The 69,767-nt window shown below is 56.1% G+C and overlaps 1 protein-coding gene across 1 annotated transcript; it reads right to left on the bottom strand.

Moving 5' to 3' along the window:
* Positions 1–17,827: 17,827 nt before the first annotated feature.
* Positions 17,828–29,409, bottom strand: LOC148590837 (uncharacterized). The gene is made up of 4 exons (XM_088538415.1): positions 29,401–29,409; positions 27,269–28,888; positions 26,637–27,098; positions 17,828–17,836 (listed from the first exon to the last, which is right to left on the bottom strand). Exons 1-4 carry the CDS (start codon positions 29,407–29,409, stop codon positions 17,828–17,830), a joined length of 2,100 nt encoding a protein of 699 aa, XP_088394541.1.
* Positions 29,410–69,767: the final 40,358 nt, after the last annotated feature.

The raw sequence follows: 69,767 nt of genomic DNA on the forward strand, positions 1-69,767 counted from the left end.
TCTGTTTTCATGCACTCTGGTCTTGGAAACCTCTAAGGGAGGAGACTATACAACCGCTCTGGATAACCAATTCCAGTGTTTCATCACAGGGTAAGTGCTCCAGCTCCCCAACTCTAGTGAGGGTCCTTGGCCTAATTTGCTCCCAGTTATCAACATCTTTCTTGTTCCAGGAAACCACACTTGGATGCAGTGTTCTCCATGTGGTCTAATGAACACTGATTAAAGGCATTCACCATTTCCCTTGACCTCCTGGCTGTGCTGCTGCTCATAGCACCATGATTCTTACGGCCTTCTCTGCTGCCAAGGAATGCTGCTGTCTCATGTTTTTCCTCTATCCCCCAGGATGCTCAGGTCTCTTCCAGAGAGCTGCTGCCCCAAGCTCTCTCAGCGTCTCCTCACAGGAGAGATCCTCAAGTCCCTTGATCATTTTTGTAGTCCCACACTGGACTCTCTCCAGTAGTTCCATGTCCCTTTTGTAGTGGAGAGCCCAGAACTGGAAACAGGACTCCTCATGTGACCTCAGCAGGGCTAAGTAGAGGGCCAGGATCACCTCTCTCCGTTTGCTGGCAACACTTCCTAACACACCCCAGGCACCTCTCCATGAGCATTCTGAGATGAGGCAGAGTGACTTAGCAATAACATCCAACAGCTACTGCAGCACTCTTGAGTACATCCGAATCTCCAGAAAGTTGAACGAATTTTACTGCGTAGACCATCCTTGTGCTTGGCAGATGTTTTCCTTAAAGACCTGTTGGCTTTCCTGAACTTCCAGGCCCTTCAGAGCTGCCTTCTATGGAATCTCCCACCTGTCGCCTGGGGAGTCTCCTGAACAGGTCAGACCTGTTCCTCTAAAGTCCAGGGTCTGTGCTCCACTCCTGTCCTGCCTCCACTGGACCTGGATATCTGCTTTTCTTACAGTCGCTTAAGGAAAGGATGAAGTGAATATCCCAAGCCTGATGCTTTCCCAGATGTTTTTCTCTCCCCACTCGCCCACCCCCAAATAATAGCCAGGACCTGTGATCTACAGCCTTTCTCACGTTGCTTAAAAGGAGCTGTCATCCACCTCCTCACCCTGACTGCATGGTCTGTAGCTCCCATCATGATGTCACCCTTACTCTGATGCTCACCCACAAGCACATGCCCAAACTATTGCCCATCTAATGGAAGCTCTGCATGCATCTGAGCTGCCCCTCCACATAAAACAGCCTCCTCCTCCTTCCTGACAGTCTCCCCTGAAGAGCTTTTACCTCAGCAGCACAGACCTCCAGTTGTGTGAACGGTCCTAATGCATCTCAGTTATTCCAGTAATGTAGAGATCCTGTGATAGTTTATGCTGCGTATGCCAGGCTCCAGGCATTTGCATATATTTGGGCTGCAAAACATCAGGTGTGTCACAGCAAAGAGATTTCTCACAGTGAAACCTGTTACCAAGAGCCAAAGACACTGTGTGCAATGGCCCCACTTGACAGCAGACCATGCTGACGTGGAGAGCAGGTGGCAACGTAAATGGTGAGAGGAGGTGCCTACCGCAAGAGCAAAGCCTGCAGTGCCCAAGGCCAGGGAGAAACAGAGTGTGGCTGTGCAGGAATGGCAGGAGAGGTCTTTGTTGCCTGAGCTGATTTGTAGCACTTTGTAGCCTGTGATAGAGGTGAGCCAATCTCCAGACAGCACAAGGCATCACTGAAGGTGTTCTTGGGCTTGAGTCAGCTGTGATCCAGCCATCCTGGGGTCATCATTAGCCCCATCATATCATCCAGGGTGAAAAGAGGTTCTGTAGGAGCAAAGCGAGAAGCTGTTAACAAAGCAGAGACCAGAGCAGACACCTTGGTGTGACGTGCCTCTCCCATTTGTACAGCATGCTCGGCTGCAGGAGGGATGGACTTGGCCCAAAGGCACTCGTGGGATCCAGTTGTTTGGGCACTGGGAGGGAACCCAAGATGCACTGGGGCGCTTTTCCAGCTCCAGCTCCAAAGGGACATGGCTTCCCATAGATACCATGCTGTGTCTGCTAGAGGAGACATTTGGTTATGCCAGACAACACAGGCATCTGTCTTGGCCCAGCCAGCCTATTCCTGTGTCACTGAATGATATGTCTGCAGTGAATTATATTAACTTTTTGCACTGTAATGATCTGCCTGGGTCTCTGCTTTATACTGCATTGTCCTCACATAGTAGTGGAAGGCATCTGGGGCCATTTGGGATGGCAAAGGCCATTTCCCACCTCGTCTTGTGTTGAAGATCCCTGAGAATGTGGGTCTCCGATTTGCTCCAGTGGAGCAAACAGACATGGGCACATTTTTGAACCTCCTCTGCCTCTTCAACTGTCCCCAGCTGTTTGTGTGTCATCCCACCCTCCATCACCAGTGATTACAAGGGGAGCTTAGAGAAGGAGTTCCCGTGGAGATGTCAGTGCTGTGCACACTTAAGCATGGGGAAGAAGAATCCCACCTTCTGTGTGTTTGTGGAGTTCAAGGGAGGAATCTGAATCCCATCCCAGATCAGTGACTTCTGAACCAGCATGTGACGCCCAGATTGACTCATCTGAATCCATGAGCCCCCTTCTTGCCCCTGTCTCAGTGTCCTGCCTATTAGGGGCTTCCTAACTAGAGCCTTCCAGAGTGGGACATTTCTAACTTGCATAGATTGTCATCCTCTGACAAAACAGACTGCAAAAATCCTTTTTTTCTCCACTCATTAGGAAAGGACAACAAGTGTGATTCTTTCAGTTTACTTCATGCGCATTTCCCAGGAGGAAGGGAGACCAAGGACAGAGAAATTGGTGAGTTCATCTGGGCCTCTGCTCCTGAGCTGGGCCAGGCTCCTGGGATGGAGGCAGCTCGTGGTAGCCTGGCAGCACTGCCCAGAGACAGCCGAGTGCAGGAGCAGCTCCTGTGCCAAGAGCAGCAGGGCTGCGGGCACTGCCTGCTGCTGCGGACAGGGGAGGAGAGAAGGCAGCGAGAGGTGAACGGCAGAGTGGAGTGGGAACACAGAGGAGAACTGGTGGAGAAAGCGTCACATCCTTTCACACGGTGAGTCTCTGTCTGCAGGGCAATGCTGCTGAGGTTCCTGGAGGGGTGTTCTGACCCCAATCCATGCCATTACAGATCGGGGTTTTAACACTCATTCTCCTGCTCCCTCCTGTGCAGAGAACGGGGAGATGCTTTAGAGCAGCGTTCCTGCCAGTCCAACACAGGGACAGGACATGCTGCTCTCTTCTCCCGGGGATGGCTGCAGGGTGTGAAGCTGGGGTGTGCACTGTGGTCTGCCCAGGGCTGTAATTCAGAGCAGCGTCCCTGTGCTCCATGGTGCTGTGAGCCCGGGGCAGTGACTCTGCCACCTGTGAGTGTCAGCACTCAGCCTGCCTGGGGAGCTCCCCATGGCGCTGTGGGGAGAAGCTCTGGGTTAGAAGAGAAACCCCCAGTAGGGTCGCTTGAGCCTCCCATCAAGAGGATGCTGTATTTTCTGCCTTGGGGACATACCAGAGGTGACTTTTCATCAAGAACACCAAGGCAAGGAACCCCTGATAGACAGGGAGCTGTCATGACTCTGTCCTCTCACTTTTATTCTCTTTGAGCGTGGTGAAATAAGCATGGATCTCTCAGGTTTAGACAGGGGATGGAGGCTCAGGAACGGTGACACTGAGAGAAGCGCAGTAGTGGGAGGACCTTAGGAAATGCCTTCACCCACAGACAGAGCCAGCATCCCCTTTCCAGCCTCAGCAAGGTTTGTCTCACCCGCAAACACGGAGGTGCCCTGGGCAGGATCCTGCCCCCATGAGGTGTCTGCTGGACAAAGCCTAGGGCCCAATGGGTGGGATGGGGTCTGTGAGCACAGACAGGGCAGACACACAGGGATGGAGGAACAGCTCCGATGGCACCTTGGGCAGCAGAGTCATGGTCAGAGGGTGAGAGGAAACTGACACCTTCAGCACCTCCTCCCCTCCACCCACCAGCACAACCCTCTGCTCTGCAAGCTGCAGCATCCAGACCATATTTCCTTGGCAGATGGGCATGAAGGAGACTCCTGAGAGCCCCCTTCCCCCAGGCCTGCCTGGCCCTGCCTCTCTTGGCACAAATCAGGGTGTTGCTCTGTGTTTGCCCTTGTCCATCCCTTGGACTCTCTGGGCAGGGGGTTTCTGCTGCAGTCCAGACACCGACGCTGTGGGTCCTGACATGCAGAGTGTCCTTGAATGTGAGGTGCCCGAACCCCCTCTGCCCTGTGCTGCTTGAAGCCAGGTACTGCGAGGGTCTGGGAATGAACCAACTCTCTCTTCAGGACACCCCATCCTTAAAACATTCAACCTTTTCTCTGTATTTTTGTTGATTGGGCTGCACGCTGCCCTCCAGAGGGCACAGCTCCCCCACTACAGATGAGTCTTCTGGAGGGGCTCCATGGAGAAGCTCACTAGGTAGAGGCCACAGCACTGCTGCTGGGCAGGTGCATGGGAACAGCTGGAATAAGTCCAATGTGCTTCTGGCTTGAAGAGGAGGGCTGAGATCTCCCTCAGGGACTCTCAGATAGGGCACCGGGTTGGACGATCGGCACTTTGAACCTGGATTCCTCTGCACTCCATCAAGTGATTTCTTTCTGTGGTAAAATGAGTGAAATTGTCCTCTAAATCAGAGATGTGAACACAGGGCAGCTGGGAAGAGCTGCCAACTCTTCTCACGCTGCATTAATGCTATAGTGAGTCCTTTTGCCCCTCTATAACCACAGCCATTTACTCAGAGTGCACTAGCAGTGCTGAGGATTTCTGTCTCCTTATGGCAAACTCACCCAGCACCAACCAGAGCTCAAGACACAGACCTCAAAGACCTGGAGCTTGACTGAAATGGAAATTCATAAAGTTTGTGGGGTACAGGAGGGTTTATGAGAAAGATTTACACATGGAAATCTGTTCTAATTTCTCAACAACTCTTCTTCCTTAGAGAGTCCTGCAGTGGCCTGAAGGAGCGAATGTCCAACAGCAGCTCTCCCAGTGACTTCCTGCTCCTGCCATTCACAGACAGGCGGGAGCTGCAGCTCTTGCACTTCTCGCTCTTCCTGGCCATCTACCTGGCTGCCCTCCTGGCCAACGGCCTCATCATCACAGCCGTAGCCTGCGACCACCGCCTCCACACCCCCATGTACTTCTTCCTCCTCAACCTCCCCCTCCTTGACCTTGGATCCATTTCCACCACTCTCCCCAAATCAATGGCCAATTCCCTCTGGAACAGCAGGGGCATTTCCTACTTGGGATATTCTGCCCAGGTCTTTTTAATCTTTTTCTTACTTTCAGCAGAGTTTAATATCCTCGCTGTGATGGCCTATGACCGCTACGTTGCCATCTGCAGACCCCTGCACTACGGGACCCTCCTGGACAGCAGAGCTTGTCTGGAAGTGGCAGCAGCTGCCTGGGCCAGTGTTTTACTCAATGCTCTCCTGCACACTGGGAACACATTTTCCCTACCCCTCTGCCAAGGCAATGAGGTGGAGCAGTTTTTCTGTGAGATCCCCCAGATCCTCAGGCTCTCCTGCTCAGACTCCTACCTCAGGGAAGTTGGGGTTACTATGGTTAGTCTTTGTTTAGCCTTTGGGTGTTTCACTTTCATTGTGATGTCCTACGTGCAGACCTTTGCTGCCGTGCTGAGGATCCCCTCTGAGCAGAGCCAGCACAAAGCCTTTTCCATGTGCCTCCCGCACCTGGCCGTGGTCTCCCTGTTTGTCACTACTTCATTTTTGGCCTATCTGAAGCCCCCATCCCTCTCCTCACCAGTTCTGAATCTGGTGCTGACTGTTCTGTACTCACTGGTGCCTCCAGCAGTGAACCTCCCCATCTACAGCATTAGGAACAAGGAGCTCAAGGCTGCAATGAGGAAATTGTTTCAGTGGGTTCAACGCTAGCACCAATAACCAACCATGAGCATCTACTCATCCCAGAGTAACTGACATTAAGAATCTGTGTTCTGTGCTCTTCCTTCCTTCCTTCCTTCCTTCCTTTCCTTCCTTCCTTCCTTCCTTCCTTCCTTCCTTCCTTCCTTCCTTCCTTCCTTCCTTCCTTCCTTCCTTCCTTCCTTCCTTCCTTCCTTCCTTCCTTCCTTCCTTCCTTCCTTCTTCTTTTTCTTTCTTTCTTTCTTTCTTTTCTTTCTTTCTTTTTCTTTCTTTCTTTCTTTCTTTCTTTCTTTCTTTCTTTCTTTCTTTCTTTTCTTTCTTTCTTTCTTTCTTTCTTTCTTTCTTTCTTTCTTTCTTTCTTTCTTTCTTTCTTTCTTTCTTTCTTCTCTTCCTTCCTCTTCCTTCCTTCCTTCCTTCCTTCCTTCCTTCCTTCCTTCCTTCCTTCCTTCCTTCCTTCCTTCCTTCCTTCCTTCCTTCCTTCCTTCCTTCCTTCCTTCCTTCTTTTTCTTTCTTTCTTTCTTTCTTTCTTTCTTTCTTTCTTTCTTCTCTTTCTTCCTTTCTTCCTTTTCTTCCTTTCTTCCTTTCTTCCTTTCTTCCTTTCTTCCTTTCTTCCTTTCTTCTTTCTTCCTTTCTTCCTTTCTTCCTTTCTTTCTTTCTTTCTTTCTTTCTTTCTTCTTTCTTTCTTTCTTTCTTTCTTCTTTCTTTCTTTCTTTCTTTCTTTCTTTCTTTCTTTCTTTCTTTCTTTCTTTCTTCTTTCTTTCTTCTTTCTTTCTTTCTTTCTTTCTTTCTTTCTTTCTTTCTTTCTTTCTTTCTTTCCTTCTTTCTCTAGACGAATCTATGTAACAAAGAGGAGAAAAGGGAAGCAGAAATCTGAAGAAAGGAAAAGGGGAGGTGTGGGATGTCCTCCAGTACCTTCCCCCATCTTATCACCAAAATCCATGAGGTGCCACAGCTCCTGTCCCCTCTGCACCACCTGCTTCTAGTGACAGTGAAGAGGAGGAGGAATGGGACATTTGTCCTTTCAAAACAAGAAAAGGAAGCCAGTAGTACAAGGTGCCAAAAGCCCCAAAGCCAAATAGCAGGTTCCACTGCGAGGCCAGGATCGGCGGGGGGGCATGGTTTGGATTTGGATTTGTAATCGTGCCATTGACCACGGGGATTAAAAGAAGGGGATTAAAGAAAGAACTACCCCCTTATTTAGATGATCCTACAGGAATTGGGGAAATGATAACTGAATATGTAAGAAATGCAGATTATACTTGGCAGGTTTGAGATTTTCTTTTAGGAATCCTTTTTGGATCCCAGGGAAAGAGGATAATCTTGCAAAAAGCTTGTCAATTATGGGAGGATGAGCACACACAGGCAGGCCAAAATGCAGTTTAGCCTGCCCTCAGCAGAGAGGAAGGACATTGGAGGAGGGAATGCCCACAGAGGCCAAGATATGGGTTGGTAGAGGCAGTAGATTCAGAGGCACTCATTTTACAGGAAAGGTCCTTCAAGATGTCATGACTGCCCTGGGGATTCAATGGGACTTGCACACCCCTTGGCATCCCCAGAGCTCGGGTAGAGTGGAAAGGATGAACGGGAACATTAAAAAGCATCTTTTGAAATTGGTGTTAGAAACTAAGATGCCGTGGACACGACTTCTCCCATTAGCTTTAGCAAGAATAAGAGCAAAACCGAGGGGAGACATTCAGCTGTCCCCCTTTGAAATAATGTTTGGGGTTCCCTATCCTGCTAACACCCAACCTGGAAAGGAGGTAGAGATAAGTGATATATATTTAAAACAATATGTGATCAGAATACTTTCTCTTGTGAAGTCTCTCCAACAGAAAGCCAGCTCGCACAGACCTTCCCCTTGGATTTTGCAGTCCATGATATCCAACCAGGGGATTGAGTCTTGGTCAAAGCATGGAAAGAAGCACTGCTGCTGGCAAAGTGACGTGGACCTTATCAGGTATTACTAACCGCAGAAACATCAATGAAGACAGCTGAGCATGGATGGACTCATCATACCAGAGTTAAGATTTCCAGGGGCCCAGAAATCTGGACTTCTTGGTTAAAAGAAGAGGATGGAAAGCCCCGGCTAACTCACCATAGATCTGTACCGCTGGCTGGGAGTGGGTCCACAGAATAAATGCTGGGTTGCTGGATCTGTGGGAGTCCAGGAGTATATGAAGACTACCCATGGGTACTAGACCTATCAAACATAAATTGTTAGTTAGTTCTAGCAGTGCTTAGAAATTGTTTACTTTGTACTTAATTATGTCACCCATTTGCATAGCCCAAAACGGTTAAAGTTTTTTTTTTTCTTCTTCTTCTTCTTCTTTAACAACCTAAGGGCAAAACCTTGGTAATCACCAGCTTGCGCGGTTCATACAGCAGAACTAGAGGGTTTTTAGTTGCTTAGATTGACTGTGTGTTGATAAATAAACCCCTCCTTTAAATGTTGCTCCTTGTTTGGAAGTTTGTCACTAGTGGTGGAACCTGGTGGCCCTGTGAAGGTGCTGAAGTTTTTTCCCTGGCTCTGTTTTGAAGCTGAGCAGGTTTTCATGCATCCAGACAACGTGTCTATGTGTGTATATGTGTATATCCCTCGAGATCAAACAGACGTGCACTCTGGGTCCCTGTGCTCTGGCCTTGGACACTCAGGTTTGGACGGCTCAGACCCCGGGTCTCCGCAGTTCCGGGTAGAATTTGAATTTCCTTCTTTTCTTAGGAACCTTCTTCAAGACACTAGTTCAATGAAGACAGTTCAATATCAGCTGGAGAAATGATTCCACTGCCTTCGGATGTGTCATCATCCTCAGATGAGCTTCCATCCTTTTCATTAGACATGGAATTTAACTTTTCCAGGAAATATGTTCCTATGTTTCCTATATCTGGTCAAATAAAACCTTTAAAAAGGAAGTGTAATAGCATATACAGTGAACAGTGCTATGCTACATCTGCAGCTAAAACTCTACAAAGGAACCGTGATTACATTAACTTTAATGTCAGCACTCTAGAAGCAGAGTGACTTTTTGCAGAGAAGGTCACCCGCTCTTATAAAAATCCTACCTCTTTTCCGACCTGTCTTGGGATCTCTCTTTCTGTTGATTGCTGAGATCTTATCTGCACACACTTGCGCATTTGCAGTGATAAACTACTCTTGACAAACTAATGCAGAGATTCTTTTCTCCCTTCTCTCCCCATCCTCTTTCTTTATGGATGCAATCCCCAGACCTGACAGCAGATGAGGACAAAAGCAATGAGGAAGCGGAAGAAGGTGAGTAACAGCAACCCCGAAGGATCTCCAGGATCTCCGTTGAGGCTGGCTTCTAGATGAGGGTCGCACTTGGTCAACCCTTGCCCTTCTATTGCACTTAGCCCCCAAAGTTCGGAATTCACTGGCCGAAGTCAGCTGAAGCTGTTGTGAGAATAGATTGTTAAATGAAACGTGGGAGTTTGGCAGGTTTCACTGATTTTCAGTGGTTTAACTTGGAGCAAATTTACAGAGCTGAGTAAATTTTTGTTACAATGCAAAAACTGAAAGGGAAGGATATTTAAAGTGAATGCATTATAAGAACCTTCCTATGTAAATAAACACTAGTAAGATCAATTTTATAGCAGTGGAATAAGAACTTCATTCATAACACAAGTATTCCCACAAGTATTCTCCAAGGGTGGTGGAAATTTCATCTTTAGAAAATGTGAAGCTGCACTGAAATGCCACCATATACATCCTACACCATGCTTCCTGAATTGCTTTTTAGCGATTTTTGAATGGACAAACTGTTTACAGACTTACTAGGACTTGGGTATTCACGTCAAAACTTACCGAAAATTGTGACTGGGGATTAAAGAGGCAAACAGACTGCCCGATGCCTCTCATCACATAGGCACAACCAAGCTGTCTGTCCTTTCAGCCTTTGTTCCTAAGTTAAGTTTCTGATCATGGGGGAAAAGGAAAAAAAAAAGTTTGGAAAGCTCAGTTAAGTTATAGCCTATAAAATGCACTGTAGAATGCCTCCGTGTGTTTGTCAGTGTGACGTGACTCAAACTTTGATTCCTCATGACCTGTATTTTTTTCTTAAAATCTCCTCACTTTACAAAGAATGTCCTGTATTGTGTAGTTTAATCAGCTGTGAAAGGCAAATGTAGCATGTAAGCATTTTCTTAAGTAGACTTAAAGCCCATTTTAGAATATTCACTGATTAAAAGCCACTTCCAGAGTTACCTTTTTAGGGTTTTGAAGCCTTCTAATTTCTAAACCACATTTCCTGGTGGCTGCTTTCTGTGTATTTGTTGCTGTGCCTGCATTGCACGTCATCTTAAGTAGTCTTGTGCCCCTGGAGGAGCTGCTGTTGAAGCACACAGCAATCCTTATTGCCTCCTTTTGCTGGTAACTGGAATTCTTCGTTTGGGATGCTGAACACTTCATTTTGTGAAGAAGGCTAGAAAGTTGCCTTCGTAGCTTCCTGCTTAGGTCCAAATTCCTTTTTTTTCAAGTAGAGCAGAAAAAATGGATATTTTGTGTATATGCAGTGCCTTGATAAAGTTTCTATACAGGCACAAAGTACGTGCATGTCAGGTGCTCTGCATATTTGTGACTGATTTTCTTGGTTCTTTTAAGCAGGGAAACTTGATGTACGCTTCCAAGAAGAATGAAGCTGCTGAAAAAGCTTATGCAACTCAGGTGATAGGTTAATTCTGGCTTTAAATTATCTTTACTGCTAACAGAAGTGAGCTAACTACTGGATAATTTCCATGTGTGCATAATTCTCTATTGCCATCGGGGTTACAAGCCAGAGGGATGGATGTCAGGACTGGGCTGGGCTGGGATCAGGACAGATGCTCAGAAAAATAAAGGAACACATTCACAACATGCTCACAACCAAACACAAATAAAAGGCAACAGATGCCACAGACAGGTGGGAAGTCAAGTAAACGGGCAGTATTATTCAGCATGGGAAACAGTGCTCTTGCTACAGCAATAGTGGGGCAGTTTTCCTGGTTTTGTGCAGCACAGCAAGAATTTTCAGGAAGGGAGATGTGCATGAGAGCTCCTCTGAAGTGCATCCTCCTGCTGTAGTTACAGAATCATCATCATCGTCAGAAGCAGCTGATGTTCGTGATGCTGAGGAAGGTGAGGATCCTCGGAAGCGTTACGGCCTCAGGCAGAGGAAAACTGTCATATGCTACCAAGCTCCTTTGGAAAGTAGGTTATGTGCACAGGTACCCTCCAGGGCTAAATTATTGCATATAAATGAGATAAAATTTCTTGAATATATTTATATATACACACACACACACAACTTTGATTTAAATTTCTTCTGCAAGTGCATTTTGCTGCATTTATTGCATGCATGTAACCTGTGTACATTGCATTTCTTTGCCACTTCACTTGCTCATTGCCATTTCTGTCAATGCCCCATTACAAATGGGCTGCTAAAGGGTCACTTCAGAAGGTCTACTTTTTATAAATCTGTTTCTACTTGTAGTTTAGTTTATAATGACTTTTTTCTTTCATTGCACTGTTTTATCAAAAACTTAACCTTTAAGTTTTGTTATTTCCATATCCAAACTTATTGATTTTAATTTAAAGATCTCCACTGAGAAGTACAAAAAGATATATGTACATATCCTTCAAAGAAAAGTCATAAACCCAACATGGTACTCTTACCCTCTTGTCACTTTGTGTCCTGAAAAAACCTACTGTGTGTGTTTCCCTTGTACTATGCATTGAGAAAAGACACTTGGAACTGCTTTCTGGAGTTATAAACAGGTGAAACATCACTTTCTGCCATTTTATTTCACTTTATAGAATCATCATCATCAGAAGAAGCTGAGGTTTGTGAGGCTGAGGGAGGTGAGGATCCTCTGAAGTGTCACGAATTCAGGCAGAGGAAAACTGTCGTATGCTACGAAGTTCCTTTGGAAAGTAGCTTATAAGCACTGTAGAGTAATTGATGGGCCAATGGTCTTCAGCCAAAGGCTGAAGGGTTGGTATAAAAACCCAACCAGGGTTGGGTATTCATATAACCTTCACACATCTTAACCCACCAATCCTGGAGCGTCAGCATCCCAGTGACCAATCCTGGATCTCCTCTGCTTCACCAGCAGTTCCTCAGTCCTAGTTTTGCAATCTTCAACAGGTTCCCTTCATGAACCTTTTATCCTATATATTCCCACACCCAAAGTCTTATGTGAATTCTATGCCCCTGTCCCCTCAAGGTCCTGCTGTGTTCCTAATGTCCTGCGTACTTCATGCCACCCATGTCCTTGGTTCTCTATGTTTCCCTCCCCTGTCCTCTGTATCCCTAATCCCACATGCCCCCTGTGTCCCTGATGCCATCTGTGCCCAATCTCCCATGTGTCCCTCATGCCCCTTGTGTCCACCCAATATCCCGTGGCCCCCAATGCCTTGTGTCCCCCCGCGTCCCTGCACTGTCCCCGACCAAGGTGACGCACCTGCAGCACGAGGAGGCAGCGCAGACAGCCCGGCCACTCGGCACGGCGGGTGCCCAGCAGCAGCCGCCGCAGGAAACAAGGGAACAGGGGGCTGTGCCCCCCTGTGCACCCACCACCACCACCTCCACCGCCTGGAGCACCTCTGTCCTGCGCTGGCAGCTCTGGGGCAATGAGGGCACCACTCAGGACATGCAGGGGACGCTTGGGGTCCCCTTTGGGCCCAGAGCAGGGTCACGGGGGAACCCAGCGGTTGTCATGTTGGCTTGGGAGTGGGCACCCAAAGTGGCTCCCACTGTGTGCGGGGGGGTACCAGGTTGGGGGGGCCCACTGGGGATCCCATGGAGCGTTGGGGCATGTTGGGGTGGGTGGGGTCACCCAATGGGGTCATGGGGACCATGGGCACCCAAAACATTGCACAGGGGGGACCTGGGGACCACGAGCACCCCAACGATGACATGGAGGGGACATGGGCAACATGGGCACCCCAGGCCTGGCACAGAGGAGACATGGAAACTACTGAGGGTGACTGGAGTAATCCTGGGGACCCAGCAGTGACACTCACTGGTGCTGGATGCGGGTGAGGACGTCCGAGAGCTCGGCCTGCAGCTTGACAGCAGCCTCCAGTGGCTTCTTCTGCTCCTGCAGCAGGTCCCCAACAAGCTGGGGACAGACAGGGGTGGTTGTGCAGAGGGGTCAGCACGTGCCCGGTAGGGTCCCCGTGTCCCCCCGCTCCCAGCAGGACCCGGGGGTGCCCCGACGCTCACCTGGCCCTGCCGCTCGGCCATCTCTACCACAACGATGCTCTCGGGAAGGGCTGTCTCACACCCAGAGCGGCTTGAGCTGCTCAGGGAGCACCTGGCGGGAGCCCTGTGGGGGCCCCAACATGCTCAGCAACCGTGGGGGCACCCAGGGGGACGAGGACAACCGGGAAGCCAGTGCTGGTGGCTCCCAGGGTGTCCCCACACTGTGCCCACACCGGTGTCACCACCCCACGGACCACCATAGTGCCCACAGAAGAGACAGGGGAAACTCTGCCTGTCCCTGTCTTATCACTGCCCCAATGCCCCCATCCCTGCTGTGACGTCCTGCATCCCTGGGGTGTCCCCTTCCTCTGGCAGGCCCCTCAATGTCCTATGTGTCCTTAATATCCTGTGTCCCTTACGCGTCATATGTCCACCCAGTGCTCCATATGCCCCCTGATGTCCTCTGTGACCCTTCAGTGGTGTGCTCTGGTACTCCATGTGACTGCAGTGCCCCATGTCTCCCCAAAGACTTCTTTGCACTCAATGCCCTGCGTGTTCCCTGATCTCCTGTAACCCCTCTGATTCCCCATGTTTCTCCAATGCCCCATGTGTCCCCAAAGTCTTGTGTGCCTTCTATGCACTTGTCCCTTCAAGGTCCTGCTGTGTTCCTAATGTCCTGCATTCTTCATGCCACGCATGTCCTCGGTTCTCTATGTTTCCCTCCCCTTTCCTCTGTATCCCTAATCCCACGTGCCCCCTGTGTCCCTGATCCCATCTGTGCCCAATCTCCAATGTGTCCCTCATGCCCCTTGTGTCCACCCAACATCCCGTGGCCCCCAATGCCTTGTGTCCCCCCGCGTCCCTGCACTGTCCCTGACCAAGGTGACGCACCTGCAGCACGAGGAGGCAGCGCAGACAGCCCGGCCACTCGGCACGGCGGGTGCCCAGCAGCAGCCGCCGCAGGAAACAAGGGAACAGGGTGCTGTGCCCCCCTGTGCACCCACCACCACCACCTCCACCGCCTGGAGCACCTCTGTCCTGCGCTGGCAGCTCTGGGGCAACGAGGGCACCACTCAGAACACGCAGGGGCCTGAGATGACCCCTGTCCTGAGATGCAAAATCCCCCCAACCCCACAGATCCCTTCTTGCTTCCTCGACAGGGACCCCCAAGCCCTCTTGGGAACCCAGTTTCCCCCCTTTCTCCTGCACTCCAAAATCCCTCATCCACTCGGGGACCCCAAATCCCACTTTAGGGACCCCAAATTTCTCCTGCAACCCCAATGTCCCCACACCTCAGGAGCCAAGGACTCCAACTCAACCCATATCCCCCCTCTACCCCAAACCCCAGCCTCGGTTGCCTGGCACCCTCCACCCAGCTTGCCCCTTACCTGGCTGATGTCAGCTCCTCTTGGCTGCTTTTCACTTGGGGCTTCAACTTTTCGGGGATTCCTCCAGAATCCATGAGCTTTTTATGTCCTCCTCCTGCAGCCTGTGCAGGAAAAGGTCACTGGGGGGGTTAGGGCAGTCAGTTGGGGCACCCCAATATGGGGGGGAAATTACGCATCCCCATTTGGGGAGAAAAGGGAGCTGGGGGCACCCAAACCTGGGGTGGTGAGTCCAGAATACCCCAATATTATGGGTGAAATTCTCTAGGGCACCCCAATATTGTTTGTTTGTTTGTTTTGAGGGAGAGATATTGGGTAGGGTCTCAAAAAACTAGGAGCGACTCCAATATGTGTGTGGCGGGGGGGAATTTGGGGCACCCACATACTTGGCAAAACGTTCAGGGCACCCCAACTTCTGAATGAAGGCAGCTGGGAGCATCCCCAGCTGGGGATTCCAGGGAACCCCAATACTGGCAGCCAGGGGTGCTTTGGGCACCCCAATGTTGGGGGGATCTGGGGCACCCCAGTATTTTGGGTGAAGGGAGCTGTGGGCACCTGCACTACAGGGAGGGGTCTGGGAGATGTCGGGGGCACCTCAGTATTGGCCGTGCAAGTAGCTGGGGCCCAACAATACCTGGGCTGAAGGGAGTCTGGGGCACCCCCAATACTGGGGAGGGCTCTGGGACACCCCAATATCCAGTGTAAATGGAGCAGGGGGCAGATCCATATTAGGAGGAGCCTGGCAGAAGTTGGGGACACCCTAACACTAGGGGTGTACAGAGTGGGGGGGATCACCAATGCTGGGGGGGTCTGTGGCACCCCACAACTGAGGGGAAAGGGAACTGGGGGGCACCCTCAAAACTGGAGGGCTCTGCGGTAACCCAGGACAGGGGTGAAAAGAGTTGAGGGAACCACCAGAACTGGGGGGGTCTGGCAACAATACTGGGGTCTCTGGGGACCCCTAATACTAGGGATGAAGGTTTCTGGTGGCATCCTATTACAGAGGTGGCCCAGGGTAGCCCAAAATTGTGGATGAAGGGATTTGGGAGCAACCCAAACCTGAGTGGGAAGTGGGGCAATTCCCTCCCATATCAGGAGATGGAACCTGGGGAACTCCATTATGGGAGGGTCTCACCCTTCTATTGGGTTAAAGGGAGCTGGGGGAACCCCGATACTGGGGGAGTCTGAGCTACCCCAATATGGGAGGAAGGCATTAGAGGGCAGCCCAGCACTTAGAAGATCCTGGGACACCCCAGTACTGGGGGGAGGCAGATGGGAGGCACCTCAATAGTGAGGGGAGTCTGGGGTACCCCAGAATGTTGGATAAAGGGGAACCTCATACTGGGGGGGGAGATGAGCATCCCGATATCCATATTAAAAGGTGCTGGGGGTCCTAGGGCACCCAATATTAGATGTGAAGGGATTGGGGCACCTCAGTATTGGGGGTGAAGGGATTTGGGGGCACTGCAAACCTGAGGAGGAACTGGGACACCCCAATATTGGCTGAAAATGTGGCTTGGGGCACCCCAATCCTGGGCAGGGTCTGGGAAAGGTTGGGGGGAACTAAATACTGTGGGGGTGAAGGGAGGTGGATTCACCCCAATACCAGGGGTGTCTGGGAGAGGTTGGGGACACCTTAATAGTGGGAGTAGAGGGAGCTGGGGGGTGTTTGGGACCATCTGCAGAGCCCCATTTTCCACAGGGAGCCTGGGGGCCCAGGGCCACCCATGGGTGCCTGGGGGGACACCTTACCTCACCCAACACTTTGAAGTGTCTCAGCAAGGCCAACAATTTCTGTTTGATGTTGGGCTGCTGTTGCGGAGATGGGGTAGGTCAGGGCAGAGGCAGGGGCACCCTGGGGACCCAGCACCGCTGGGGACATCCTGGGGACAACTCTAGGACCTGGCACCCTGGCACGTGGGGGAGCATCCTGAGTGCTGCCCCCAGCTCCTCCTGCAGCACCCACAACACCCAAGGCTGCAGCAGGACCCTCCGGGCACCCTGTCACCTCCACCCTGGAGAGGCACCTGCTCACCTGGGTCCAAGCAGAGCCTGGGAGCGTCCTCCTCCTCTTCTTCACTTTCTGCAGCTCCTCTTTCTTGTAGAAAAGGTCCTGGGGGACAGTGTGACAGGATGGCACCATCGGGGGCACGTGTGGGTGCCGTGCAAGCAGTGGGACACCCGTCAAGCACCCACCTGCCGTGCAGAGCATCGTCGCTGCCCTCCTGCTCCAAGCAGATGCTCTCCTCCTCTGAACAGTTGTCCATGTCAGCAGAGTGGTCTTGGGGCACCCATGGGTGAGCACCTGGCTGGGCTGCCCACCCCGGGGATGCTCCCGTGCCCCTTTTCGGCGGGTGCTGCCCCTGCTGGGGGAGCTGCCCCGTGCCCTTGGCCATCCCCATTCCTTGCCCTTCCCCTCTGACTCCAGTGGTGTCAGCGGGGACTCGGGGCACCCGTGGGTGCCTCGGGGGCCTCACCTGGCATCCTGCTCTTGTCCTTGTGGTCCATGCGCCGCTTGAGACTTCATCCGAATCTCAGTGTGGGGCACTGCCATGTTCTGCGCGAGCACCTGCAAACCTTGGGCGCTGGGCACCCAGGACCTCCATGCTCGCCTCCGGCCTCCCGCATGCACCACGGACCTGGGTGTCTGCGAGCTCGCTGCTCACTCTGGACACCCGCAGGCACCCGAGGACCCCGGCATCGGGGTGCCCCCCAGCAGGTGCCCACACGCACCCGAGGGCCCAGGCATCCGGGCGCCCGCATGAACCCAAGGGCCCAGGCTTGCAGGTACTGGCCTGCAGGTACACTGGGGACAGGCACCCGCACGCACCCAGGTGTCCCAGCACCCGCACGCACCCCAGGCACCGGGGCACCAGCCTGAGAACACCCGAGGGGCGCATGCTCTGGGGCAGCCGGCAGGCACCCGCCGGCACGTGGGCACCCAGGGGTGCAGGGCACTCGGGACACACGGCCCCGCAGGGACAATGTGGGCACCCCTGCCCTGAAGGCTGCAGGGGCTCGGGCACGAGCTCTGGACATCCAGGCTGCACGGGGGAGGCTGCTGTGGGTGAAGGGGCCAGGGGAAGGGCGGCTGGAGGGTCCCGGGCGCCTGTGGCAGGAGGGATCAGGGGCTGTTGCGGGGAGCGAGGGGCGCTGGGGGCAGGAGCTGTGCGGGTGAAGGGGGCTGGGGTGAGGGCCAGGCGGGGAAGGGTCCTGGGCACCGGAGTCTGTGGGTGAAGGGGGCTGGGGGCAGCTCAAGGGGGAGGGGTCCTGGACGGGGGCTGGGAGGGAAGTGTCCTGGGGGTGGGGGGTCCTGGCAACAGGGCCCTGCGGCTGCTGGGGGGAGGATCAGGCTGGGGAAAGGGAACCCAAGGGTCAACGGTCCTGGGGGTGGGAGCACAAGGGGGAAGGCTCATAGGGCCTATGGATCAACTGTGCTGGGGGGGGACCACAGGGGATGGGCACTGAGGACAAGGACACCCAGGGGAACCATTCTGCAGGTGGGAGCCCATGGGTGGTGGCTCCGGGAGGGGAGGAACTGAGCAGATGGGGACCCCCTGGCTGAAGTGTTCAGGGGGTCGGGGCCCTGTGGAAGAAAGGTCCGGGGAGCCGGGACCCACGGGGAAAGTGCTCGGGAGGTGGGGGCCCATGGGGGAAGGGGCCGCGAGGTTGGGGCCCATGGGGGAAGGGTCCAGGGAAGCGGGGCCCGCGGATAAAGGGTCCAGGGAAACAGGGCCCATGGGTAAAGGGTCTAGGGAAGCGGGGCCCAGGAATAAATGGTCCAGGGAAGCAGGGCCCGCGGATAAAGGGTCCAGGGAAGCGGGGTCCATGGGTAAAGGGTCTAGGGAAGTGGGGTCCACGGGCAAAGTGTTCGGGATGTGAAGGTCCATGAGTGAAGGGCCCAGGGTAGGGGGACCTATGGATGAAGGACCCAGGGGATGGGGGCCCATGGATGAAGTGTTCAGGGCCTGGGGCCCTATGAATAAAAGGTGGAGGGGCCTGAGGTCTTCGTGTGCTGTATCCACAAGGTGGGGGCCCATGGGGGAAGGGTCCAGAGGTTTGGGCCCTTTGGAAGGGCTCAGGGAACCGGGGCCCAGGGGTGAAGGCTTCAGGAGGCGGGGGTCTACAAATGAAGGGTTCAGGGAATCGAGATCCAGAGGTGAAGGCTTCAGGAGGCGGGGGTCTACGAATGAACGGTTCTGGGAACCGGGGCCCAGGGGTGAAGGCTTCAGGAGGCGGGGGTCTACGAATGAAGGGTTCAGGGAACCGGGACCCAGGGGTGAAGGCTTCAGGAGGCGGGGGTCTACGAATGAAGGGTTCAGGGAACCGGGACCCAGGGGTGACGGGCTCCATACGTGGGGGTCGATGGATAAAGGGACGTGGAGGTGGGAGCCCATGGGGGAAGGGTCCAGGTGATGGGGCCCTATGGGAGAAGCGTGCAGGGGATCGGGGCCCATGGGGAAAGGGCTCAGGAGGTGGGGGTTGATGGGGGAAGGGGCCGGGAGGTGGAGGCCCACGGGTGAAGGGTTCAGGGGAGGGGACCCTTCCGAGGACGGGTGCAGGGAAGAAGGGTCCAGGGACGACGTGTTCGAGAGTTGGGGGTCTACGAATGAAGGGGTCAGGGAACCAGGGACCACGGGTCATGGGTTCAGGGAAACGGGGCCCACAGGGGAAGTATTTGGGAGGTGGGGGCCCACGGGGTAAGGGTGCTGATGGGGAGGGACCCTTAGTGATGGGTACGGGAGTTTTGCGCCCGTGAGAATTGGGTCCTGCAGGTTGGGGAATACAAGTTGTGGGGTCTGGGGTCTGGGGTCCACGGGGGATCGTTACTGGGGGTGGGGGCCCACGGGTGAAGGGTCCAGGGCAGGGGGCACTACGGAAGGAGGACCCAGGGAAGCAGGACCCACGGGAGAAGGGTTTGACAGTTGGAAGCCCATGGGGAAAGGGGTCGGGAGGTGGAGCTGCACGAATGAAGGGTCGAGGGGAACAGGGTCTTCGGGTAAAGCATCCTGCAGGTTGGGGCCTTCGGGTGAAGGGTTCAGGGGAGGGGACCCTTCCGAGGACGGGTGCCGGGAAGAAGGGTCCAGGGACGACGTGTTCGAGAGTTGGGGGTCTATGAATGAAGGGGTCAGGGAACCAGGGACCACGGGTGTTGGGTTCCATATGTGGGGGTGGATGGATAAAGGGATGTAGAGGTGGGAACCCATGGGGGAAAGAGCCGGGTGATGGGGCCCTATAGGAGAAGGGTGCAGGGGACCAGGTCCCATGGGGAATGTTTTCTGGTGGTGGGGGTTGTTGGGGGAAGGGGCCGGGAGGTGGGGGCCCACGGGTGAAGGGTTCAGGAAAACAGGGACCACAGGGGAAGTATTTGGGAGGTGGGGGCCCACGGGGTAAGGGTGCTGATGGGGGGGGACCCTTGCTGATGGGTGCTGTAGTTTTGCACCCGTGAGAATTGGGTCCTGCAGGTTGGGGAACACCGGCTGTGGGGTCTGGGATCTGGGGTCCACGGGGGATGGTTACTGGGGGCAGGGGCCCATGGGTGAAGGGTCCAGGGCCGGGGGCACTACGGAAGGAGGACCCAGGGAAGCAGGGCCCATGGGTGAAGGGTTTGACAGTTGGGGGACCATGGGGAAAGGGGCCGGGAGGTGGGGGTCCAGAAATGAAGGGTGCCGGGTACCAGGGCCCACGGGTGATGGGTTGCATAGGTCGATGGGCTCCTGGGAATGGGGGTCCATGTGTGAAGTGGTCCTGGGGGGGCCGTCCCATGGATGAAGGGTCCCCTGGGCCTAGCCGTGGGCCTGAAGCAGCCTGATGTTTAGAGCAGGCGGCTGAGGGATCCTGGGGACTTGTTCCCACGGGTGAATGTTCACTGGGACATTGGCCTGGGGTGGGGGGTCTTGTGGGTGGGGGTTCTATAACGATACACACATGGTCAGATGTTTTGGGGATGAAGGGGCCTGGGGTTGGGAGCCCGAGGTTGAGGTGCCCAGGTGGGACGTGTCCCTGAGTGGGGGGCCCGGGTGTTGAGGGCCCGAAGGTGACGGGTCCAGCTGGTTGGGACCCAGCAGGGAGGGCTCGTGGTGCAGGTGGCCCCACAGCAAGGGCTCCTCGTGCTGGGACCCCCAGGGTGGCAGGTCCCGGTGGCAGCGCCCCAGGGGCACTGGGTGCCGGGGGCCGCAGGGCGAGGGGCGCCGCGCGCGGGGGCACCTGTGCGGGGGCTCGCGGGGCCGCGGGCCCCGTCTGCAGCTGCAGCTCCGGCGTGGGGGGGGCGCTGGGCCCCACGGCCCCCTCCAGCTCCTTGGAGCGCAGCACCCGCGGGGAGCCCTGTGCCGGGCTCGGTGTCACCAGGAGGCACCCAGCAGTGCAGGGGGGCAGGGCCCCCTTCCCCCTGGAGCCCCAGCCACTCCATGGAGTTTCCCTCCTGCCCCAGGAGCCCCTGGCAGCTCTCCAGACTCACTGGAACACCCAGCTGCACCACAGGGCACTTATGGGATCCCCTCCAGACCCATGTCTGCACCCCAGGGCAACCACTGGAGCCCCAGGTGGCTTGGGACCTGCCTGCACCCTGGGGCAGCCTGGGAACCCCACAGACCCACTGGGATCCCCCTATTGCACCTTGGGGAACCCTTGGTCTTGCCCAGACTTCTTGGTACTCCCACCTGCCCCTGGAGCTCCATGGGACCCCCAGACACTTTCCGACCCCCTGTGGCACCACAGGACACTCTGGGGATCCCCAGTCCCTTGCAACCTACTGCCTGCACCCTGGAGCACACAGGGGACTCCACCAGATCCTTTGGGACCCCCTGTTGCAGCACAAGGCACCTTTGCCCCCCTGCAGCCCTCTTGTCACTCCCAGGCCTGCACCCTGAGACACCCTTGTTGCCCTCCAGACCCATTGGGACCCCCCACCAGGTACCCTGGGACTCCCTTGCTCACCTAGACCCTTTGGGACTCCCCTGCTGCACCGTGGGGCACCCATGGAACGCCCAGAGACCCATCAGAACCCCCTGCCTGAACCTTGCGGCACTCATGGGACCCCAACAAACCCCTTGGGATTCCCCTCTTGCACCACAGGGCACCTTTGGAACCCTCCCCCTGCTACAGATGCCTCGTAACCCCCTGCCTGCATTCTGGGCACCCTTGACCTGCCCCCCTGCCCCACACACACCCATTGGGACTCACTGTAGCACCCTGGGCACCCTTGGAACCTCCCAGACACACTGAGATCCCCCTGCCTGCATCCCAGGCCACCATTACCCATTGGGATCCCCATGTTGCACCATGGCAACGCCAGGCCCCTTGGAACCCCCATGTTGGACCCTGGGACATTCACGGGATCCCCAGATCCCTTGGAATCCCTATATCGTAAACTGGGGTACCCACGGGACACTGCTGACCCCTTGGGACACCCCAGCCTACACCCTGAGGCACCCATGGGCCCCACCAGACCCTTTGCGGCTCCCCTGTTGCACTCTGGGGCATCCTTGGGGCTCCCAGACCCCTTGGGTCCATCCTGCCCATGCTCGGGGGTACCACTGTGCCCCTCAAGACCTGTTGGGACCCCCTGTGTGCACCCTGGAGGACCCGTGGTCCCTTTGGACCCTTTGGGACCCGCCCCGTTGCACCATAGGGAACCACTGAACCCCCCACTCCCACCCCAGACCACTTGGGACACCCTTGTTGCACCCTGGGATCTCCCCAGGCCCATTTAAACCCCCATGTGGTACCCTGGGGCACCCACGGGACACCATCCCCCCAACTCCTTGTGACACCCACGTTGCACCCTTGGAATCCCCTTGCGACCCTCCTGCCTGCAGCCTGGGGCACCCCTGGGCCCCTCCAGGCCCCTCGGAATCCCCCTCTTGCACCATAGGGCGTCTTGGGAAGCCCCTGGAACCATTTCCCAACCCCTGCCTGCACCCTGGGACAGGACCCTTGCGCCCTTTGGACCCCGCAGTGCTCTGGGACCCTCACCAAAAGCCCCGACGATCCATCCCATTGGTACCCCCTCCCACCAGCTCTGCCCTGTGACAGCGATGGGACCCCCCAGACCTCAGGTGCCAGGGGCCCCTTCGGCACCTTCCCCACAGACCTCTTTGAGCCCCCCAGATACCCTGGTGTCCCCCCCGGGGGTAGGAACCCTTCGGTCCCGGCTCTCCCACCAACAGGACCCCCTTGGGTCTCACCTGGGGTTCGGCAGTGGTGGCGTCGGGGTTCTTGACCACTCTGTGCACAATCCGCAGCCTCTTCAGGAAGGCTCTGAAGAACCTGGGGAGGATGGGGGGGCAGTCAACGGACAGAGCGGGGCCCCGAAGCCTGGGCCCATTCCCATAATCCCAGCAGGAGAGATGGGGACCCCGGGCAGGGCGCGCACGAGCACATGTGTGTGCTGCAAGCAGGTGTCATGGGCATGTGCACGAGCACCAGCGTGTCTCACACACGGGTGACGTGAGGGTGATCACAGGCACCCACGTGTCTCACACACGGGTGACGTGACCATATGCATGAGAACACGTGTCCTGCACACGCAGGACGCGAGTGTGCTGACGAGCACACACGTGTCACAGGAGGCACGGGTGGCCGTGAAGACTCGCACGCCTGGGGTGCATCTCCCGTGTGCAGCGCACACACTTGCCAGCTCGCACGCACCGCGCGCACGGATGGCCGGGCTCACGCGCAGCCCCGGGGCCACGCGGGCCCCTGCCACGAGTTGGCAGGAGCGGGCGCAGCGCACACGCACACACGGGCGCGGGCACTTCCGAGCACGTGCACACCCGAGCACACGCGCGTCCCCGTGCTCGCTTACACACACGCACTTGTGCGCAGGCATCTCTCCATGTCTGCAGACAGGCGAGTGTGTTTGTGGGGCCGTGTCACATGGGGAGGGGACGCTGGGAGGACAATAGTGGCAGGTCCCTGCACCCCAGGGCAGGGTGGACAGTGACGGGGACCAGGGGTGGGGGTAGATGGGGACTGGTGGGACCCTGCACTCAAGGGCGGGGGGGACACGGCCCCCACAGGAAGCGGCACTGGGGGGAAGAGACACCCGGGGTGTCTGGCACTCAAAGCAGGGGGGTACCCGGCCCCAAGGGGGCGGCTCTGGGGGTGCCACGGGGGACGGCAGCACCCAGCGGGGCCCAGCGGGGCCGGCACCCGCGGGGCCGCTCACCTCGGCACGCAGCCGGCCGAGCTCCACTTCCCCATGGCGGCCGCGCGCAGCTCCCTGGCACCAGGCGCCGCCGCTCCCGGGGGGCCGCGCCAGGCCGGGCTGGGCCGGGCGGCTGCAGCTGCGGGGCCGCCGCCTGCCGGACCGGCCCGCCGGGGCCGCGCGCTCCTCCGCCACCTGCCACGCGCTCCCGCACAGCCCAACGGCCGCTGCCCACAACAGCCAGCAACGGCCCCAGCCTCCGGCTGCGAGGCCACGGGGCCCCGGCCGGCCCCTCGTGCCTCGGGCTGCCTCCAGCCGCCGCCTCCCGCGCTTCCGAGCGCCTCTGCCCGCACGGGGATCGCGCAGGGATCGGTCATGCGGGACTCGCGCCGCCCGCAGCCGCCGCCGCCCGCCGCGCGCCTCGCTGCGGCCCCGGGGCCGCCGCCTGCAGCCGCCGCTGCCCAACGGCCGCGTCACGCGCTGGCCCCGCCCATGGCACGCGCCGCCACGCCCCCAGCCTCCCGCCGCGCGCTCATTGGCTGCTTCTGCCGCTGCCCCGCCCACCTGCCAGCAGCAGTACCTGCCCCGCCCCCGGGCCCCGCCACCACCTGATTGGCTGCGGATTAATGAATATTCGATAACATCGGTAACATTGGAGCCCAGCGCTGCGGCTGGTGCCAGCAGGGGACGATCCTCTGTGGGCTGGAAATGTCCCCCTGCAGAAGCCTCTGCTCCCGCCACGGAAGAGGACAGGACACCTGCCCAGGAGCAGGAAGTTGGTTCGTTTCCTCCTGCTCCTCGGGCTCTTCACGGGGAGTTAATCCATGCACCAAATGCCCATGGAGAAGCTCCTGGGATGCAGCGGGGTTCAGTTCCCTCCTCTGTGCTCCGCAAGTTCACAGGAGGTTTCCCCTTGACTAAATTTTATGTCTCTCTGCATAGGAGCTTCCTGTCTAAGCTCGTAATCCACAGGGATGGAGAGAGGGTGGCGGCTGGACACACACAGACACCTTTGGACTTTTGAAGGGACAGAGTGGTGGTGGGGTTGTGTTTCCATGTGTTTCCTAAGTAAAGCAGGACAAGGCAATGGGCAGCCTTACGCCAGACTTAGCCTCCAGAAAAACACTAAGTTTGTGTCTTTCTTCTGAAGCTGGGGTCAACAGTACACCAATGCACCCAAGGGATTGCAGCATGAAAGGGCCTCTGCTCTGCCTGTGCGCTCTGTGGGCTCCAGGGGAGGAGGTCAGAGGCCCAGCGTGGTCTTTCAGGGACCAAGGGCTGCATTCGGGGTTCATGTCCCTGGGAGCACTGCCATGGGAGGTGCAGAATGGTCTCTGAATTGCATGCCTGGGGCTGTCGCACAGGTGACAGTGCTGATGACAGATGCCCATCCTTTTGGAAGGGAACCTGAGGCTCCAGGAGAGCTCAGGGGAACCCCGGGGATGCCTAGGGGTGGCAGTGAGTGCAGTCTCACCAAACATGAGGCAGCCCATGGTAGAGTCCCCCAAAGACCGCGCAGCAAATGCAGGCATGCCTGGGGAAAGGAGGGCTCGGCAGTCCCTGGAGAAGCAGGGGGGACCCAGGAGGCGCAGGGAAGGAGGACTGGAGAGTGATTCATGCACTCGCAGTGAAACACCACAGGCCGGCGCTAACGCACACCTGAAAACATCTCCTGCTCTTGCAAGAGCCCAGGGGTCACTCTGAGAACCATTCAAAAGCCTGGACTCGTGCCAGCCGTGTCAGTCGTGAGCAGCCCTGTTTGGCTAGATCTGCTTCCCACCCCAGCCACCAAGGCCAGTGCGGAGTCAGGAGTCACCCATGGCCTTAGGGCCCCACAGCCCCACTAGTCTTTTCATGGAGATTTTCTGACAACAACTGACAAGGGGAGAAAAACCTTCCGAGGGGTTTATTTGGAGTTGACAATGGCTGTTGCCACCTAGGGCTTGTGTGGGCACATGGCTGCTATGGGGCACGACGCAGCAGCCTCTCTGTAGCCCCCAGGACACAGTGTCCATCGCTCTGCACCAGCCCCGCTCCAGGGATCCTGCTGGGCTCTATCACCTGCACCGCTCCTCTCGCTGCCCCGCGATGCAGCGGCAGCAGAACGCTCTGCTCAGAGCCCGAAGCGCCGTCCTGAGCCGCGAGCGCCATCGCCGGGGAGCCGCGATGTCCGGAAGGGCAGCGGTGCCTGCGGTGGGAAGCAGAGCTGTGGGCAACGGGCTGCACGGGCGCAGGGCTGCACCTGCCTGTCCCTGCCACCAAGGGCTTCCCAAGGGGCTGTGGCCTCAGCACAGCAGCCCCCGAGCACTTCCTGCTGCCGGCCCCGGTGCCGCTCGCTGTTCCAGAGAGACCCGCCGTCCCCAGCAGGGCTCTCCACTCGGGTACGTACCTGGCTCAGTGTCTGCCGTGGGGCTGCAGGAGGACGATGACTTCTCCTCTTGGGGCTCCGAGGCCTCCTGCATGGACAGAGCAAGAACACGCACCCGTCGGCCATCAGCTGCTGCTGATCAGGGTACCGGTGCCCCTGGTTACACAGGGTCAAAGGGTTCGGGGCTGGGGGAGGCTTCCCGGGGCTGTGCGTCCCACGGGAAGGGACCTGCGGCTGGCACGGCAATGGGACACGGCTCGTTGCGGGGCCACAGCAGCAGGGCTGGGCAGGGGCCGTGATGCACAGGGGAACAGAGGCAGATGGGGGCGTGTGTGGCACAAGGGGGTTCGTGCACTGTGTGCGGAGGGGGCTGCTGCTGGGGCTGCCCCTTCCCTCCTCGCTGGGCATCCAGGCCCCAGGGCTGAACGTGGTGCAGGGGTGGAGGGGATGTCAGCCCTGCACCTTTGGCACTTGGAAATGGAGAGGACCCATCATCTCCCCATGGCAGACCGCACAGGGCAAATGGCTGGGGGTGACAGTGGGGCACCGTGGACAGGGGGATCCCTTGGGATGGGGCAGCTCTGGGCATGCCCTCTGCACTTCCCCCCACACAGCTCACATAGGAGCTCCCTTGGGTCGTGGGGACAGGTGACATGCTCCATGCTTACCTGGGGAGCAGGGCCTGCAGCCTGCAGAGAAGCTGCTGCTGTCGCTTCCTGCAGCAGAGATTCCTCAGCTCCTCTGGGCATTGCTGGCTCAACAGAGGGGCTCTCCACCTCACCAGGTCCCTCACTGGCAGCCTCTGCTTGTTTGATGTTGGGCAAGGAGGGCACCTTCTCCAGGTCCATCTCCCTTTCCGCAAACAGGCTGCGGAGGCTGGGTCTTATCCAGGCCAAGGAGCTACTTTCCTCCAACTCCTCCTCTGGCAGAAGCTCTTCATCACCATGCTCCTCATCATCACTCTGCTCTGCTATTTCCTCCAGGTCTCTCCTCCATGTTTCAATGTTCTGCTGGGGGGCATGAGCATAGAGGCGCTCCAGGACCTCCCACTTGCCCTTGGCATCCTTGAGGAGCTCCACTTGCGTGATCTCCGGTTTCCACAGGTTGTGGAAGGAGTTTCTGGCAAGGAGCTAGGAGAAGAGAGGCAGAATTTTTGAAGGGAGCTTCTTTTCCCAAAAGGAAAGGTCTCTTGGGGGATTTTGTGCCAGTGCTGGGACAACCCGTCTGTCACAGCGTGGCACCGGGGTCGGCCCCAGCACCGGGAGGGCTCCCACCTGGCCCAGCCCTCCCTTGCACTCACCTCCTTGGGTCTCACATTGAGGGATCCTGATGCTGACAGGGAGAAACGCTCCCCATGGCCCTCCTCTTCCTCGCCCTGGCTCTCCTGCAGGCTCTGCTCCTTCTTCAGGAAAGTGACTTCCCGGATCCGTGCCAAGCTCTGCCCCGTGCGGGCCAGGCAGCTCCTGTCGAGCTCCTCCAGCGCCTCCGTCTTGACGCTGAGCACCCCCAGGTACCGTGCGGTGTTGTCTTCGTGCACACGCAGCGGCCTTCCTTGCACGTGGCAGGTGATGCCCCCAGGCTGTTGTTTCGGGTCCTGCCCTGCTGGTGCTTGTCGTGGTGTCCCTGTCCCACCATCCTTGCCTGGGGAAGCTGGTGTCCCAGCCCTGCTGACCTCCCTTTCTTCCCCATGAGCGCAGGGATAAGGCCCTTCCTCAGCTGCAGGGGCTCTTCCTTGGTCACACTCCATGGTCTGGAGCAGCCACGAGCTTGCCTGTGTGCCTTGATCGACGGTGTGTGCCAAGGCATCAGGCTGTGCTGGCTGCTGGCTGGCTCCAGGGCTCGCATCATCAGGATGGCTCAAGGGGGCAGACCCCAGCCCCACGCCTGCCTCCTCCAGACCCACAGCAGGAGGTGTGGGGCCATGTGGGACAGGCCCCTGGCTCTCAGATCTCAGTTCTGTGCCAGTTTCTCCATCAACGCTCTGAACGAGGCTGACAGGCTCAGGCGAGAAAGGCGATGGGGATTCCAGTGGGGCCATTTCACTGCAGCACCCGGCAGTGACGTCTTGTGCAGAGCTGGGTGGCAGCACTGCAATGGAGGAGCTGCTGAGTCCAGCCTCCTCCGAAACACCTTCAGCTGCCATCGCACCCTGCTCGGGATCATCCGGGGCAGAAGAGGCCGCTGCTTCTTGAGGATTCTCCATCGCAGGCACTTGCCCTTCAGGAGGAATGCTCTGTGCTCTCAAGAAAAAGGAGGAGCTTCCCAAGAGCTGCTGGCTTTTCAGGGATAGACTCATCCTCTCATCATCCCCTTGAAATATCCTGCCTTCTCCCACTGATGATGTTGAAGACTCAGGCCTGGATTGAGGCAGGAACTGCACATGCTCTTGATTTACCTGGATGAGAGCACTAGTTTCTTGCTGGGGTCTTTGAAGTGGAGGCAGGGCAAGACGCGATGGCTTGAGCTTCTGCTCTTCCCTTCTCTTCCCTGAGTCCAGAGCCACCCCAGCACCAGGAACAGGTGGGAAGCATTCCCTGGCAGCAGCTTTGCTGGAATTTGCAGCCACCCTCTCCAAAGCCATGTTCATTCTGTCCAGGACTTTCCTGGCCACCTGTTCCTTGTCCAGGGCAAAGGCCCTGCCTTTGGGTGAAGACCTGCAGGACGTTTCCAGAGCAGGCAGCTTGGTGTGACTTGTAGATCCTGCTGGTTTCACTGCAGAGTCCTCCAAACCTCCCTGTGTCTGCCAAGCTGCCTTGGCTGGGAGAGGTGGGAAGCTGGGCACGTCTGATGTCCCCGCTTTTCCAGGAACCCTGCCAAGACGCGTCCTGCTGGGTCCTAAAGAACTCTTCCTTACAGGGCCGGTGGAGGGATGCAGATCTTGCACTGTGCAGAAGACATCACTGGCCTTGTCCTCCACCGCCTGCAATCGAAGCCCACCACACAGGCCAGGTTACTTTTCCTTTTCCCTCCCTCCATGCTTCCCAGATGGATGCTTGGCTGTCACCACCGCTCAGCTCTGTACCTGTGCGATGCCGTGTTGGGAGCAGCGTGAGCCCTGAGGGCTGGGCAGCGGCGACAGCCAGTCCCTTCGGTGGGACGAAGCTGGGGTCCATCTGCGCTGCACTGGTGCAGGCAGCTCCTGCTGGCCCACCTGTGGGGAGAAGGAGGCCCGTGATGGGGACACTTGTGTTGGTACGAGCAGCTCCTAAGCACAGGAAACCCCAGCGTCGTGTCGAAGGGAACCTCTTGGCTGGGCAAAATCCGGCTGAGCTTGGCCCGTACCTGCTCTCTGCCCTCAGCACAGAGCTCATGGGGTTCATGTGGGCCTTGGAGCGTCCAGATCATGGAATCATTATGTTTGGGAAAGATTTTCAAAACCATCAAGGCCAACTGTAAGCCCTTCAGCACCACGCCTGCTATACATATGCCTACATGCCTCATCTACACGTTTCTTGAACACTGCCAGGAACAGTGACTCCACCACCTCCCTGGGCAGCCTCTTCCAATGCTTTACAATTCTTCCCATGTGGAAAGTTTTCCTAGTATCTAACCAGTTCCTCTCCTGGTGCAACCTGAAGCCATTTCTTCTTTTCCTATCAGTATGTTAGAGATCAGCCTCCCCTCACTGCACCCTCCTTTCAGGTAGTTGTAGAGAGCAATAAGGTCACCCCTGAGCCTCTCTTCTCCATACTAAATAACCCCAGCTCCCTCAGCCGCTCCTCATAAGGTCTGTGCTCCAGACCCTTCACCAACTTTGTTGCCCTTTGGAAATATTCCAGCACCTCAACGTTTTTCCCATGCCCAAATCTGAACACAGTATTCAAGGTGCGTCCTCACTGGCACTGAGTACAGTGGGAGGGTGCAGGTCAGACTGCTTTTCCCACACCCAGGAATACAAGTGCCCTCACTGGAGGAGCTCCTGCCCCACTATCGTGACCCAGGGCTCCTTCCTCGCCATCCTCGTGCTCTCCATGTGGGTCCTGGCCCTGCCTCCCACCTCTCCCTCCAGCCTCACCACTCACCTCACTCGTGCAGTCTTGTGCACTGGAATTCCTTTCCGTGGATGAGGAGCAGGAATTACCCTGCTGTTCCTTCTCCATGTCTAGGAACCGCTCTGAGGGTCTCTCGCACGGGCACCAAGGGGAGTTGCTCCCTGCTGGTTGCGCCGCTCTCCTCAGAGTGAAGACCCTAGCAGGGACACAGTCACCTTGGGGACTGCCCCATCACAGTGGCCTGTGGGTGTGATGCCACCCCCATCACAAAGCCCTGGGAGTCGCCATGGGGACACCAGGCACCTCCTCTCCCCACTCCTGAGCAGGTCCCTGGGGCGCAGGACGAGTTGTCCTCTCCACAGCTCTGCGCTCCCCAGGCCTTGCAGAGGCTGCCCCTCGTCAGGCGCTCCATAGCAGACACCCACCACGAGGCCACCCCCGTCCTCGTCCCTGTGCTCTCGATTGCCTCTTGGTTCACCCCAAGGCAGAGCTCCCTGCATCCCACTGCTCCCTCCCTGAGCTTCTCTTTCCCACATCACCCCGTGGCTATTCCTTGCCATCCCAGGCCATCACTTCCTCACTCTTTTTGGAGTCCTCCTCCTCCCTGAGTTGCTCCCACTTTGAGGCTCTCCTCACCAGCGTGGCCACCTGCTCGACCATCAGGTCAGCACATGGGAACAGCCGCGTTTTACATCCCCTCAGCTCCATGTGACACCAACCCTCAACCGGCCTCCACGAAAAGACAAAACACTTGGGACTCTTGTGCTTAGGTTCCCAACATGGGCTTGTTTCTGCCCACACTCATTTACCACCCCCGAAATTCCTGCCCTGTGGGTGCAGCACTGAGTGGCAAGAGTGGAGAAGGGAGTTAATACCATTTATTAATTGCAATCAATATGTAAAGAAATTGTTCTTGTCCCCATCTAGTTGCCCTGCCTAGCTAAGAGACATTAGCTATCGTCTTAATATGTAAGAAATCATTTTCGGTTTTATTGGTATGTACAGGGTTTTTAACAAGGTTCTAGAAGGGGAAATGCGTGGGAAGAATATGGCAAGTGTAGGAGAACAGTTAAAGGAAGGGAAAGAAGGGAAAGCATGGAAAAATTACTAAAAGCATAGGGAAAAGTGCGAAAGTGTGGCAAATGAGTGCAAGAGTTCGAAAATAATAGATGGCAAATGTAAGCTTTGGAAAAGAAATTGAAATGGCGGGAAGAGGTGCAAAAATACTTTGAGAAGTGTCCAGATCATGGAAAACAGGGAAAAACATGGGTAAGGAATGATAGTGTAGGAATATGGTCAAAAGTGCGGGAATGGTTACAAAAGTGGAAAGAGTGTGAAGTGATGGGAAAAAAGGAAAGTGCAAGAACACCAAGAGCTCAGTAATAGCGAGAACACATGGGAAAAGAAGAAGAGGTTGGGTAAAAGATGGAAGGGTAGGAAAATCTTCACAAGTGTGGGAAAATGGTCACAAGCATGGGAGGGAATAATTGTGAAAGAGAAGGAAAAAAAGTCAAAGTGTGGGAAAATTATCAAAGTAGTGGAAAATGTGAGAAAAATGTGGGAAGAAGTGGCAAAGTGCAAGAATACTAGTGAAAATGAATCTGTGGGGAAAACACCCAAAGCAGGAGAAAAACAGACCGTGTGTGAAGCCTTGTGGAAGGGTCCAGGGCCCCCCACATCTCCAGCGTGCCCTTGCCCTCAGAAGGCGTCTGCCCCCAGGGAGGAGGGACGCTCTTGCCTTGTCACTGCCGGGTGCCTGCAATGTGCCCCTGCTCTGCTGCCTGTTGCTGAGGGTCCCCAAGGCAGCCCCACTGTCTGCCGACCCTCTCCTACCATGGAGCAGGCCTGCCTGCGCGGTGCCTGGAGACCCCAGCAAGGCTGCGCTTAGAGGTGAAGGTGTCACTGTCCTTGGTGAAAGTCTGATTGGGGCCAAGGGCAGGAAAGGACAAGAGACAACAAGGACAAGCAGCAGCAAAGGGAATTTCAAGAGAGTTTAAGGACAAACAAATAATAATTTTTGTAGCTGAGCAGCACTGGGACAGGAGCCAGGAGTTTTCCCTGGTGAAACCACCTACCAACCTGATACAAGAGTAAAGTTAGCCCTTCCCAGAGCAACCTGGTTGCCTTCCACCTCAAGAGGAATGCCTGTGTGCAAAAGGACAAAGCAGGGGATTTTGTGAACTCTCGCTTTAGCAAGGGCATTGGAAAGGTTTCTTATAGTCTCCTTCTAGTCAAATTGTGAACTGATCTGCAGAGTGGACCATAAAGCAGGTGGATGGAGTATCAGGCTCACTGAGAACAGTGATCAGCAGTGCAGTGCTGCCAAGCGGCAGCTGGCTATTAGTGGCATCCCTCAGCGATCAGCATGTGGGACAGGACTGCTTCATCATAACATCATAACATCAAGTTCCTGAAGAAGTCCCTGTATCTGGTCAGCCTGTGATTTGGCAGCCTGAGGTCACCTTTAGCCCATTTCCTCTTCATTTCCTCTAGGGGTGTGAAGAGTTTCAGTGGAGGGAGTGATAGAAGGTGTTAAGGGTGCAGCAACTAGCGCAGAGACCTTGGGGTGATGTGCCTCTCCCATTTCTGAAGCACGCTTGACTGTACATAAGGAGGACTTGGCCTAAGGCAGTGGTGGCATCCAGTTGTTTGGACGCTGTCAGGAAACCACTCCAAAGGGTCCTGGTTTTCCTATAGGTGCCCTGCTGTATCTGCTAGAGACATGGGGTTGTGCTGGACACCCCAGGCAGCCCACCTGCCCCTGTGGGCCTGTTTTGGTGTCACTGAGTCAAGTGCCTGCACTGATCGACATCAAGTGCTTGCAGTGTCTGCATGTGCCTCAGCTGCCTAGTCGAGGAGCTCTGGTGGCAGTGGGCATGTGGTGTCCTTTCAGGTCACCAACTCCCTACCTGGTCCCCAGTTCATGCTCTTGACGGAAGTAGGTGCATGCCTTCAAGCACCTCGCTCGCTTTCAGTGTCACTATGTGCTTGTGTGTGAGCAACTGGCTTTCTTCCTCGATACCAAGTGATATTAAAGGGCCCATAGAGCAGGATCTTGGTTGCACACAGCCTTGCTGTGCTCCCTTCTGCCCACAAAAGGGGAATCCCACCTCCTGGGTGCTTTTGTAGAGCACATGGGAAGGATCTGAATTCCAATCCAGCCCAGGGCCTCCTAGGCCAGCCTGAGAAGCCCAGCCTGGCTCATCTGAGTCAATACCTGAACTCTGGGAAAATGAGCTCTCTTCTTGTCCCCATCTAGGTGTCCTGCTCAGCTAAGAGATGCCAATAGGCTCTTCCAGAGTGGGGTGTTTCCACCTCTTGCAAATAACCATCCTCTGATGAGACCAGCTGCAATGCTGGCATCAATCTTCCTTCAGAGCTTAGACAGAGACCACTGTTGATTATTTCAGTCTATTCCAGTGCACATTCCCCAGCAGGAAGGAGCACGAGGGATGGAGAAATTCGTGAGTTCAGCTGGGCCTCTGCTCCCGAGCAGGTGTGCCGGATGGGCTCGGGATTCAGCAATAAAAACACATCTGATGAGACAGACTTACTGACACTGATGCGTTTAATCAAAGCAACACAGCTACAAGTACAAAGGAATATGAAACAGTTACTTACTGAATAATACTTGCCAGCAGAACTATGAGACCGCACATTTCTCCAAGAGAGCGGAGTGGAGAGGCTGGCAGGCTCTCAATCATAGCGGGCATCCCTGCAGGAGACAACGTTGACCTCGATGTTGGGAGTCTCCATCCCACCGGAGTCTGCCTCATGTTTTATTCCTGGGGCATCCTGTCACGTAAGGCCAGTACATGCCAGGAGGCTGCCCAGGGGCGGGCAAATCTCCACCTTCCTGTCATAGAATCCTTCTAAGACTGTGCACACGCACATTCCAGAAGGGGGTCTCATTCCTCAATGTGGTGGTCCCGCTTTCCTTATCCTTCTCATTCTCACATTCTCAAACATCCTTAGACAGCATTTCATAGTTAGGCTGGCAGCCTTGGGACCTGTGACAGAGGTGAACGAATCTCCAGGAAGGACAAGATACCAGCAAAAAGTCCCTTGGCCTGAGTTCACAGCCTGAGGTCATCATTGGCCCAAGTCCCGTTCATGCCATCTAGGGGTGTGAAGAGTTTCAAGAGAGGGAGAGCTAGAACGTATGAAGGATGCAGAGACCTTGGTGTGATGTGCCTCTCTCATTGATGAAGTAAGCTTGGCTTAGACTATTAGGAGTTGGCTGAAGGACAGTGGTGGGATCCAGATGTGTGGGCAGTGTTAAGAAACCTGAGTGCCCAAAACCACTTGAAAGGGACAAGTTCCTGAACAGAATAAGATGAATTGTTTGAATGTCGGCATCTGCTCGTGTCTCAGCTTTCTAGTGAGTAGAGTTCTGGTAGCAGTGGGCATCTGATAACATTTTGGTGGACGAAAGCAATTCCCTACCCGGTCCCAATACATGCTCTAGAAGAAAGTAGGTATGGTGATCATAGCAATCAGACACTGGCACATGCCTTCAACCACCTCTGACCCTTCCAGTGTCACCAAGGGTTTGTGTGTGTGCAACTGACACCCACCCTGAACGACCAGTGATTGGGAGCATAGAGCAAGACCTCCCATCCAGGCATCCCTGCTGTGCTCACTTCAGCTTGGGCAAGGGGAATCCCACCTGCTGTGTGTTTCTGTGGAGCTCACCACAGAATACCATGGCAGCCCAGGGTCTTCTAAACCAGCCTGACAATCCCAAACTGGGTGACATCAACCAATACCTGAACACTGGGAAAGTGAGCTCTATTCTTGTATTCATTTATCTTGCCTAGCTAAGAGTTGGGAAGAGGGGCTTCCTGAGTGGGACATTTTCAGCTCTTCCAAGTAACAATACTCTGATGAAACAAACTACAGTGCTGACACCAGTCTTTCCTAGTGTTCAGAGAGGGACAATCAGGGATTATTTTAATTGACTACAGTGCACATTTCCCAGGAGGAGGGAGCACGAGGGACAGAGAAATTGATGAGTTCAGCTGTTCCTCTGCTCCTGAGCGGGGCCAGGCTCCTGGGACGGAGGCAGCTCGTGGCAGCCTGGCAGCACTGCCCAGAGACAGCCGAGTGCAGGAGCAGCTCCTGTGCCAAGAGCAGCAGGGCTGCGGGCACTGCCTGCTGCTGCAGACAGCAGAGGAGAGAAGGCAGCGAGAGGGGAACGGCAGTGTGGAGCAGGAGCAGAGCTCATTGTGGGAACAACCTTCACAGCCCTTGAAACAGTGAGTCTCTGTCTGCAGGGCAATGCTGCTGAGGTTCCTGGAGGGGGTGTCTGCATCCCAACCAAACCATGCCTCATAGGATTTTTAATGGTCTCTCTCCTGGAGCAAGCAGGACATAGCAGGAGGAGGAGATGCTTCAGGGCAGGGATTCCCTGACACATGGTCAGAGGATCAGGGTATGCTTCTCTTGGCTATGCCACTTGAACACAGGGCTGTAGGGCTGTGAAGGCAGGGAGTGCACCAAGGTCTGCCTGGGGCTGTGATTCAGAGCAGTGTCCCTGTACCTCATGGTGCTGTTTGCCCAGGGCAGTGACTCTGCCATCTGTGAGGGTCAGCACACAGCCTCTCCAGGGAGATCCCTGTGGTGCTGTGGGGAGAAGCTTTGGGTGAGCAGAGATCCCTGGCAGGGCAGGTTCTTTCTGCCTTTGAGAGGTGCTGCAGGGGTCAGGTTCTGCTCACAGCTCCAGCACATGTGCAGGACATGCCTGAGGGGTCCTTTCAAGAGGAAAATCAAGAGAAGAGCTGCTTGAAGGAGTAGGAGCTTTCCTTCAGGTCTCTGCACTTTCACTTTCCTCATTTTCACAGGGATAATGAAGGAACAAGTTTTCTGTTTTGGCAATGAGCTGGGAGTCGTAAACCTTCCCTCTGAGAAATTAATAGGTCTGTGAGAAATGTCAGTGAGCTGCTTCATCCCCACTTTAGCCTAAAGGCAGCATCAGCATCTTCTTTGCAGCATCCTAGGACTTTATGTGACCTGCTCCATTCCAACCTGCAACCACAGAGCTGGCCCTGGACATTGCCCAGAGGTTTCTGTAGGGCAGAACTGAGCACCCAGAGGGTGACATGGGATCTTTGAGCAGTGACAGGGACAAGACACTGGGACAGAGAAAGCGCTGCCAGCAGGGACAGCTCCAGGCAGCAGAGATGGGCAGGGAAGGAGAAGGAACTGCAGGGCATGGGGCTCGGGCTGAACTCTGCAGCCAGAGCTGTGGCAGAGGAGAGGGGCATCTCTTTGGTGCCTCCCCACCAAAGGGCTGAGAGGGGCAGTGCTGCAATGTCCCCCTCTGCAAGGTGCCATACCCTGCTGCTAAAGCGAAGGTTTTCCAGAATGCCTCTCTGTCCCTCTCCTTGCCTCCCTTGGCAACAGGGTCATGATGTTGCTCCTTAATCCTTCTCCTGTCCATGCTGCTCCTGTTCTTGCTCTCTGCTTCCTGTGGTTGGGAGTATCCAGCTGCAGTTCAGGCACCAAAGCTACAAGTAGTGGAAAAGAAGGATTTCCAAGGGAGTGAGGTCTCCACAGCCCCATTCTGTCCTGTGGAGCTCCAGGAAATGCAATACAGGGAAATGAATTGACTGTCCCTTAAGGAAAGTCCATCTTAAATCCTCACAGTCATTTGGCTGTTACCCCGTGGTGTCCTGCAGGCTGCCACCTACCATCCAGAAAGGCTCTGTTGTCTCATGGCATATCTGTGGTGGGGGCAGGGGCCGGGGGGGCCGCCGTGAGGAAGGGTCTGCGTGTGCTGGAATCCCCCTGGCACTGCTGAGCCTGGCGGCAGAGAGCAGTGCGTGGCCTTGGGCTTCCTGGGTGCCAAGGAGGGCTCCTCACGCAGCCCCATGGTGCTGCTGGCGGCTGCCTGCCCAGAGGCTGGACTCCACTTGGGGCTCTGCTTACACCCCTGCAAGCAGCCTTGAATGCCTTCATCTTTCTTCCCTGCTCCACTCCTGCCCTTACCGCCTGATAGTCTCGAGACAGCTTTCTTTTCCATGGTCTAGACATGTTCCTTGGCAGTGCAATGAGTGCGAAGGGCAGTTGTGCCCAGGGCCGGGTGTGCATGTCCTCAACAGAGCCCTTGTGAGTTGGTGGTTGCCTGGGAGCCCCTGGTGTGCTGCTGGGCTCCTTCTCTTGTCCTGCCGTGCACCTTGCAGGTGCCATGTGCTGTGGCTGAGAGCAGCCTTGCCTTCCCCCTTAACTCTATTGGTGCTGGGAGTGCAATTGCAGGCTGAGTGTTTGGCTCCAGTTTTATCTGGGGCAATGGGCCAGGGATTATAGACAGAGGGGATTTACCCTCCTCTCCCTCTGCCTTCCCCTTCCCCAAACACTGTCTCAAAATACAGAATTGGGATCGTGTCAAACCCTGGTTCCTTTGGTTCCAGCAGCAATTCAGCAGCACACAAAGAGTTAAATTATGGCATGAGAGTTTGGCCATGTGTTGAGAGGCCACTTGGCTTTTAGCGGAGGATCTCTAAGCCGTGCGCCTGTTCCTGTGCTGCTCACGGCGGCATCAGGGAGGCCGGTGCGCAGGACAGGAGCTGCTCCCTGGGGCAGTGCAGCCCCGCGGCGCAGGGGACAGGGACACTGCATCCTGGGCACCTGTGCAGAGCAGGGGGGGTCTTTTCTCCCCTTTGGAAGCAGCTTGGGAAACAGCCAAATACAGGGGTGGAAAGCAGGTTTGGTTGAACTTCCCAGCAAGTGAACAAACTCCCAAGAGCTGAGTGCTTAGCTCTAGGTTAGGGGATCAAGTGCAGCACGGGCAGGTACCAGGACACGTAGCCTCTCTTCCCCCGCACACCTCAGCCCCAGCCCAGCGCCCTCCTGCCAGCAGCCCGTGTGCTTGCGGTGCGCTCTGCGAGCCGCCGTGCCGGCCTCTTGTGCAAGCGCTGTGGTCTCCAGGGCCTCCGCTCCAAGGAGCCCCATCTCTATTGAAGCCATGGATGAGAAGCCCTGTGTCCCTGTCCACGTGGACGTCTATGGGAAGCCGTTGCTGTCCTTGGACAGCACAGGGACACGCTGCCCTCACCAAACAGAGTCCCCACAAGGGGCCGCAGCACCCGCTCCCCACAGCCTCTGCAAGGGGCAGTGTGGGGCTGCTGGAGCAGCGCAGCAAGGTGTGCGGCCAAACGCACCCGTCTGCCAGCCAAGGCAGGCGCCCTCGCGCAGCGCCTCTCTGCAGGAGCACCGGGGCATGGCCTGGTACCAACTGCCGCCACCATGGCCAGGCCAAGCCCAGCATGCAGCTGCCACTCCTTCCTTCCCACCCATTTCAATTGCAGGGTTTTGGTGATATTTCAGTGGAAAACAAACCTGGTGTAAATGTTTTTTGTGGAGCTTAACAATCTCTTTGCAAAGTTCCTCATTCCTTGAGCTTAAAAGAGCCAGGTTATTAACCACCATAGCAGCATTTCTAACCAAAACACTACGACTTAAGCAGGCCAGGAGTGCCAGGAGCTGCTGTCACTCTAACCCATTCCTGGCGCCCAACGCAGGGCTGGGACCGGCCAGGTGATGCCTTGAACTGCAGCTCCCCCCTCTTGAGAAGCAGGTGGAGGTGTTTAGGATATTCACCAAACTACAGCTGCTTGCAGTTAAGAAATGATGAGTTATGTGTGAAACTTATGCATTGATTCTTGGACAAAAGCATCTTGCAGCAGTTTGAAGGAGGGTGATCCAGTCTAGAAGAGACATGGTGTTATTGGAGTAAGTCCAGCTAAGGGCCCCTTAGACGATTAGGGGACTGGAGCCTCTCTCATATGAGGTGTAGCTGAGCGAGCTGGGGCTGCATAGCCTGGAGAAGAGAGGACGGAGGAGAGTTTTATCAATGTGCTTAAGTATCCAAAGGGAGGCTGTGATAAGGACAGGTCCAGATTTTTTTCAGTGATGCTCAGTGACAATGATGAAAGGTAATGGGCACAAATTGAAACACAGGAAGGTTTTTCTGAAAATAAGGAAGGTGTCTGAGCATAGGAACAGGCTGCAGAGGAAGGCAGTGGAGTTTCCAGCCCTGGCAATACTGAACAGGTGTCTGGGCAGGGTCTTGGGCCGCCTGCTGGAGGTAGCCCTGTCAAAGCGTGAGGATGAACAAGGTCTCTGAAGGCCCTTTCCAATCTGAGCCATCCTGGAATGTTTAAAGCTAGAATATATCCTTCATGCAGGCAATGTGGAACTTCAGTGTTTGAGAGTGAAACTGATACCCAAGCTCCTGCGTTGGTATTTGTCCAGTGTAAGATGGTTATTGCAATCTATCTTATGACCTTGGCGTTTGCAAAAGTTTTGTTCTTTTCTTTACTTATTTACTTATTTTTCCTGGCCACGTCTGTCTATGATGTATGCTCTACCCCTTAGAAAACTCCTTATAGTCCATGAAAATGCAAATATTATTTTCTAGGAGTTCTCTGTAACATGACAAGTTCTACATTTTTTTATTTTTATTTACTGATTTTTTTTTCCTTACACTGACCAAGAAACCCTGAAGTGTTTTGACTTTTCTTTAGGAGGCCAAGGCAGGATGCCCCACACTGTCTCCTGAGGAGCTCTCAAATTGACTCAAACTGTCTCCTTATGTCCGCTGTGCAGCGCTTGAGGAGATACTTCCCAAGAAGCAGCTTGATATTCCTGACAGAACAGGAAATGCCTGCATGTCCCGGATGGAACCTGCCTCAGTGGGTGGATTCACATGCCACACTTGCCACCGTGTGCTCTGCTGGTCACTGACTCCTTGAGAGATGTTCTGCAGGTGTCCTCACTACTCCTCTAACTGCATCAGGGGGGAAAGGAAACAACGGAATCCTACCAAGCACTTAACCTGAGCAAACTCTGTGTCTCCTGGAAGTCAGAACATTGAACAGCTTCAGCAAAAGGTCTTCTGCTGTGCTGGAGAAGCAGATGGTGCCTACAGTGATGATCTGGAAATCACAAGAGCACTAGGACCTGCCATAGTCCCTGTTCCCCAAGGGGCTGAGGGACAGAGCAGCCTCCATCGTGGTCCCCAGTACGGGGCCCTTCCTGGCAGCAGCCCCTTTCTGCACCAGCTGCCTCCGGGGACACTGCCCCCCGTGACATGGTCCCTGAGCGTGTCCCAGCCCTGCTGGGCCCTGTGTCCCCCAGGGGCTCGTGGAGTTCGGCCCTGCATCTCCAGGCCCCGTATCCCTGGGGCGGGACAGCTTCCCTTTGGCTGTGGCTTGCGCCCTGAGGGGACCCATTGTGTGCGGCACCCGGAGAGTTGAGAGCTGCCCCGCGGTGGGGCTGGGGGTTCTTCCCCTTTGGGCATCCTGTGGGACACGTGTGCAGGTCAGGTGAAGGAAGGCCCTACACTTAGGGATTAATAGCAGGTTGATTTTTAATTGTCCTTGGTATAAGAATCTAATTTGACACATTTTGAGGATGCCCTGAGGCCTTCCCAAATCTCGTACACAGAATTGCTAGCATCATACATGAGGGAAGCACTACTTGTACGTGGTAAATGCTAGGACATTTCTTCCTGAATGTTCAGAGGATTCTCATCCTTGCAAGCAGTTTCCTTTAGTGCAGGGTGCCGGGTTAAGGGTAAGGGAGGGATTCTGGCGGTCCAGCCATAAGTGTTGGTCAGGTGTCATTCCCGATTCCTGCTCCGCTTATCAGTGCTAGGCGCTGTCATTTATACTATTAGGTGGAAGAAGACACGGCCATGATATGGTCATCCTCATAAGGTGATCCTTCCAGAATCTGCAGACAAGTTGCGTAAGATTCTCTGCTCCCTGCAGCATGAGTGAGTGGCATTGTGCACTGCCAGTGGGTGCCTCTGCAAGACTTTCCAGATTCTTATTTGAGAAGTCCTTGAAAAGTGCATGCAAACTCCAGCATATGTTCTTGCTGCATCAGTGTCTGTGTGTGCCTTTTTGCTTGCTCATTCCATATGTATTGTTGGAGGGTGGTATTTGAGTAGGGCAAGTGGATTACTCTAGGCCTGAAGAGAAAAGTGTATTGTTGACAGAGATTTTATGTGGAATGTGTGGGTGTTGGGGACAGCTTTTTAGTAGGGAAATGCTGCAAAGGGAAATGCAGCTGTGGTGCCCGTGCTGGGAATGGATGAAAGGAAGCAGGGGCAATGTTTGGAGGCTTCGCTAAGCATGCAGTGGCTAGTGATTTTAGCTGTGAGGCCTGTCTTTTGTGGGAGGTGATTGAGCAGGGTGACCATGCTGGTAGCAAGGTGTGAGAATTGTGGTGTAATGGTTGGGAGGGAATGAAGCAGAGCAAGCAAGCGTTGTGAGGATGCCCTCCTCATAGAGAGTGAAGGCTTTGTTCTGTCAGTCATTTACATATAAATCCCCCTTGCCGGTGCACATGTGCAGCATGAACAAAGAAATGTGTGAATGAAGCATGCAGCTTCCTGAGTGCATGAATGAAGCATGCAGCAACATGAATGAAGGGCAGCATGAATGAAGGACTACCATCTCTACATGTGCTTTGGTGAAATCCTGGCTCCAGAAATGACTTCTCAAGCAATCTCTCTTAAGCAGCTCTGTGGAGGGGAGTTTGGGAGGTCTGCTTGACAACAGGTCAAGCAGGAGGCAGCAATGTGCCCTTGTGTCAAGGATGGCCAGAGGGATGCTGGCCTTCACGAGGAGGAGTGTTGGCAGCAGGTGGAGGGGGCTGATCGTGCCCCTCTCCTCAGCTCTGCTCAGGCCACACCTGGACTCTTGTGTGCAGAAATATTGTGGGCTGCCCAGGACAAGAAGGATGTGGAACTTGCAGAGAGTGACCAGCTTAGTGCCACAAAGATGATGAAGGAACTGGAGCGTCTATCTTATGAGGAAAGAGTAAGCGATTTGGGCCTGTTTATCCTGGAAAAAACAAGAGTGAGAGGGGAACTTATCAAGAGGTACAAACAGCTGAGGGGAGGATGTAAAAAGGACAGGGCCAAACTCTTCTCGGTGGTGCCCAGCAATAGCCCAAGAGCTAAAGGGTGTAGATTGCAACACAGTTACAATGGATGCAAATTGCTACAAACTTTCAATGTGCATATGAGGAAGGGCTTTTTGACAGTTAGGGTGACGGAGCACTGGAAGCGAGTGTCCAGCGAGGTTGTGCAGGCTCCTTCTTTGGAGCTCTTCCAAAGCCTCCTGGGTGTGATCCTGTGCAACGCGCTGTAGGAGTCCCTGCTTGTGCAGGAGGGGGTTGGACTGATGATCTCGAGAGGTCCCTTCCAACGTCAACCCCTGTGTGACTGTGTGACTTGGGAGGGCTCCGTGGGCACCCAGGACGGCAGTGATGTTGGAAGGGCAGTGGTGGGGTTTTGTCAGGCCGTAAGGCCTCTTCTCCTGTAGCAGCGAGTTGTCACCATGAGCAACTGGCAGATGGCCCTGCAGACGGCAGAGGGACAGAGCAGCCTCCATCGTAGTCCCCAGCACGGGGCCCTTCCTGGCAGCAGCCCATTTCTGCACCAGCTGCCTCCGGGGACACTGTCCCCCGTGACGTGGTCCCTGAGCGTGTCCCAGCCCTGCAGGGCCCTGTGTCCCCCAGGGGCTTGTGGAGTTCGGCCCTGCATCTCCAGGCCCCGTGTCCCTGGGGCGCAACAGCTTCCCTTTGCCTGTGGCTTGGGCCCTGCGGGGACACGTTGTGTGCGCCACCCGGAGAGTTGAGAGCTGCCCCACAGTGGGGCTGGGGCTTCTTCCCCAGGGCCACATGCGAATGGAATTCCAGGAAGGAATTTTTTGCTGTTGCTCCCATGCCCCTGGTGCACACAGGGCTCCACACACACACCTGCGGTGGGGATGGTTTTTTGTGCCTGAGCTCACTTGGAAAAAACTGGCAACATATGAGCAATGATACAGGAATATATATTTAAACAAGAGCAAGAAAGAATAACAAAAACAATAATAACGACAACAATATCAATAACAGTAACAACAACAATATCAAAAACAATATAAACAGTATCAACAACAACCAAAAACTACTGTGACGCTACATAGAAAAAAATCCAGAAAAGAGTCCAGGGCTGGAGTCCTCATGCCCAGCGTTTCCTGGTAGCAGCCTGGGTGAAGGGGAGCTTGGTCTGCAAGGGAAAAGGAGGCATCAGCAGGGCCGAGGAGCGGCTCGGGGGCTCCCGTGGAGCAGAGGCTCTTTGGCAGCAGCGCTGCCGTCATTGGTGCCCTGGCAGAGGCTTGGCGTGGCCAGCGCAGCCCAGAGGCCGGCAGAGGGGCTGAGGCAGCAGGTGCCCAGGCCTTGGCCGCTCCTGGCCCTGGCGCAGCTCTGCCCCAGCACCCAGGCCTGCCAGAGCTCCCTGCCACCTCTGCCACTAGCCCTGCAGCTGCTCTCGCAGAGCCAAACGCCAGCCGTCCCCACGCAGCCTCTGCCTGCGCGCACAGTACCTGCACAGAGCTCTCCCACTCCATCTCTTCAACTGGAGAGTTGTCCATTTTTTTAAGTCTCCACCAACTGCAAAAGAAAAGGAGTCATTGTCATTTGCAGCCGTGAGAGCAGGTGTCTCTGTCCCAGCAGCCGCTTGGTGTCTCCGTGTGTGGGAGTGGTGGGGCACAGAGCTGGGCCTGCCCGCGGCAGCCTCCTTGTCCCCGGCAGGCCCTTTTGCAGTTGGGGAGCCGAGTGGCAAGTAGAGGAGAGAGAAGGGCAATGTCAGCGGTGTGAGCGCCAAGTGTCGCGTGGTGGCTTTGGGGCCTCCCCTGGGAGGCATCGCGCAGGCTGCCCTGCAGCCCCGCAGCTCCCCTGCATCTTGTGGGCACCACGGGTGGCCCCTGGTGCTGCGCGGCCCTGCTGCTCACCTGGCCTTGCTGCTGCGTGGCCAGCACTGGGGCCACTGTGAGGCGCAGCCCTGGGAAGCTTCCGTGTTCCCGTGGCGATAACTGCCCCTCTGGGATGTTCCAGTGCTCCGTGGGGGGAGGAGGACAGCGGAAGGGGCCAGGGGGGCCGCCGTGAGGAAGGGTCTGCGTGTGCTGGACTCCCCCTGGCACTGCTGAGCCTGGCGGCAGAGAGCAGTGCGTGGCCTTGGGCTTCCTGGGTGCCAAGGAGGGCTCCTTACGCAGCCCCATGGTGCTGCTGGTGGCTGCCTGCCCAGAGGCCGGGCTCCAATTGGGGCTCTGCTTACACCCCTGCAAGCAGCCTTGAATGCCTTCATCTTTCTTCCCTGCTCCACTCCTGCCCTTACCGCCTGATAGTCTCGAGACAGCTTTCTTTTCCATGGTCTAGACATGTTCCTTGGCAGTGCAATGAGTGCGAAGGGCAGTTGTGCCCAGGGCCGGGTGTGCATGTCCTCAGCAGAGCCCTTGTGAGTTGGTGGTGGCCTGGGACCCCCTGGTGTGCTGCTGGGCTCCTTCTCTTGTCCTGCCATGCACCTTGCAGGCGCCATGTGCTGTGGCTGAGAGCAGCCTTGGTGCAGCTCCTGCACTGCTACCCCTGCCATGGCTTCCTAGGGCTGCAGAGGGCAGAGCAGGCACAAATGTGCCCTCAGCAGCAGCAGGGACCTGCAGCTGCTGCAGCTCTGCCCAGCACTGGGCTACAATGATCAGTTGCTAATGGAGATGAATTCCTAACCCTTGTGTAAGGACAGGAAAGTCTAGGGGAAATGGAGCAGGAGATCTCCCATGTGCCATCGGATGTTGCCCTTGCACAGAGGAAAACCCTCCAAAAGCAAGCAGCGCAACCTCTGCCACCAAACATTTCTTCCCGCACAGGTGGAGGAGGAATCTCCGAATGCTCTGCCTTTCCTTCACTACCAGGCAATCCTCCGCGTGGCGCCAGGGGAGCCCTCCTGAACACATGGAGCGACGGCTCCAGCTCTTTCACCCTCTCCAGCACTCCCTCAAGCTGCTCTCCGCCAGCTCCTGCAGTTTTCTCGGGCTAGTCCAGCTCCACGGGGTGCGGGTTTTAGCGTGCCATTCCTCCTTGGAGCACTTCTGCAACTGAAACCAGGAGGACGTGAGGAATGAATGGTGAACAAACTGGAGAGAGGAGATGGAGGAGGTGAAGTGATTGGAGCCACCCCTTAGCCCTGCTCTTGCCTGCCTTGCGTGTTGTCTGCTCTGCTCCCATCACACTTCTGCCTGTTATGGTGGACTTGTTAGCCCATTCTCCATGCCTGAAAGTGCAGAAAGCTCAGTTTGCAGCTAGAAACAAAAAGATCCTGTTCCAGGAGCTCCCTGCATTGTCATGCTTTCCGAGAGGCCACTGCCCAGGATGGAGAAGGGGTTCACCAGGAGAGAAGGGCTTCCCTCAGAACTCCCAGAGGGTGCCTGGGGACGACTTTCCCCCCATTCCCAAATTCTGCACCCTGCATCAGCTCAGCACGGACCCACACACTCGTTTCCAGACCACAAGGGCTGTCAGGCCAGGGCAGTCTTCCCCGCTCCTCCAGCTCCTGCCTTGCTGGGAGAAAACAAGGGAAGCCCCAACTCTCCGCAGCACCAAGTGTCCCTGTCAACCCTGAGCTTTAGCTCCTTGTTGTGGCCCACGTGTCTTGTCGAGCTCTCTCCTGAGCGCGGCCAGGTGCTGCCTGTGCTGGCTGCAGTGGCGCAGGTTGCAGACGCCCCATGGCGAGATGAGGGCAGCAAGGAGGCGGCGCTCGTGGCGCTCCCGCGCAGGCTGCCTTGCCAGGAGGAGCGCTGGCCCCGCGGGAGCTGCTCCCCTGCGCGCGCGGCCCTGCCCAGCGCCGGGGGCCTTGGCTCCCAGCAGCCAGCGCGGAGCCGTGCTCCTCGCTGCGCCGCCTGGCCACGCACCCGCTGCTGCGGCAGCGCCGCACAGCCTCGCAAGAGCAGCTCGCAATGCCCGCAGCCAGCGCTGGGCTCCTCCTGCCCCTGCAGGGACAGCAGCACAGCAGCCCTGCGCCCTGCACGCGCACGGGGCGGCTGCAGCCAGCGCTCTCCCAGCCTCCCCCTCCCACGGAAACTCCTCTGCTCACCCACATGGACAACTCACTTGGCCATCCTTGTTCATGTAGCCTCCTCTCCTCAGTCTGTGCAGGTTGTCTTTGTGGTTGGAGGACTCCCACAAATGGGGGTCCTGCAGACACTTGTACTCATTGTCCAGTATGTGACAGGATGGATGTGCAAGAGCAAAGAGACTAGATGTCTGTTGAAGCTTTAAAATACATTGTGCATGTCAAGATGAGGGTAAGGTGGATGAGGGAAGAGACCAGGACACTTTGGAGATTTGTCAGCCCATAGGGTAGCGCTCTCCAGGCTCTGAGCTTGAGAGTGATTCCATGCTCAGCACATAGCTCAGCTCTAAGCCTGGGGGAATTGTACCCAAAGGAAAGCTTATTCTTTTTGGGAGACTCTTCACTGTAGGAGAATCCTCAACTCTACAGCTCCTGTCTCGTGGCTGTGTCTAGAAGGATCCTTGACCCGTTTCCCCAGCAGAGAACTCCTGGCATTTACAGCTCTGCAAAGACAGAGCTCACAAGAAGTTTTTGGTCCCTGCCGAGAGTCTTTTGGGGCTGCATGAGCATCGCTGGCCCTGCCGGAAGGAGCCCGTCCCCTGGCCGCCTTGCTGCCTGCTGCACGCAGGGCCCCGCTGCACACTTCTCCAGGGCCGCACGCCAGGCTGCCCTTGGCTCTGCAAGCTCCTGCCTGGGCACAGAGCTGCGCTGGGACCTGCTCTCCCACCTCCTGGACACCACCTGGCTCCTGCTCCTGCCACCTCCTGCCTCCTCGCAGCGCATGCACCAGCCCCTGTCCCACTGAGGACTGCAGCTCCCGCTGACAGCAGCATGTGCCACTGCTTTGCTCTGGGAATGTCCCTCTTGCAGGATGCTCGCTGTGTCAGGGCAAGGAAAGGAAGAGGAGGGGACTTTTCTAGCCCCTTTTGACTGCTTTTACCTCTTCCCACAGCTTAGTCATGTAGAAGACAAGGCTGTAGCTTGGCTCCAAAGGGATCTTGACCTCACGCGGCAAGTTCAGCAGCTCAGTTGAATTTCCCTGAGTTGCTGCCTGCTGTGCGCGGCCTCCAAGACAGAGGCGCTCCTGGGCCTTTGGAGTGCAGGCTGCAGAGCCTTCCTGCAGAGCAGCTCCCAGGAGGGCTCTGGGAAGGCCCCAGCAAGGAGAGTGCCAAGAGGGGCCCATGCAAAAGGCGCTCTCTGCTTCTCTGCAGACTCCTCTCCCTGCGTGGAGGGGCGACTTGTGGCTCCCGCTGCCCGTGCTTGGCTGAGCAGGGCTTGGAGCACCCGCCGCTCGGCCTCCATTTCACAGATCCAAGAGGCACTCCCAAAATAGGCCCCGCACAAGAAACCCCGGAGGCTCCAAGGCCCCTTTGCAGCCCCAGCTCCTCTTGCCCCATGGTGCAGGCAGTGGCCAGAGAGCGCAGAGAAGGACCTGGGGTGCACAACAAGTTGACCAAGAACCAGCAATGTGCCCTTGTGGCTGAGACGGCCCTTGCTGCCTTGGGCTGTAGTAGGAAAAGTGTTGGAAGCAGGTCGAAGAAGGGGATCCTGCCCATCTGCTCAGGCCCTGGGGACGCCACATGTGCAGGGCTGCAACCAGCTGTTTGTTCCCCAGGACAGGAGGGACATGGAGCTACTGGGGAGAGTGCAGCATAGGGCTCTGGAGATGATGAGTGGACTGGAGCGTCTTTGCTGTGGGAAAAGTGGTTTGAGGAATTTAAGTAAGGGAGATGAATTACCTTAGGCTTGAGGAGAAAAGTATGTTGTTGGCAATGACTGAGTGCAATGTGTGGGTGTCAGGGAAATGTTGCTAGGGGAAATGTGGGAGAAGCCGTGGTGCCTGTGCTGGGAAGGGATGAAAGGAAGCAGGGGCAATGTTTGGAGGCTTCGCTAAGCATGCAGTGGCTAGTGATTTTAGCTGTGAGGCCTGTCTTTTGTGGGAGGTGATTGAGCAGGGTGACCATGCTGGTAGCAAGGTGTGAGAAGTGTGGTGTAATGCTTGGGAGGGAGTGAAGGAGAGCAAGCAGGTGTTGTGAGGCTGCCCTCCTCATAGAGAGTGAAGGCTTTGTTCTGTCAGTCATTTACATATAAATCCCCCTTGCCGGTGCACATTGCAGCATGAACAAAGAAATGTGTGAATGAAGCATGCAGCTTCCTGAGTGCATGAATGAAGCATGCAGCAACAAGAATGAAGGGCAGCATGAATGAAGGACTACCATCTCTACATGTGCTTTGGTGAAATCCTGGCTCCAGAAATGACTTCTCAAGCAAACTCTCTTAAGCAGCTCTGTGGAGGGGAGTTTGGGAGGTCTGCTTGACAACAGGTCAAGCAGGAGGCAACAATGCGCCCTTGTGTCAAGGATGGCCAGAGGGATGCTGGTCTGCATGAGAAGGAGTGTTGGCAGCAGGTAGAGGGGGCTGATCGTGCCCCTCAGCTCTCCTCAGGCCACACTTGGACTCTTGTGTGCAGAAATATTGTGGGCTGCCCAGGACAAGAGGAATGTGGAACTTGCAGAGTGTGACCAGCTTAGTGCCACAAAGATGATGAAGGAACTGGAGCGTCTATCTTATGAGGAAAGAGTAAGCGATTTGGGCCTGTTTATCCTGGAAAAGACAAGAGTGAGAGGGGAACGTATCAACAGGTACAATCAGCTGAGGGGAGGATGTAAAAAGGACAGGGCCAAACTCGTTCTCAGTGGCACCCAGCAATAGCCCAAGGGCTAAAGAGTACAAATTGCAACACACTTTGGATGTGCATATGAGGAAGAGCTTTTTGACAGTTAGGGTGACGGAGCACTGGAAGTGGGTGTCCAGCGAGGTTGTGCAGGCTCCGTCTTTGGAGCTCTTCCAAACCCTCCTGGGTGTGATCCTGTGCAACACGCCTAAGGGGTCCCTGCTTGTGCAAGAGGGGGTTGGACTGATGATCTCGAGAGGTCCCTTCCAACGTCAACCCCTGTGTGACTGTGTGACTTGGGAGGGCTCCGCAGGTACCCAGGACGGCAGTGATGTTGGAAGGGCAGCGGGGGGGTTTTGTCAGGCCGTAAGGCCTCTTCTCCTGTAGCACCGAGTTGTCACCATGAGCAGCTGGCAGATGGCCCTGCAGACGGCAGAGGGACAGAGCAGCCTCCATCGTGGTCCCCAGCACGGGGCCCTTCCTGGCAGCAGCCCATTTCTGCACCAGCTGCCCCCGGGGACACTGCCCCCCGTGACATGGTCCCTGAGTGTGTCCCAGCCCTGCAGGGCCCTGTGTCCCCCAGGGGCTCGTGGAGCTCAGCCCTGCATCTCCAGGCCCCGTGTCCCTGGGGCGCGACAGCTTCCCTTTGGCTGTGGCTTGGGCCCTGCGGGGACACGTTTTGTGCGGCACCCGGAGAGTTGAGAGCTGCCCCACAGTGGGACTGGGGCTTCTTCCCCAGGGCCACATGTGAATGGAATTCCAGGAAGGAATTTTTTGCTGTTGCTCCCGTGCCCCTGGTGCACACAGGGCTCCACACACAGACCTGCGGTGGGGATGGTTTTTTTGTGCCTGAGTTCACTTGGAAAAAACTGGCAACATATGAGCAATGATACAGGAATATATATTTAAACAAGAAAGACTAACAAAAACAATAATAAGGACAACAACAACAATAACAGTAACAACAACAATATCAAAACCAATATCAACAATATCAACAACCAAAAACTACTGTGACGCTACATAGAAAAAAATCCACAAAAGAGTCCAGGGCCGGAGTCCTCATGCCCAGCGCTTCCAGGCAGCAACCAGAGTGAAGGGGAGCTTGGTCTGCAAGGGAAAAGGAGGCATCAGCAGGGCCGAGGAGCGGCTCGGGGGCTCCCGTGGAGCAGAGGCTCTTTGGCGGCTGTGCGGGCTCTTTGGCAGCAGCGCTGCCGTCATTGGTGCCCTGGCAGAGGCTTGGCGTGGCCAGCGCAGCCCAGAGGCCGGCAGAGGGGCTGAGGCAGCAGGTGCCCAGGCCTTGGGCGCTCCTGCGCCCTGTGCAGCTCTGCCCCGGCGCCGCGGCCCGCCAGAGCGCCCGCACACCTGGGCCAGGCTCCCGCGCGGCTGCTCCCCAAAGGCAGCGCGGAGCAGCGCCAAGGGGCCGGGCACAGCCCCAGCTCTGCCCGTGCAGCCGGCAGCAGGGACCATACCTGGGGGCTGCAGCCGGAGCTCTCCCAGTCCATGGGTGTCTCTGTGCTGCAGCCAACCAGGCCACTGCTCCCCATAGAATCATAGAATCATAGAATCATAGAATGCTTAGGGTTGGAAGGGACCTCTAGAGATCATCTAGTCCAACCCCCCTGCATACGCAGGGACACCTAAAGCACGTGGCACAGGACTGCATCCAAGCGGGTTTTGAAGATCTCCAGAGAAGGAGACTCCACAACCTCTCTGGGCAGCCTGTTCCAGTGCTCTGTCACCCTCACTGTTAAGAAATTTTTCCTTAAGTTCCTATGGAATTTTTGATGTTTCAGTTTCCGGCCATTTCCTCTAGTCCTATCAGTGGCCACCACTGAAAAGATACCATGACCGTCCTCTGCACTCCCTCCCTTGAGGTATTTATATACACTGATTAGATCCCCTCTCAGCCTTCTCTTCTCCAGGCTGAGCAGGCCCAGCTCCCTCAGCCTCTCCTCATAGGGCAGATGTTCCAGGCCCCTGATCATCCTTGTGGCCCTGCGCTGGACTCTCTCCAGCAGCTCCACATCCCTCTTGTACTGTGGAGCCCAGAACTGGACACAGTACTCCAGATGCGGCCTCACCAGGGCTGAGTAGAGGGGCAGGATCACCTCCCTCGACCTGCTGGAGACGCTCTTCTTAATGCAGCCCAGGATCCCATTGGCCTTTTTGGCCACGAGGGCACACTGCTGCCTCATGGTCAACTTGTCGTCCACCATGACACCCAGGTCTTTCTCCGCAGAGCTGCTCTCCACAAGCTCAGTCCCCAGCCTGTACTGGTGTCTGGGGTTATTCCATCATCTGGAAGAGAACAAGAGACCTTGGTGGCGATGTTGCATGGGGAAGGGGAAGGAAAGGGCATCCAGGGGCTACGGGGGCTCTACCTGGCTGCTGCCGTAACTGAGCCACTCCATAGGCTCAGGGTGGTCCCCTGAAGGCCCCCTATCCATGTGCGGAGCCTGTAAGAGAGAGGGAGGCATTTTCAAGACAAGTCCCAGAGCTGGGGAGGTCTGGCCCCAGGGCCCCTCTTCCTGCAGCGAGAATCGGGAAAGCGAGAAAGGGCCAACCCCATCCCCAGCTGTCCATGTGCACCCGGCAGCAGCAGCAATACCTGGAGGGCACAGCTAGAGGTCTCCCACTCCATAGACTCTTCATCCTGGCTGCATCCAGCCAGGCCGTGGGTTCCTGGGCTCTGGAAGAGAGCAGGAGAGCATAGGGGGACAGTCATGGTGGCAGATCTGGCTCTGTGCATGGGGCCTCGTGTGCCCTGCGTGCACAGGGCAGGCGGTGCAAAGAGCCAGGGCGCCAGGCTCAGGCAGCAGCCCCCGAGGCCTTGGCCGCTCCTGGCCCTGGCGCAGCTCTGCCCCAGCACCCAGGCCTGCCAGAGCTCCCTGCCACCTCTGCCACCAGCCCTGCGGCTGCTCTCGCAGAGCCAAACGCCAGCCGTCCCCACGCAGCCTCTGCCTGCGCGCACAGTACCTGCACAGAGCTCTCCCACTCCATCTCTTCAACTGGAGAGTTGTCCATTTTTTTAAGTCTCCACCAACTGCAAAAGAAAAGGAGTCATTGTCATTTGCAGCCGTGAGAGCAGGTGTCTCTGTCCCAGCAGCCGCTTGGTGTCTCCGTGTGTGGGAGTGGTGGGGCACAGAGCTGGGCCTGCCCGCGGCAGCCTCCTTGTCCCCGGCAGGCCCTTTTGCAGTTGGGGAGCCGAGTGGCAAGTAGAGGAGAGAGAAGGGCAATGTCAGCGGTGTGAGCGCCAAGTGTCGCGTGGTGGCTTTGGGGCCTCCCCTGGGAGGCATCGCGCAGGCTGCCCTGCAGCCCCGCAGCTCCCCTGCATCTTGTGGGCACCACGGGTGGCCCCTGGTGCTGCGCGGCCCTGCTGCTCACCTGGCCTTGCTGCTGCGTGGCCAGCACTGGGGCCACTGTGAGGCGCAGCCCTGGGAAGCTTCCGTGTTCCCGTGGCGATAACTGCCCCTCTGGGATGTTCCAGTGCTCCGTGGGGGGAGGAGGGCAGCGGAAGGGGCCAGGGGGGCCACCGTGAGGAAGGGTCTGCGTGTGCTGGACTCCCCCTGGCACTGCTGAGCCTGGCGGCAGAGAGCAGTGCGTGGCCTTGGGCTTCCTGGGTGCCAAGGAGGGCTCCTCACGCAGCCCCATGGTGCTGCTGGTGGCTGCCTGCCCAGAGGCCGGACTCCAATTGGGGCTCTGCTTACACCCCTGCAAGCAGCCTTGAATGCCTTCATCTTTCTTCCCTGCTCCACTCCTGCCCTTACCGCCTGATAGTCTCGAGACAGCTTTCTTTTCCATGGTCTAGACATGTTCCTTGGCAGTGCAATGAGTGCGAAGGGCAGTTGTGCCCAGGGCCGGGTGTGCATGTCCTCAACAGAGCCCTTGTGAGTTGGTGGTTGCCTGGGAGCCCCTGGTGTGCTGCTGGGCTCCTTCTCTTGTCCTGCCGTGCACCTTGCAGGTGCCATGTGCTGTGGCTGAGAGCAGCCTTGGTGCGGCTCCTGCACTGCTGCCCCTACCACGGCCTCCTCGGGCTGCAGAGGGCAGAGCAGGCACAAATGTGCCCTCAGCAGCAGCAGGGAGCTGCAGCTGCTGCAGCTCTGCCCAGCACTGGGCTACAATGCTCACTTGCTAATGGAGGTGATTTCCCAGCCTTTGGGTAAGGACAGAAAAGCCAAGGGCAGGTGGAGCAGGAGATCCCCCTCACGCAGAGGAAAATCCCTCCAAAATCAAGCAGCGCAACCCCTGCACCGAAGTGCTGGAGCCCAGAGGAGCATCTTGCTGCTCGCCAAGCTTGCTTGCTGGCATGCTGAAAGGGGCTCCCGCTGGACAGAGTAACCTCCTTCCTGGTCCCCAGATCTTGGCATCTCCCATGCCGACAGAAATGTTCTTCGCATCCCTGACATCACAAGCTCAGAAACAAGAACCCTGCTTATCCAGTGTCACCTTTTTCTAATTAAAGACCAAACTTCATAAATATATTTTAAAATTGCTGACTTTCCCAAGTATGGAAAAGCTGTGCTGTGCTTGCTGAAGCCAAGGTGCCTTCCCCCTTAACTCTATTGGTGCTGGGAGTGCAATTGCAGGCTGAGTGTTTGGCTCCAGTTTTATCTGGGGCAATGGGCCAGGGATTATAGACAAAGGGGATTTACCCTCCTCTCCCTCTGCCTTCCCCTTCCCCAAACACTGTCTCAAAATACAGAATTGGGATCGTGTCAAACCCTGGTTCCTTTGGTTCCAGCAGCAATTCAGCAGCACACAAAGAGTTAAATTATGGCATGAGAGTTTGGCCATGTGTTGAGAGGCCACTTGGCTTTTAGCGGAGGATCTCTAAGCCGTGCGCCTGTTCCTGTGCTGCTCACGGCGGCATCAGGGAGGCCGGTGCGCAGGACAGGAGCTGCTCCCTGGGGCAGTGCAGCCCCGCGGCGCAGGGGACAGGGACACTGCGCCCTGGGCACCTGTGCAGAGCAGGGGGGGTCATTTCTCCCCTTTGGAAGCAGCTTGGGAAACAGCCAAATACAGGGGTGGAAAGCAGGTTTGGTTGAACTTCCCAGCAAGTGAACAAACTCCCAAGAGCTGAGTGCTTAGCTCTAGGTTAGGGGATCAAGTGCAGCACGGGCAGGTACCAGGACACGTAGCCTCTCTTCCCCCGCACACCTCAGCCCCAGCCCAGCGCCCTCCTGCCAGCAGCCCGTGTGCTTGCGGTGCGCTCTGCGAGCCGCCGTGCCGGCCTCTTGTGCAAGCGCTGTAGTCTCCAGGGCCTCCGCTCCAAGGAGCCCCATCTCTATTGAAGCCATGGATGAGAAGCCCTGTGTCCCTGTCCACGTGGACGTCCATGGGAAGCCGTTGCTGTCCTTGGGCAGCACAGGGATGTGCTGCCCTCACCAAACAGAGTCCCCACAAGGGGCCGCAGCACCCGCTCCCCACAGCCTCTGCAAGGGGCAGTGTGGGGCTGCTGGAGCAGCGCAGCAAGGTGTGCGGCCAAACGCACCCGTCTGCCAGCCAAGGCAGGCGCCCTCGCGCAGCGCCTCTCTGCAGGAGCACCGGGGCATGGCCTGGTACCAACTGCCGCCACCATGGCCAGGCCAAGCCCAGCATGCAGCTGCCACTCCTTCCTTCCCACCCATTTCAATTGCAGGGTTTTGGTGATATTTCAGTGGAAAACAAACCTGGTGTAAATGTTTTTTGTGGAGCTTAACAATCTCTTTGCAAAGTTCCTCATTCCTTGAGCTTAAAAGAGCCAGGTTATTAACCACCATAGCAGCATTTCTAACCAAAACACTACGACTTAAGCAGGCCAGGAGTGCCAGGAGCTGCTGTCACTCTAACCCATTCCTGGCGCCCAACGCAGGGCTGGGACCGGCCAGGTGATGCCTTGAACTGCAGCTCCCCCCTCTTGAGAAGCAGGTGGAGGTGTTTAGGATATTCACCAAACTACAGCTGCTTGCAGTTAAGAAATGATGAGTTATGTGTGAAACTTATGCATTGATTCTTGGACAAAAGCATCTTGCAGCAGTTTGAAGGAGGGTGATCCAGTCTAGAAGAGACATGGTGTTATTGGAGTAAGTCCAGCTAAGGGCCCCTTAGACGATTAGGGGACTGGAGCCTCTCTCATATGAGGTGTAGCTGAGCGAGCTGGGGCTGCATAGCCTGGAGAAGAGAGGACGGAGGAGAGTTTTATCAATGTGCTTAAGTATCCAAAGGGAGGCTGTGATAAGGACAGGTCCAGATTTTTTTCAGTGATGCTCAGTGACAATGATGAAAGGTAATGGGCACAAATTGAAACACAGGAAGGTTTTTCTGAAAATAAGGAAGGTGTCTGAGCATAGGAACAGGCTGCAGAGGAAGGCAGTGGAGTTTCCAGCCCTGGCAATACTGAACAGGTGTCTGGGCAGGGTCTTGGGCCGCCTGCTGGAGGTAGCCCTGTCAAAGCGTGAGGATGAACAAGGTCTCTGAAGGCCCTTTCCAATCTGAGCCATCCTGGAATGTTTAAAGCTAGAATATATCCTTCATGCAGGCAATGTGGAACTTCAGTGTTTCAGAGTGAAACTGATACCCGAGCTCCTGCGTTGGTATTTGTCCAGTGTAAGATGGTTATTGCAATCTATCTTATGACCTTGGCGTTTGCAAAAGTTTTGTTCTTTTCTTTACTTATTTACTTATTTTTCCTGGCCACGTCTGTCTATGATGTATGCTCTACCCCTTAGAAAACTCCTTATAGTCCATGAAAATGCAAATATTATTTTCTAGGAGTTCTCTGTAACATGACAAGTTCTACATTTTTTTTATTTTTATTTACTGATTTTTTTTTCCTTACACTGACCAAGAAACCCTGAAGTGTTTTGACTTTTCTTTAGGAGGCCAAGGCAGGATGCCCCACACTGTCTCCTGAGGAGCTCTCAAATTGACTCAAACTGTCTCCTTATGTCCGCTGTGCAGCGCTTGAGGAGATACTTCCCAAGAAGCAGCTTGATATTCCTGACAGAACAGGAAATGCCTGCATGTCCCGGATGGAACCTGCCTCAGTGGGTGGATTCACATGCCACACTTGCCACCGTGTGCTCTGCTGGTCACTGACTCCTTGAGAGATGTTCTGCAGGTGTCCTCACTACTCCTCTAACTGCATCAGGGGGGAAAGGAAACAACGGAATCCTACCAAGCACTTAACCTGAGCAAACTCTGTGTCTCCTGGAAGTCAGGACATTGAACAGCTTCAGCAAAAGGTCTTCTGCTGTGCTGGAGAAGCAGATGGTGCCTACAGTGATGATCTGGAAATCACAAGAGCACTAGGACCTGCCATAGTCCCTGTTCCCCAAGGGGCTGAGGGACAGAGCAGCCTCCATCGTGGTCCCCAGTACGGGGCCCTTCCTGGCAGCAGCCCCTTTCTGCACCAGCTGCCTCCGGGGACACTGCCCCCCGTGACGCGGTCCCTGAGCGTGTCCCAGCCCTGCTGGGCCCTGTGTCCCCCAGGGGCTCGTGGAGTTCGGCCCTGCATCTCCAGGCCCCGTATCCCTGGGGCGGGACAGCTTCCCTTTGGCTGTGGCTTGCGCCCTGAGGGGACCCATTGTGTGCGGCACCCGGAGAGTTGAGAGCTGCCCCGCGGTGGGGCTGGGGCTTCTTCCCCTTTGGGCATCCTGTGGGACACGTGTGCAGGTCAGGTGAAGGAAGGCCCTACACTTAGGGATTAATAGCAGGTTGATTTTTAATTGTCCTTGGTATAAGAATCTAATTTGACACATTTTGAGGATGCCCTGAGGCCTTCCCAAATCTCGTACACAGAATTGCTAGCATCATACATGAGGGAAGCACTACTTGTACGTGGTAAATGCTAGGACATTTCTTCCTGAATGTTCAGAGGATTCTCATCCTTGAAGCAGTTTCCTTTAGTGCAGGGTGCCGGGTTAAGGGTAAGGGAGGGATTCTCACGGTCCAGCCATAAGTGTTGGTCAGGTGTCATTCCCGATTCCTGCTCCGCTTATCAGTTCTAGGCCCTGTCATTTATACAATTAGGTGGAAGAAGACACGGCCATGATATGGTCATCCTCATAAGGTGATCCTTCCAGAATCTGCAGACAAGTTGCGTAAGATTCTCTGCTCCCTGCAGCATGAGTGAGTGGCATTGTGCACTGCCAGTGGGTGCCTCTGCAAGACTTTCCAGATTCTTATTTGAGAAGTCCTTGAAAAGTGCATGCAAACTCCAGCATATGTTCTTGCTGCATCAGTGTCTGTGTGTGCCTTTTTGCTTGCTCATTCCATATGTATTGTTGGAGGGTGGTATTTGAGTAGGGCAAGTGGATTACTCTAGGCCTGAAGAGAAAAGTGTATTGTTGACAGAGATTTTATGTGGAATGTGTGGGTGTTGGGGACAGCTTTTTAGTAGGGAAATGCTGCAAAGGGAAATGCAGCTGTGGTGCCCGTGCTGGGTAGGGATGAAAGGAAGCAGGGGCAATGTTTGGAGCCTTCGCTAAGCATGCAGTGGCTAGTGATTTTAGCTGTGAGGCCTGTCTTTTGTGGGAGGTGATTGAGCAGGGTGACCATGCTGGTAGCAAGGTGTGAGAATTGTGGTGTAATGGTTGGGAGGGAATGAAGCAGAGCAAGCAAGCGTTGTGAGGCTGCCCTCCTCATAGAGAGTGAAGGCTTTGTTCTGTCAGTCATTTACATATAAATCCCCCTTGCCGGTGCACATGTGCAGCATGAACAAAGAAATGTGTGAATGAAGCATGCAGCTTCCTGAGTGCATGAATGAAGCATGCAGCAACATGAATGAAGGGCAGCATGAATGAAGGACTACCATCTCTACATGTGCTTTGGTGAAATCCTGGCTCCAGAAATGACTTCTCAAGCAATCTCTCTTAAGCAGCTCTGTGGAGGGGAGTTTGGGAAGTCTGCTTGACAACAGGTCAAGCAGGAGGCAGCAATGTGCCCTTGTGTCAAGGATGGCCAGAGGGATGCTGGCCTTCACGAGGAGGAGTGTTGGCAGCAGGTGGAGGGGGCTGATCGTGCCCCTCAGCTCTGCTCAGGCCACACCTGGACTCTTGTGTGCAGAAATATTGTGGGCTGCCCAGGACAAGAGGGATGTGGAACTTGCAGAGAGTGACCAGCTTAGTGCCACAAAGATGATGAAGGAACTGGAGCGTCTATCTTATGAGGAAAGAGTAAGCGATTTGGGCCTGTTTATCCTGGAAAAAACAAGAGTGAGAGGGGAACTTATCAAGAGGTACAAACAGCTGAGGGGAGGATGTAAAAAGGACAGGGCCAAACTCTTCTCGGTGGTGCCCAGCAATAGCCCAAGAGCTAAAGGGTGTAGATTGCAACACAGTTACAATGGATGCAAATTGCTACAAACTTTCAATGTGCATATGAGGAAGGGCTTTTTGACAGTTAGGGTGACGGAGCACTGGAAGCGAGTGTCCAGCGAGGTTGTGCAGGCTCCTTCTTTGGAGCTCTTCCAAAGCCTCCTGGGTGTGATCCTGTGCAACGCGCTGTAGGAGTCCCTGCTTGTGCAGGAGGGGGTTGGACTGATGATCTCGAGAGGTCCCTTCCAACGTCAACCCCTGTGTGACTGTGTGACTTGGGAGGGCTCCGTGGGCACCCAGGACGGCAGTGATGTTGGAAGGGCAGTGGTGGGGTTTTGTCAGGCCGTAAGGCCTCTTCTCTTGTGGCACCGAGTTGTCACCATGAGCAACTGGCAGATGGCCCTGCAGACGGCAGAGGGACAGAGCAGCCTCCATCGTAGTCCCCAGCACGGGGCCCTTCCTGGCAGCAGCCCATTTCTGCACCAGCTGCCTCCGGGGACACTGTCCCCCGTGACGTGGTCCCTGAGCGTGTCCCAGCCCTGCAGGGCCCTGTGTCCCCCAGGGGCTTGTGGAGTTCGGCCCTGCATCTCCAGGCCCCGTGTCCCTGGGGCGCGACAGCTTCCCTTTGCCTGTGGCTTGGGCCCTGCGGGGACACGTTGTGTGCGCCACCCGGAGAGTTGAGAGCTGCCCCACAGTGGGGCTGGGGCTTCTTCCCCAGGGCCACATGTGAATGGAATTCCAGGAAGGAATTTTTTGCTGTTGCTCCCATGCCCCTGGTGCACACAGGGCTCCACACACACACCTGCGGTGGGAATGGTTTTTTGTGCCTGAGCTCACTTGGAAAAAACTGGCAACATATGAGCAATGATACAGGAATATATATTTAAACAAGAGCAAGAAAGAATAACAAAAACAATAATAACGACAACAATATCAATAACAGTAACAACAACAATATCAAAAACAATATAAACAATATCAACAACAACCAAAAACTACTGTGACGCTACATAGAAAAAAATCCAGAAAAGAGTCCAGGGCTGGAGTCCTCATGCCCAGCGTTTCCTGGTAGCAGCCTGGGTGAAGGGGAGCTTGGTCTGCAAGGGAAAAGGAGGCATCAGCAGGGCCGAGGAGCGGCTCGGGGGCTCCCGTGGAGCAGAGGCTCTTTGGCGGCTGCGCGGGCTCTTTGGCAGCAGCGCTGCCGTCATTGGTGCCCTGGCAGAGGCTTGGCGTGGCCAGCGCAGCCCAGAGGCCGGCAGAGGGGCTGAGGCAGCAGGTGCCCAGGCCTTGGGCGCTCCTGCGCCCTGTGCAGCTCTGCCCCGGCGCCGCGGCCCGCCAGAGCGCCCGCACACCTGGGCCAGGCTCCCGCGCGGCTGCTCCCCAAAGGCAGCGCGGAGCAGCGCCAAGGGACCGGGCACAGCCCCAGCTGTGCCCGTGCAGCCGGCAGCAGGGGCCATACCTGGGGGCTGCAGCTGGAGCTCTCCCAATCCATCGGCTCTTCTTGGCTGCAGCCGACCAGGGTGATGCTCCCCACGGTCTGGAAGAGAGGAGGAGACCTTGGTGGGGACGGTGCATGGGGAAGAGGAAGGGCAAGGGCATCCAGGGGCTACGGGGGCTGTACCTGGCTGCTGCCGTAACTGAGCCACTCCATAGGCTCAGGGTGGTCCCCTGAAGGCCCCCTATCCATGTGCGGAGCCTGTAAGAGAGAGGGAGGCGTTTTCAAGACAAGTCCCAGAGCTGGGGAGGTCTGGCCCCAGGGCCCCTCTTCCTGCAGCGAGAATCGGGAAAGCGAGAAGGGGCCAACCCCATCCCCAGCTGTCCATGTGCACCCGGCAGCAGCAGCAATACCTGGAGGGCACAGCTAGAGGTCTCCCACTCCATAGGCTCTTCATCCTGGCTGCATCCAGCCAGGCTGTGGGTTCCTGGGCTCTGGAAGAGAGCAGGAGAGCATAGGGGGACAGTCATGGTGGCAGATCTGGCTCTGTGCATGGGGCCTCGTGTGCCCTGCGTGCACAGGGCAGGCGGTGCAAAGAGCCAGGGCGCCAGGCTCAGGCAGCAGCCCCCGAGGCCTTGGCCGCTCCTGGCCCTGGCGCAGCTCTGCCCCAGCACCCAGGCCTGCCAGAGCTCCCTGCCACCTCTGCCACTAGCCCTGCAGCTGCTCTCGCAGAGCCAAACGCCAGCCGTCCCCACGCAGCCTCTGCCTGCGCGCACAGTACCTGCACAGAGCTCTCCCACTCCATCTCTTCAACTGGAGAGTTGTCCATTTTTTTAAGTCTCCACCAACTGCAAAAGAAAAGGAGTCATTGTCATTTGCAGCCGTGAGAGCAGGTGTCTCTGCCCCAGCAGCCGCTTGGTGTCTCCGTGTGTGGGAGTGGTGGGGCACAGAGCTGGGCCTGCCCGCGGCAGCCTCCTTGTCCCCGGCAGGCCCTTTTGCAGTTGGGGAGCCGAGTGGCAAGTAGAGGAGAGAGAAGGGCAATGTCAGCGGTGTGAGCGCCAAGTGTCGCGTGGTGGCTTTGGGGCCTCCCCTGGGAGGCATCGCGCAGGCTGCCCTGCAGCCCCGCAGCTCCCCTGCATCTTGTGGGCACCACGGGTGGCCCCTGGTGCTGCGCGGCCCTGCTGCTCACCTGGCCTTGCTGCTGCGTGGCCAGCACTGGGGCCACTGTGAGGCGCAGCCCTGGGAAGCTTCCGTGTTCCCGTGGCGATAACTGCCCCTCTGGGATGTTCCAGTGCTCCGTGGGGGGAGGAGGGCAGCGGCAGGGGCCAGGGGGGCCGCCGTGAGGAAGGGTCTGCGTGTGCTGGACTCCCCCTGGCACTGCTGAGCCTGGCGGCAGAGAGCAGTGCGTGGCCTTGGGCTTCCTGGGTGCCAAGGAGGGCTCCTTACGCAGCCCCATGGTGCTGCTGGTGGCTGCCTGCCCAGAGGCCGGACTCCAATTGGGGCTCTGCTTACACCCCTGCAAGCAGCCTTGAATGCCTTCATCTTTCTTCCCTGCTCCACTCCTGCCCTTACCGCCTGATAGTCTCGAGACAGCTTTCTTTTCCATGGTCTAGACATGTTCCTTGGCAGTGCAATGAGTGCGAAGGGCAGTTGTGCCCAGGGCCGGGTGTGCATGTCCTCAACAGAGCCCTTGTGAGTTGGTGGTTGCCTGGGAGCCCCTGGTGTGCTGCTGGGCTCCTTTTCTTGTCCTGCCGTGCACCTTGCAGGTGCCATGTGCTGTGGCTGAGAGCAGCCTTGCCTTCCCCCTTAACTCTATTGGTGCTGGGAGTGCAATTGCAGGCTGAGTGTTTGGCTCCAGTTTTATCTGGGGCAATGGGCCAGGGATTATAGACAGAGGGGATTTACCCTCCTCTCCCTCTGCCTTCCCCTTCCCCAAACACTGTCTCAAAATACAGAATTGGGATCGTGTCAAACCCTGGTTCCTTTGGTTCCAGCAGCAATTCAGCAGCACACAAAGAGTTAAATTATGGCATGAGAGTTTGGCCATGTGTTGAGAGGCCACTTGGCTTTTAGCGGAGGATCTCTAAGCCGTGCGCCTGTTCCTGTGCTGCTCACGGCGGCATCAGGGAGGCCGGTGCGCAGGACAGGAGCTGCTCCCTGGGGCAGTGCAGCCCCGCGGCGCAGGGGACAGGGACACTGCATCCTGGGCACCTGTGCAGAGCAGGGGGGGTCTTTTCTCCCCTTTGGAAGCAGCTTGGGAAACAGCCAAATACAGGGGTGGAAAGCAGGTTTGGTTGAACTTCCCAGCAAGTGAACAAACTCCCAAGAGCTGAGTGCTTAGCTCTAGGTTAGGGGATCAAGTGCAGCACGGGCAGGTACCAGGACACGTAGCCCCTCTTCCCCCGCACACCTCAGCCCCAGCCCAGCGCCCTCCTGCCAGCAGCCCGTGTGCTTGCGGTGCGCTCTGCGAGCCGCCGTGCCGGCCTCTTGTGCAAGCGCTGTGGTCTCCAGGGCCTCCGCTCCAAGGAGCCCCGTCTCTATTGAAGCCATGGATGAGAAGCCCTGTGTCCCTGTCCACGTGGACGTCCATGGGAAGCCGTTGCTGTCCTTGGGCAGCACAGGGATGTGCTGCCCTCACCAAACAGAGTCCCCACAAGGGGCCGCAGCACCCGCTCCCCACAGCCTCTGCAAGGGGCAGTGTGGGGCTGCTGGAGCAGCGCAGCAAGGTGTGCGGCCAAACGCACCCGTCTGCCAGCCAAGGCAGGCGCCCTCGCGCAGCGCCTCTCTGCAGGAGCACCGGGGCATGGCCTGGTACCAACTGCCGCCACCATGGCCAGGCCAAGCCCAGCATGCAGCTGCCACTCCTTCCTTCCCACCCATTTCAATTGCAGGGTTTTGGTGATATTTCAGTGGAAAACAAACCTGGTGTAAATGTTTTTTGTGGAGCTTAACAATCTCTTTGCAAAGTTCCTCATTCCTTGAGCTTAAAAGAGCCAGGTTATTAACCACCATAGCAGCATTTCTAACCAAAACACTACGACTTAAGCAGGCCAGGAGTGCCAGGAGCTGCTGTCACTCTAACCCATTCCTGGCGCCCAACGCAGGGCTGGGACCGGCCAGGTGATGCCTTGAACTGCAGCTCCCCCCTCTTGAGAAGCAGGTGGAGGTGTTTAGGATATTCACCAAACTACAGCTGCTTGCAGTTAAGAAATGATGAGTTATGTGTGAAACTTATGCATTGATTCTTGGACAAAAGCATCTTGCAGCAGTTTGAAGGAGGGTGATCCAGTCTAGAAGAGACATGGTGTTATTGGAGTAAGTCCAGCTAAGGGCCCCTTAGACGATTAGGGGACTGGAGCCTCTCTCATATGAGGTGTAGCTGAGCGAGCTGGGGCTGCATAGCCTGGAGAAGAGAGGACGGAGGAGAGTTTTATCAATGTGCTTAAGTATCCAAAGGGAGGCTGTGATAAGGACAGGTCCAGATTTTTTTCAGTGATGCTCAGTGACAATGATGAAAGGTAATGGGCACAAATTGAAACACAGGAAGGTTTTTCTGAAAATAAGGAAGGTGTCTGAGCATAGGAACAGGCTGCAGAGGAAGGCAGTGGAGTTTCCAGCCCTGGCAATACTGAACAGGTGTCTGGGCAGGGTCTTGGGCCGCCTGCTGGAGGTAGCCCTGTCAAAGCGTGAGGATGAACAAGGTCTCTGAAGGCCCTTTCCAATCTGAGCCATCCTGGAATGTTTAAAGCTAGAATATATCCTTCATGCAGGCAATGTGGAACTTCAGTGTTTGAGAGTGAAACTGATACCCGAGCTCCTGCGTTGGTATTTGTCCAGTGTAAGATGGTTATTGCAATCTATCTTATGACCTTGGCGTTTGCAAAAGTTTTGTTCTTTTCTTTACTTATTTACTTATTTTTCCTGGCCACGTCTGTCTATGATGTATGCTCTACCCCTTAGAAAACTCCTTATAGTCCATGAAAATGCAAATATTATTTTCTAGGAGTTCTCTGTAACATGACAAGTTCTACATTTTTTTTATTTTTATTTACTGATTTTTTTTTCCTTACACTGACCAAGAAACCCTGAAGTGTTTTGACTTTTCTTTAGGAGGCCAAGGCAGGATGCCCCACACTGTCTCCTGAGGAGCTCTCAAATTGACTCAAACTGTCTCCTTATGTCCGCTGTGCAGCGCTTGAGGAGATACTTCCCAAGAAGCAGCTTGATATTCCTGACAGAACAGGAAATGCCTGCATGTCCCGGATGGAACCTGCCTCAGTGGGTGGATTCACATGCCACACTTGCCACCGTGTGCTCTGCTGGTCACTGACTCCTTGAGAGATGTTCTGCAGGTGTCCTCACTACTCCTCTAACTGCATCAGGGGGGAAAGGAAACAACGGAATCCTACCAAGCACTTAACCTGAGCAAACTCTGTGTCTCCTGGAAGTCAGGACATTGAACAGCTTCAGCAAAAGGTCTTCTGCTGTGCTGGAGAAGCAGATGGTGCCTACAGTGATGATCTGGAAATCACAAGAGCACTAGGACCTGCCATAGTCCCTGTTCCCCAAGGGGCTGAGGGACAGAGCAGCCTCCATCGTGGTCCCCAGTACGGGGCCCTTCCTGGCAGCAGCCCCTTTCTGCACCAGCTGCCTCCGGGGACACTGCCCCCCGTGACATGGTCCCTGAGCGTGTCCCAGCCCTGCAGGGCCCTGTGTCCCCCAGGGGCTCGTGGAGTTCGGCCCTGCATCTCCAGGCCCCGTATCCCTGGGGCGGGACAGCTTCCCTTTGGCTGTGGCTTGCGCCCTGAGGGGACCCATTGTGTGCGGCACCCGGAGAGTTGAGAGCTGCCCCGCGGTGGGGCTGGGGCTTCTTCCCCTTTGGGCATCCTGTGGGACACGTGTGCAGGTCAGGTGAAGGAAGGCCCTACACTTAGGGATTAATAGCAGGTTGATTTTTAATTGTCCTTGGTATAAGAATCTAATTTGACACATTTTGAGGATGCCCTGAGGCCTTCCCAAATCTCGTACACAGAATTGCTAGCATCATACATGAGGGAAGCACTACTTGTTCATGGTAAATGCTAGCACATTTCTTCCTGAATGTTCAGAGGATTCTCATCCTTGAAGCAGTTTCCTTTAGTGCAGGGTGCCGGCTTAAGGGTAAGGGAGGGATTCTCACGGTCCAGCCATAAGTGTTGGTCAGGTGTCATTCCTGATTCCTGCTCCGCTTATCAGTGCTAGGCCCTGTCATTTATACAATTAGGTGGAAGAAGACACGCCCATGATATGGTCATCCTCATAAGGTGATCCTTCCAGAATCTGCAGACAAGTTGCGTAAGATTCTCTGCTCCCTGCAGCATGAGTGAGTGGCATTGTGCACTGCCAGTGGGTGCCTCTGCAAGACTTTCCAGATTCTTTTTTGAGAAGTCCTTGAAAAGTGCATGCAAACTCCAGCATATGTTCTTGCTGCATCAGTGTCTGTGTGTGCCTTTTTGCTTGCTCATTCCATATGTATTGTTGGAGGGTGGTATTTGAGTAGGGCAAGTGGATTACTCTAGGCCTGAAGAGAAAAGTGTATTGTTGACAGAGATTTTATGTGGAATGTGTGGGTGTTGGGGACAGCTTTTTAGTAGGGAAATGCTGCAAAGGGAAATGCAGCTGTGGTGCCCGTGCTGGGAATGGATGAAAGGAAGCAGGGGCAATGTTTGGAGGCTTCGCTAAGCATGCAGTGGCTAGTGATTTTAGCTGTGAGGCCTGTCTTTTGTGGGAGGTGATTGAGCAGGGTGACCATGCTGGTAGCAAGGTGTGAGAATTGTGGTGTAATGGTTGGGAGGGAATGAAGCAGAGCAAGCAAGCGTTGTGAGGCTGCCCTCCTCATAGAGAGTGAAGGCTTTGTTCTGTCAGTCATTTACATATAAATCCCCCTTGCCGGTGCACATGTGCAGCATGAACAAAGAAATGTGTGAATGAAGCATGCAGCTTCCTGAGTGCATGAATGAAGCATGCAGCAACATGAATGAAGGGCAGCATGAATGAAGGACTACCATCTCTACATGTGCTTTGGTGAAATCCTGGCTCCAGAAACGACTTCTCAAGCAATCTCTCTTAAGCAGCTCTGTGGAGGGGAGTTTGGGAGGTCTGCTTGACAACAGGTCAAGCAGGAGGCAGCAATGTGCCCTTGTGTCAAGGATGGCCAGAGGGATGCTGGCCTTCACGAGGAGGAGTGTTGGCAGCAGGTGGAGGGGGCTGATCGTGCCCCTCTCCTCAGCTCTGCTCAGGCCACACCTGGACTCTCGTGTGCAGAAATATTGTGGGCTGCCCAGGACAAGAGGGATGTGGAACTTGCAGAGAGTGACCAGCTTAGTGCCACAAAGATGATGAAGGAACTGGAGCGTCTATCTTATGAGGAAAGAGTAAGCGATTTGGGCCTGTTTATCCTGGAAAAAACAAGAGTGAGAGGGGAACTTATCAAGAGGTACAAACAGCTGAGGGGAGGATGTAAAAAGGACAGGGCCAAACTCTTCTCGGTGGTGCCCAGCAATAGCCCAAGAGCTAAAGGGTGTAGATTGCAACACAGTTACAATGGATGCAAATTGCTACAAACTTTCAATGTGCATATGAGGAAGGGCTTTTTGACAGTTAGGGTGACGGAGCACTGGAAGCGAGTGTCCAGCGAGGTTGTGCAGGCTCCTTCTTTGGAGCTCTTCCAAAGCCTCCTGGGTGTGATCCTGTGCAACGCGCTGTAGGAGTCCCTGCTTGTGCAGGAGGGGGTTGGACTGATGATCTCGAGAGGTCCCTTCCAACGTCAACCCCTGTGTGACTGTGTGACTTGGGAGGGCTCCGTGGGCACCCAGGACGGCAGTGATGTTGGAAGGGCAGTGGTGGGGTTTTGTCAGGCCATAAGGCCTCTTCTCTTGTGGCACCGAGTTGTCACCATGAGCAACTGGCAGATGGCCCTGCAGACGGCAGAGGGACAGAGCAGCCTCCATCGTAGTCCCCAGCACGGGGCCCTTCCTGGCAGCAGCCCATTTCTGCACCAGCTGCCTCCGGGGACACTGCCCCCCGTGACGTGGTCCCTGAGCGTGTCCCAGCCCTGCAGGGCCCTGTGTCCCCCAGGGGCTTGTGGAGTTCGGCCCTGCATCTCCAGGCCCCGTGTCCCTGGGGCGCGACAGCTTCCCTTTGGCTGTGGCTTGGGCCCTGCGGGGACACGTTGTGTGCGCCACCCGGAGAGTTGAGAGCTGCCCCACAGTGGGGCTGGGGCTTCTTCCCCAGGGCCACATGTGAATGGAATTTGCTGTTGCTCCCGTGCCCCTGGTGCACACAGGGCTCCACACACACACCTGCGGTGGGGATGGTTTTTTGTGCCTGAGATAACTTGGAAAAAACTGGCAACATATGAGCAATGATAAAGGAATATATATTTAAACAAGAACAATAAAGAACAACAATAACAACAATAACAACAACAATAACGACAACAACTACAGTAACAACAATATCAAAAATAATATAAACAATATCAACAACAACCAAAAACTACTGTGACGCTACATAGAAAAAAATCCAGAAAAGAGTCCAGGGCTGGAGTCCTCATGCCCAGCGTTTCCTGGTAGCAGCCTGGGTGAAGGGGAGCTTGGTCTGCAAGGGAAAAGGAGGCATCAGCAGGGCCGAGGAGCGGCTCGGGGGCTCCCGTGGAGCAGAGGCTCTTTGGCGGCTGCGCGGGCTCTTTGGCAGCAGCGCTGCCGTCATTGGTGCCCTGGCAGAGGCTTGGCGTGGCCAGCGCAGCCCAGAGGCCGGCAGAGGGGCTGAGGCAGCAGGTGCCCAGGCCTTGGGCGCTCCTGCGCCCTGTGCAGCTCTGCCCCGGCGCCGCGGCCCGCCAGAGCGCCCGCACACCTGGGCCAGGCTCCCGCGCGGCTGCTCCCCAAAGGCAGCGCGGAGCAGCGCCAAGGGGCCGGGCACAGCCCCAGCTCTGCCCGTGCAGCCGGCAGCAGGGACCATACCTGGGGGCTGCAGCCGGAGCTCTCCCAGTCCATGGGCTCCTCCGTGCTGCAGCCGACCAGGCCGCTGCTCCCCATCATCTAGAAGAGAGCAGGAGACCTTGGTGGGGACGGTGCGTGGGGAAGAGGAAGGATAACGGAAACCTCTGGCTGCAAGGACTGTACCTGGCTGCTGCCAGAACTGAGCCACTCCATTGGCTCTGGCTGGTCCCCTGCAGAGCTCCCATTCATGCATGCAGCCTGCAAGACAGCAAGAGACCTTTGCAGCGCAGGTCCCAGAGCCGGCGGTCCCTGGTCCCAGGACCTCTCTTCCTGATTTGGGAAACAGGAAAGTGGCAAGGGGCCAGGCCCAGGCCCAGCTCTCCTCATGCTGCCAGAAGCAGGGGCAACACCTGGATGCCACAGCTGGAGCTCTCCCACTCCATAGGCTCCTCCTCGCAACTGCAGCTGTCCAGGCCGTGGGTTCCCAGAGTCTGGAAGAGAGCAGCAGAGCTTGTGTGGACGGTCATGGTGGCAGCACTGGCTCTGCGCACAGGGCCTCGTGTCCCCTGCGTGCGCAGGGCAGGCGGTGCCCAGAACCAGGGCGCCAGGCTCAGGCAGCAGCCCCCGAGGCCTTGGCTGCTCCTGGCCCTGGCGCAGCTCTGCCCCAGCACCCAGGCCTGACAGAGCTCCCTGCCACCTCTGCCACCAGCCCTGCGGCTGCTCTCGCAGAGCCAAGCGCCAGCCGCCCCTGCGCAGCCTCTGCCTGCGCACACAGTACCTGTATGCTGCAAATAGAGCTCTCCCACTCCATCTCTTCTACTGAATTATCCATTTTTAATGTCTAGAGTGACTGCAAGAGAAAGGGAGTCACTGTCATTTGCAGCCCTGAGAGCAGGGGTCTCTGTCCCAGGAGCCTCTTGGTGTCTACGTGCATGGGAGCGATGGGACACGGAGCAGGCAGGTTCAGCACTGGGCACAGCGGCCTCCCTGTCCCCAGCAGCCCCTTTAGCAAGTGGGGAGCCCAGTGAGAAGTGGAGGAGAGAAAAGGGCAATGTGAGATGTGTGAGCGCCAAGTGTCGCGTGGTGGCTTTGGGGCCTCCCCTGGGAGGCATCGCGCAGGCTGCCCTGCAGCCCCGCAGCTCCCCTGCATCTTGTGGGCACCACGGGTGGCCCCTGGTGCTGCGCGGCCCTGCTGCTCACCTGGCCTTGCTGCTGCGTGGCCAGCACTGGGGCCACTGTGAGGCGCAGCCCTGGGAAGCTTCCGTGTTCCCGTGGCGATAACTGCCCCTCTGGGATGTTCCACTGCTGCGTGGGGGGAGGAGGGCAGCGGCAGGGGCCCAGGAGGGCCACCGTGAGGAAGGGTCTGCATGTGCTGGACTCCCCCGGCACTGATGAGCCTGGCGGCAGAGAGCAGTGCATGGCCTTGGGGTTGCTGGGTGCCAAGGAGGGCTCCTCACGCAGCCCCATGGTGCTGCTGGTGGCTGCCTGCCCAGAGGCCGGACTCCAATTGGGGCTCTGCTTCCAGCCCTGCAAGCAGCCTTGAATGCCTTCATCTTTCTTCCCTGCTCCACTCTTGCCCTTATAGCCTGATGGACTCGAGACAACTTTATTTTCCATGGTCTAGACATGTTCCCTGGCAGCGCAATGACTGCGAAGGGCAGTTGTGCCCAGGGACGGGTGTGCATGTCCACAGCAGACCCCTTGTGAGTTGGTGGTTGCCTGGGAGCCCCTGGTGTGCTGCTGGGCTCCTTCTCTTGTCCTGCCGCGCACCTTGCAGGCGCCATGTGCTGTGGCTGAGAGCAGCCTTGGTGCAGCTCCTGCACTGCTGCCCCTACCACGGCCTCCTAGGGCTGCAGAGGGCAGAGCAGGCACAAATGTGCCCTCAGCAGAAGCAGGGACCTGCAGCTGCTGCAGCTCTGCCCAGCACTGGGCTACAATGCTCACTTGCTAACAGAGGTGAATTCCCAGCCCTTGGGTACGGACAGGTAAGGTGCCTTTGGGTAAGGTGCCATCAGGTTAGTCCTCACATTGGTGAAAACCCTCCAAAAGCAAGCAGCACAACCCCTGCCACCAAAGTGCTGGAGCCCAGAGGAGCATCTTGCTGTTGGCTAACCTTGCTTGCTGGCATGCCGCAGTGCCCCTGCGAGGCAGAGCGCAGCTGCTGGGAAGGGGCTGGTGCCAGAGGTGCGCAGAGGGCTCTGGGTGGCTCCCAAGCAGCCGCAGGGCTGGTGGCACGGGGAATTGCCGGCAGGCATTTGTCTGCTGCCCTGGGAATGCTGGAGGGGAAGTGTGAAGCAGAGCAGTGTTCCCTGGAGGGAGGCGCGAGCAGAGGGCTGGGCAGCCAGCTCAGCCCCGTGGCTGTGAGGGCAAGTGCTGGGAGCCCCCTTGCCTGCGCGCGTGACGCCTGCAGAGCCCAGGCGTGCGCAGTGCTCCCATCGGCAGGAAAGGTGCTGGGAAGCCCTTGCCCCATGCATGTTGCTTGCAGAGAAGCTGCGGCTCCTCTGCCCCTCGACCTG

The sequence above is a fragment of the Tinamus guttatus genome, unplaced genomic scaffold (assembly GCF_059628265.1).
Source record: "Tinamus guttatus ecotype Peru unplaced genomic scaffold, ASM5962826v1 Tinamus_guttatus_pri_ptg001083l, whole genome shotgun sequence".
NCBI classification, from domain to species: domain Eukaryota; kingdom Metazoa; phylum Chordata; class Aves; order Tinamiformes; family Tinamidae; genus Tinamus; species Tinamus guttatus.

Bases quoted from the DNA above. Each gene is read 5' to 3' on its own strand.
- LOC148590837 (XM_088538415.1), bottom strand. The intron at 27,099-27,268 runs GTGAGTGCAAGG...CTCTTCTCCTAG, and splicing joins TCAATGTGAGACCCAAGGAG to CTCCTTGCCAGAAACTCCTT.